Here is a 62,358-nt window from a genome sequence, read left to right on the forward strand (position 1 = left end):
ACAAAAGCTCTTTGACCTAGATGATTTACACAGATCTGTTCATGTTCTCACCAAAATTGAGAAATTAAGAGAACTTAGTACTTTTCCCCTCCTCATATTAACTCATTTAGGTGTGCAAGCAGCACTCTCTGTTGACACATTACACTACATGTAGGTGTCTGCAATTTTTTGCTGTAGTTTCCACCGTTACTGCAGCTTCACTGATTCTTTGATGGGAAGTATGAAAAGAGAAATAATTGTAGGGAAATGAGCATAGAAAAAATAAAGAAAAGACTTCAAAGAGTCACTGCTCTGTCTGTCTGCAAGAGTGACGAACACAAGCTCCCCCCACCCTTGACTCTTTGTGGTTTTGCTCGAGCTCATATAAGTTGAGATGTGAAAATGTGACGTTTCTGGGAAACACGACCCAGTTACACGAAAACAGGTTGACTTCATGGACTCTCCTACACTCAGTTATGATAATCCTTCTCCTTTATAGTTTACTTCATGGAAACTTTTCAGCACTTGAGAGCACTACATGGATGTGTGATATTTCTGCTCATCGCAACAATCAACAAAGGTAGATTGTCAACTTGTCTTTAAAAGTATTTTTATTTTACACTTACATTGACAAAAAAATTATATTCTAGATTTTTAGACCCTGAGTAAAAGTGACAAACGGACTAAAGTAAAATGTCAGCCGCAGAGCATTGGTTTGCTTATCAGCATTATGTGGTTTTCCAATAGCAGGTGACATCCGCTGTGCGCTGTCTGAGTTGTCTCAGGAAGGTACTACTGATCAAATTTAAAACATGGCTTAACCTGTTATCGAGACGCTGGTTTAAAGTCACATTCATGTTTCTGTTCAGATTCACTTTAGTCTCTTCTGAATGAGACAAAAAGATCAGTTTTAGGAGATAGGTTAAAAACCAAAGCGCTACAAGCAGATCTGAAGAAACACAAATTTGCAATTAAAACAAAAAACTACAACAATATAACAAAATAAAGATTTACATAGTGTAAGCAGACCCTTATTTTTTATTTACTGAATGGTTTGGCTAAAATTCAGCCAGAAATGCATACACCTGAATCTGAGTTTTCCTCTGTCACACTCTAGCCTGTATCTGATGGGGATCCAAAATAGATTTATAAATTTGTTTTCTCCTAAGGGTCAACATGTGAGCCTCCCTCCATGCCTCTGTGTTTCCGACAAAACGAGGGAGAGACTGTTTACATCTGTGAATGGGACTTCAGCCCAAATGGAACTAATGTGACATTTGATCTTTACTTTAAGTAAGTATTGCTCAGAGTTCAATTTGAATGTTTTCTAAGCCATAAAGATGCTTTGTTGGGTTACTCTATAAGCTTGGAACTCAACGCTAATCCAGACATTTTGAAGTGAAAAAGCTTCCTGGATGGGAAGCAAAACGTCTTTAAACTTGGAAAACAAAGTCCAGTTGTTTGTGTTTTTTTTTACTTTTTTGGAATTGCTCAGTGTTTAAATAGCAGATTGGTACTAGTAGAGCACTTCTGAAGAGACAATATTTCCTAAACAGAATAACTGAAAGAAAACTTGAACATTGTGTTAATAAACTCTTTTCAGTTCTCTCTGTAGAGAGTGAGGACAGGTCACCGTTTCCTCTAGTATGAAAGTGAAGCCGATAAACTGCTGTCTGAAATGTCATCATGAGGTGACAACAGGAACAGGCGAATAAATAGTTCTTGATTCACAATCACTTGTAATTCTTTTTATACACTGGAAAAAATTTAAATCTAGATAAGCCTTTTTTTTTAAATAAGTGGATTAATTTTTGAATTGAGGATGTAAGTGAATGGAACAAGTTAATTTACATTTAAAATAAGGAAAAAATATTGCATTGTCTTATTTCAAGTGCTTATTATCTTATTTTAGGAGTAAAAATACTAATTACATTGGCAAATCATCTTATTTACCTAATCAAATTAAGGGTTAATATACTTAATTTAAGAAAAGTTGACTTATTTCTAGATTGTTTTTGTAGTGCAATTACAAAATCTATACTGTCCTCTGTGTGATGTTTATTCCTACAAAAAAGAAAGTATTTTTTGAATTAATATAGGTTGCTAAGCTAAGTAAACTTTTGGAATGGGGGGGTAATGAATGAAGATAGTATCAAAAAGACATGGAAAAAGTTAAGTACTTTAAAGACGAAAGGTTCTTATTGATCATATCACTGGCAGAAGATCTTTAGAAAGAGGATTGTTGGCACATTTATGGTGTGTAGAATGCAGCGCAATATTAATATGCCATGTTACTACTGCATGTCAATATGGATGGTTAAAAAACTATTTTAAAACAAAGTAAAGTTTATCATCTTACAGAGAAAGGTTAATGATTCAGAATAAAATAACTTTAAAAACAGATGGAAATCTTCTAAGGAGAGAATATCTCTGCAAGATTTACACCAGGGTCTGATTTTGCAATGCAACAATCCCAAGATCTCTATTTTAGAAGCTGCAGGCTCAGAGAATCTCAAACAAAAAGACAACTAAACAATCAGGAAAACCTTAAACTAAAAGCATAGTATGTCTTGCTTGGAAAACCTGTCTGGGAAAAGGTTTGCAATGTTGCAGCTGAATAAAATAGACTTCCAGAACATTTTTCTGAGGACAAATTACACAGAAACAGAGATTATTCTCTTAATAGCACAAAGCACCATGCTAGAAGAAAGTTAAATGCAGATATCAACACAGAAACTTATACTTATCTACCAACAGTAGAGCGCAGTGTTGGAGGGCCACTGAGCCAAACAAGAACTCTGACGTATATTGATTTATTCTTATATGAGATAATCTAACAACTACAATATGCAAAAATTAATGTATGCAACAGGTCTTTAATCCCAAACACATCAGCAAGTCTGCAACAGATAAAGTGGAAAAGAAAACAACTGAGGTACGATGATATCCCAGAGCTCCTAAATGAAAATGTTGCCTCCTGTCACTGTTTTCAGTCTGGTCAACTGTAGTCTAATACTGTGTCCATAACAAACAATTTTAAGCTGAATTAATGACAGTGCTCATGGCCACACTAGTTCATAAGATGTTTTTTTATCCAATTTTTAACCAATAATTTGTTTTTATTGTTTTTTCATGAACAAAAATTGGACCATCAGCTTAAAAAAATCAGCACTGTTTATTGTGTATGATGTCGATGGAATGACACTAAAAAGCACCAGTTTGAGTTAAATAGGATGTAGCTTTAATATGCTAAAATGTTTTCAGTTTATGCAGTTGCACACATGTTGTTTAGATGATCCTTTCATTTTGTTTTATATTTGTGTGTTTCTTGTTAGTGACACTTCTGATATTATAACAACTCCATTTAAGAACATTAAGGAAAACCGTAAGGAGATAAATGAGGAAATACTGATAGTTGGTGATAAAGTTGATATCTGGGTGGAGGCTCATGCTGGAGACTCCGTCTGCACCTCACCTATAAGGTCTGGGATACTGAGACACACAGGTAACACAGGCCATTCCTTCTCCTTTTTCAGCACTGAATGACAAAGAGTTATACATTTTCACAGTGTTTGACTCTTTTTTTTTTTTTTTTGCAGTTAAATATGAAACACCACAAAATATATCTATTTCCTGGTTGAGAAACAACCTCAGCTTAAGTTGGCAATCTAAATATCCATCTTTAGCTGAGGTCTCGTTCAGGAAATATGAGCCCCTGTCAGAAACATGGGAAAAAGTGAGATTTAAGGCTTTTCTTTACAATATGTATTATATATTTTTATTAATATTCATAAATCAATCATAATATTTGTTTTTTTTACAGAGAATATTAAATACCACCAGGGAGGCTTCAACGCGTGAGTGCACAAATATTCCTTCAATTATTCTTTCGAAATAAATGTTTATGCTTGAATAATACTTGGGTTTTGGTTTGCTTTATTTGCCCTAAAAACATTAATGTAACTTGAAATGGCAAAGCTACACTTCGATGTAATTGGTAGCACTGCTGTCTTTCAGCAAGAAGGTCCTGAGTCTGGCTCCCTTCTAACCAGTGGCGGTTCTAGACCAAATGTACTAGGGGGCCAGAAGGGGGCTAGCGTGTTTTTATAGGGGCACAGAAAAGCATGACATAAAAAACAGGGCCAGGGATTCAAATATATTTAGATAGCTGCATGAAGTGAAATTTTATTTCAATAAGGTTTAATTATAATTCTATGCCTTATTAGGTCTATATACATTCATAATTTAAGAATTTAACATATTTTTGGCATAACTTAAGTTAACATTACTGTTTTTTATAAAATCTAAATTAGAACTCAAGAAAAACTGATGATTTCAGTTGTATTTTGCTTTGAAAAAAACATTGAGCAGAAGAAAACTGGGATCCTATCTCAATACCAGTGAAGCAATGACCTTATTGCTTTTGAATAATTAGAAAAGACAGAACTTGTAAAGAAAAAAAAATGAAATAGATCCAAAGAACCTATCAGTAACTATATCTGTTCCAGCGCATATCATCATTAGAATTTCTTTGAGTAATATGTCTTCAGTACAGGGTCAAGGACATGATCTACAGGGGCACTGGCCCCCGTTGGCCCCTGTCTAGAACCGCCCATGCTTCTAACCCTAACAGGAAATACCTAAAACATGCAGGACCTGGGTTTATGTGGAAAAGGGTGGGCTACTACAAACCTATAGAATTACAAAAGAATACAAAAAAGTCATAGAGTTAGAAAAGGCTTACCATTCTAAGCAATTCCTCATTACCTCTGGAGGTATAAGTGCTATTAGATCCTTCTCCTCTTTTTGTTTATGAGGTCTATTTCTATCATCCTCATGACTGGCCTGGGGGTTTCTGAGGAAGGAGAACAGGTACCTGTCCTGTTTGGGACTCCATCTTATTCTCCCTTCAAATAAATGATAAGCTACTTAGCTGATTATGATCTGTTTGGGGATTGGGAATCAGTATCTTTGGAAGATTTTTGTAGAGGAGGAATTTTTGGAGCAACAACGACTTCTGGATAGCAGCCGGAAGGCCGTATGCGAAATGACAGAGGCACATAAACAGATCATGTTGAAGACAACACAGCAAAGAAATTTAATTCTTTGCTCTCAATTGATCACATTGATCACATTGGCAAAGTGGATTGTTTATCTATGAGACTAGAGCAGAGCTCATCACAACATCTTTGCTAGGATCACAGGAAGATTTCCACAGCAGAACCTCCCCAGCAAGTAGAGAAGGTTTGATAATGACATGGTCATTTGTTAGGACTATATTCCATCTTCAAACTGATATAAGATTAAAAAAATTTTCTTCATTAAATCCATCCATCCATCCATCCATCCATCCATCCATCCATCCATCCATTATCTGACACACTTTATCCCGAGTGGGGTCTGGTGCCTATCTCCAGATGTCTACTGGCGAGAGGCAGGGTACACCCTTGACAGGTCGCCAGTCCATCGCAGGGCAACACAGAGACAAACAGGACAACCAACCATTCATGCACACACTCACACCTAAGGAGAAATTAGAGAAGCCAATTAACCTAACAGTCACGTGTTTAGGCTGTGGGAGGAGGCCAGAGTACCCGGAGAGAACCCACGCATGCTCAGGGAGAACATGCAAACTTAATGCAGAAAGACCCCAGGCCAGGAATCAAACCCGGGAACTTTCTTGCTGCAAGGCAGGACTACCCACTGCCCCACGGAGAAGCCTTCTTTAAATCCAATAGTCTCTATCAGAGCAAACATTTGTGATAAACATTTATAAAACAGATAAATAATGGCAATCTGTTCTGTCAGCTGCATGTGATTGACATTCTTTTGCGAATTAAGTCAACTCACGGTGTCATAAAAACAGATGATGTGGGAAAAAGGAATATTTGATCCATAAACAAGCGTATACAAACTCAATCACTACATTGTCCATTCAGGGCCATGGATGTTCAGCTGTTGCAATAGTTCCAATCCATGTCAATGTTTTTTTTTTTTCGTTTTTTTTTAATCCAACATTTCCGAAGAGTCTGTTTTTTTTTTGTTACACATTTGCATAATTAGAAAAAAAAACGACACTCCTGTCAGATTTATTACCAACGTATGACTAAAACTCAGTTATCTGAAATCTAGTCAGGAAACTATAATGCACGGTGACTGGGTTGCCTTCCAGTTTATGTTTAAAATTTAGCCTAATTAAACATAGCGTTTGCATATCTCCCCAGGGCATATTTGGGTTTTTTACTGGTACCCCAGCTTCCTTCCACAATCTCAATAAACACAATTTAAAGTTCAGGATTTTCATCTCTAAACTGATACAGTGGGAGTGCGTGCTTTTTTCTCTGTCATCTAACAATTTACTAAAGATTAGTGTGGATATTCAATGTATGGAAGAGTGGTGGCCTAGTGGTCAGGGCATTGCACTTGGGTCCCAGAGGTTCTTAGTTCAAGCCCCACTCCCACAGCCTCCACTCTGGGTCCCTGAGCTAGACCCTTAACCCCACACTGCTCCCCGTGCGCCGCACAATGTCAGCCCACTGCTCTCCAAGGGGATAAAATGCAGAGTTAATTTTGTTGCTTTGCACTTGAAACAGTGTAATGACAATAAAGTTGAATTCAATTCAATGTATGTATAAACAGAAGCACAACAAATACAATGTATTTCTTTGTATATAAACAGAAAAGCTCATCATTGTAAATCTCCTGAAGAATGCATCTTACCAGGTTCGGATCAGAGTGCAGTCCATCCAGGCTGAAAACCCCCTGTGGAGCAACTGGTCGCCAGATTTTTTAGTTCCTGCAGGTAAACTAATTTTACTCTATGCTTTCTTTTAGTACAGAAAAAAAACTGTAAAGATACATGTAAACTTTCAAATGTGACACAAAAAAATCACACTTATATTGGGGTTAAAACTTTTTGGTAAACATGCAGTTGTGACCACAAGAAGTGAACTCCTCTGTAACTTTAATCATAAGATATATAAAATGTCTTATAATGAAATAAAATAACCCCGATCTCAAAATATCAGTCTTTATATTTTTTGGCAAATGATAAAAAAAAAAAAATGTCTAATTAAAAACAAGATATTGAGTATAAAGGCAACATGTTCTCCTTTTGGTTTTTCCAACAGAACTTGAACATCCTCCTGAAGTAGAAAAGACAACACCAACGCTGTTAAATGGCACTCGACGGGTGACAGTGACTTGGAAGGTACGAAGGGTTACAAGTAAATTTTATTACACTTGGCAACATCAGCAAAACATATTTTGAGTCGCTCCTGGTCAGAATTATATGGGCCTACCTTGGTTTGGAAATATTTTGAGACAAGTGGGTGTTGTGAGGAGTGGGCGGAGCTAAATGCAGCTTTTCAGAGCCTTATGTCATTGTTGGTGAGACAGTGGCCCCTGTCAGACTATCGTCTGTCATCAGGGTGGGGGTATTTAGAGAGGAGTTGAGAAGGTGAGCTTCTCTAGGTTTAATAATAAATTTTTTTATCTTGAAATTAAGCTCTCACTATTTTCATCTTTTTCTTTCTTCTTTATTACTTTTTCCTGTATCCATTTCATATGCTTTTATATAAAATTCAAAATGAATAATACTCCTAACTATTGTCATTTTTATTTTCTATACAATAATAATTTTACCTTTAACTCCAACTTTATGTTTCTTTCACTTAAAAATATTTTCTTCTACATACACAATGTAAGTGTAACATGCTCATCATGCCCACCGAATGCATATATGCAATAGATGACAGTGAGAATACAGTGTCCTTGATATAAATTTGTGCATGCTTTGTTGCTGGTTTTAGATTTTCTAATCAAGAAATATGGTTTATACATTATAAATAATTCTCAGCAATCAAAAATCCTGGCGATGCATTTTTAGTATTGATACAATAAAAATAAAACAGAGGGGGGTTTGGACATAGGGAAGGAGGGGTGTTGCCGGTTTTGGTTTAGGTTTATAGCAAAAAAAAAAAAAAAATTTATTATTAAATCATCTTTAAGCCACATTTGGAAAATCGTACTTTTCTCTATTTTCAGAAACAACAACTTAATTAATACAATTTAATGAGGAGGGCGCTTGGATTGAGTTCCAATAAAAAAAGCTGGTGGCTTCTAGCTGTTAGGGAGATAAACGCAATACCTGCTATTAATTGATTGTTTGTTTAGGCACCAAATGGCTTGGTTGGTGCTCAGTCCTAATGGGAATATTAAACACGATCAAAAACTATATGTTACAATAGCTACATGACAAAATACAAAACAAGCCATGAATTTTACACATACAGAGTCTCTGCTTCATCTTTTCAAAATATATCAGGATTTTTTTTAACTAAATGGAAGTAAAAAGAGAGTTTCTTAAGGCAAAGTCTAAAGGACAATAAAGAACAAGATGAAATCCATCCTCAACAACGAATTCACACAAGCATAAATGTTGTAGTGTGCCATTAAATTAATCTACTTCTACAGCCAGAGGTAAGGTACCAGTTCTAAGCACATTACAAATAACCATTTTTAAATTGAACATAATTTATAAGCTTGGGTTTCTTCCATGTATCCTGCTTCCATTGAGCTTCATATCTTGTAAGTAATAGTTTTCTTACAGAATGTATATTACTTTGGAAAGATGTTTCTAAGCATTATATTCATGTCAGCTGCGATGGACTGGCGACCTGTGCAAGGTGTACCCCGCCTCTTGCCCGTAGACAGCTGGAGATGGGCACCAGCACCCCTTGTGACCCCACTTGAGATAAGCGTGTTAGAAAATTGATGGATGGATATGCATGTCAGAATCTGCCTATACAAATGTCACCAATTCAAACTAGGGCTGAAGATTTTTAATGACACGTTTTCTTGGTTAGCCTTTCCTCTGGCAGACTGACAAGACAGGTCCCCAGTCATACCATTTCACATCTTTATTTTATTAAATGTGGCTCCCATCCTGCATGCCCTTCAATGGCAGCCTTTGCTGCATCCTTATCCAGACACAAAAAACACCTCAATGCATGTTTCTGAACAGAATTACAACCATTAAACTCTTCATAGACCCAGAGTCCTGCAGCATAGAACAAGACTCTGTCAACCAAAGATTTGCCAAGTTGTCTAAATAAATAAATCCTAATATCCAAACAGGCCTTTATTTTATGTATCAGAGAACCTAAACCTCTTCATACCACAAAACCTCATATTTCAAATTTATTCTGCAAATCGAGTTCATTTTCTGCAATCAAAGCAATGTCATCTATGTAAAGTAGAACACTGAAACTGATGCCCTCTATATTGGAAGACCAAGATTAGTTTGTTCATTTCCTGTGCTAGATCATTTCAACGGAAAAGGCATTAAAACCATTCTGTTCTTAAATTCTCAATTTGTCACAAGCAATGGGTTCTCTCTGAAGGGCTTTTATCGTTTCCATTGATATCAGATGAAAGAAATTTAAACAGAACAAATTCTTGGTTAACACGATTCAATGCCTTTCTGAAATCAACAAAACTAATGGAGGTACTGTACTTCTCCAAATAAGCTCTCACTACAGAAGATAACACATAAATATGATACAATATCTACTTTTCCTACAACTGTTCTGTTTATTTGCCAACAATCCACAAGACTACATCATACATCTATGGTTAAGGACAGCTGAATAAATGTTGTAACCTTTGCTAATCGGACTGATCGCTCTGTATTTTAACAGGACTCTAGGTTCGTCTTTGATGGATATCAGAATAGCTTTGATAATTGATTTATTCCAAACTGGTCTGAAAAAAATGTCTTCTATGCCCACTGCTTTATTATCTTTAATTTTGCTTTTCTTTCTTAGAACCCCCTTATTGTAACACAAAGTACTGGGTGTAATTAACAGGTAGACCAAATATTGTTAATGTGGAGAAACATCAATACACTTATAAAGAGGCTAAATATTTAAAGATCAGGTCCTTAGTAAGATAACACAAATATCACATTAATAGTTTGAACTAGCACTCCAAAGTAAGGACAACCAGATATTTTGTTGACACTTTATTTTGTTAAATGATCATGAAATGCATCTTTTACCAGAGTAGAGATAATATAATAATGAACTGTGAGGGACTGAGCTGAGAAAAAAAATAAGAAAAGCAAAGGGAAGTTTGAGAGAAAAATAGCAACAATTTTATTAATGGCAAAAAAAAAAAAAAAATCTGAAATCTTAACATAAATCTGGGCCCAAACACAGGCAACTGAAGTAGTAGCTGACACACAAGTGGAACATATATACTGGCTGATCAGTACATCTACATCTGCCTAAACAAAACTAATCCATACAATACAAAATCAGCAACCTGTGACAGAAAAGAACTTAAGTAATTAAACTCAATTTTAACTGCAAAAGAACTAACAAATTAGAAAAATCTAAACCCTGCCTACACCTCTTCTAAAACAAGTGAAAGGGTCCAATTAGGGACTCCCTTCCTTCACTCCCCCGGCCACGCCCACACAGCAGCCTCCCAGAACTGACAGGTCAAATGAAAAGTATATTAAGTTAAAGTAAACCAAACAACCAATAAGTGGCAAAATTAGTTAACTAAATGTGTGCAAAAAAATAGTTAACCCATGGTTAATCCCTTAAGTAAAATAATAGCATACTACATTGGTGAACTAATATAGAGTGATAGAGGAAAAGAGTTATCAGACCATTTATTGTGTGGCTCCACATGCTACAATCAAATGGACATTTAAATCAGGAGATAAAACAATTAACTGTTTGTGCATTGCAGTATGCCTTTACCAATATTTTACATGTTCAAAATTTCTGTTATATAAGTATAACAAATTATATGCAAATAATTTATATATTATATCTGTCACTGATCAAAGTCCTACATTTACATATTTAGAGGAACACTCTCTCCAGCAGGCAAAAATTTGTGGATATGTTTAACACTTTTCCAGAACTGGACACTTCTGAGTTAAAAGCTGTTTTTTGGAGCTAAAATAATATTGAATGTGTTTTCTATTTGGAACAAATTGAGCATTTGAGGCTGGAAGGAAGTACAAAAAAATAAACTTCCACATGTTGTGGCTATGAGTGTAAAACTACGACGGAGTATTAGGGCTCAACATGACATTTCAACTTTATTCTCGAAATGGCGAGTTTAATCTCGTCATGGCAAAAATATTTTTTCTCTTCATGTGTGGCCCTAATACTCTGTCGTAGAAAACAGTACAACAGTCAGTCACCAAGTTAAAGGACATACAGCCAGATAAAGTTTGCAACTCAAGTCCAGATCCCTAAAAGCAAAAGATAGAATCAATAACCCATCCATATTGGACTGTGGTGCACTAAGGTCCCAACTTTTCACTTCAGCTTAAATTTTGCATCTACACTTGTTTTCTGAGTCACAGTTCCAGCTTAATGTGGCAGACAGTGAGTAAGACAACAGCCATTAATGGTGCATATTCATGACTAGTCTGGAAACTTTGCTGTGACGTATTTTAATTTCGTTCTAAGTTTGATCTAAGCTCTGTTCTCCTCCCCAGCCGATGCACCCCGCAGCAGCAGTCGGAGGTGTGACATACAGTGTACATGTCACACAGTATTCCCCAAGATGCCCCTGTAAGAAGAAGAGTCATGAAACCAGAGCACACAGCCACGTTGTTTATGTTTCCTACTCAGCTGTCAACATCACTGTTATTGCAAGGAATGCGGCAGGACATTCTCCCCCGGCAACCATCCACATACCAGCTGCTTCGTCAGCAGATTTAAAATGTAGGTCCAACAGTCCAATCTATGTTTATATATGGGTCAAAACATGTTTCTTTTCAATGATTGCTTTTATATCCTTTTTTACTGGCAGCATGCAACCAAACATTGCTGGATGAGAAGTTTAAGAAAGGAACATGCCTTGAGTTTTATGAGCTTCAAGATGCAGATTTGATACCAGAAAGAGCCTGGTGTTTAACTAGCACACACCGAAAAAAGGAAAGAAAGAAAATAAAAACAAGTGAGTAAATATTATGCAATCTGCATTTTTTTAGATGCCAGTTCTCTGTAATATTTTGCAAATCTGTTACTACATGATAAAACAACAAAGTATATAACCCCCAGAAAGTTAGAACACCTGTTTTGTTTCCGTTACAGACATGATGGACTACACACGCTACCTTTACTTTGAGCACAGATGTCATAATGGCAAACCACAGACAGTTCAAATGTGCTTCTACTATAAGAAAGAGGGCGGTAAGTAACTGCACTCAACACCAGAAACCTCTATATAATGCATGCACGACTCTTCACTGTCAGCATTTATGTTCTTATGCTGTTATTTACATTTAAAACAGATCACCTCTTTTTTTTTATTATTATGTTTGTCTGTTACCCATATAGGCTTTTCTTATATCACGTTGTTTTTTTTCCTCTTGGTAGTTGAGTATTTATGCAAAACTGAGATGAATAATCTTAAAAAAAATCTTAAAATGTTATGTGAAATGTACATAATGTTTTAATTTTTTATTCAATTTCCTTTGATTAAGGGGGCAGGGATGTGGGAGCTTGTTTTAGAAGCCTAACTCTTAAAACAATACAACATTTTGATCAAAATGACTTGTCCTCTTGCTAATAGAAACACATCCATTAAAACAAGAAACTTACATAAAATGTTACATTTGGTACCAAAAATCTCCAAGTAGGTTGCAAACTGGTGCATGATCCACACAAAACACAACAGTAGAAAAAGGCTGCATTAAAGAACCAAAACTGAAAAAGATGCTGTGGTGAATGAAACCAGATGTTCAACACCCTCCCAGCTATAGATCTACCAGCTATAGATCTTAAGTAGGGGTGAAATTATGTTGCAGCTTTTATATTTATTAAAAATCTAAATTCAACTCTTTAATGAAATATATAATTCCGCATCAGGCTAAAATCTATTAAAATGTTACTGAGAGAGAAATTGTTTCATTTAATCAGTGAGTCTAAACTACAAACTTTAATGAAATAATGGTTGAAATGTAACACTACAATACTTCTCAGCACCTCATTAATATTATTGATAACATTTAAAAAAATACATTTGAACTGATTTTCTTAATAAGAAAAAATAAACTATTACTAATCATACTAATGCTTTTATTAATGAATTTAAAAAAGATTAGATACCAAAAAAAGCATAACCTTAGACTGATTCCTTTCCTTTTTACAAAAGACAATAAATAATGAGGAATGAAAGCATCATTAGCTGGATAAAGATTTAACAGAATAACAATATGTTAACCTCTAATATACATATTAGAACTGTCTTAAGTTTCTGCTCCGTAATCCCTCAGATTATGAGTCTCCGTCTTAGTTGTTAGGGTTGTCAGTTGCAGCTTCCCCAGCTTTTCTGTATCAGTCCATGACTCCTGAGGGACGGAGACTGTTGGTTCTGTATTTAGCCTGGACCTCTGGCTGGTTTCTCTCTTTCGAACCTGGAAATGCAAATGAGCAAAAGCAATGTTTTTTAGATGGGTTGGGTTCTGGTTCCTAAGGCACAAAGAAGAGCATAAAAGAAATTAAGCTTGTTAGAACTTTGAAGATTAAACGGTGAACAAACCCAAAAGGTTTATGGGTAATAAAAACAAATCCACATGATTTTTCCTTCTTCTTCTCAGTCAGCATCAAAGTAGTATATAATACAGACAATGCAATATCGTGGTAGTCATCCAGACATGTATTAACAGCTGTTAAATTCTCTTTTATTTTACTTTAGAATGGTTTGTTACTTTTCAAAGAGGAATTGATTTCACCAAAAAGCCCAATAAATATTAAGTTCTTCAATAACACAGGTGCATTTGCAGATGAGAAGTTGGATGGCTGCTGCAAAAATTTACTTTGTTTGACTTTTTAAACAAACATTAGGACAAAGGAAAAAGTTTGGACATCCTTAGCTAGTTTTCACTTCATCTTTACACATCTCTGACATGTTTGAGTAAAGTATAAAGCAGTCATCATTTTCAGCAGTGAAATGCTTACTGGGTCTCTTTCACTCTGCAGCATCATGATGAGGTCGAAGTCTGGGTTTCAACTGAGGCAAAGGCTTTTTAGTTCTTTACTCTGTTGTTTTTGGATTCCCTGGAATAATTTGGGATCATTTTCAGGTTGCATGTAAAAATCCTTCTTATCTTTGGTCCTATTTTTAGATTTAGTTTTTTTCCCCCCTAAGCTTTCTGTCTTAAAAGTTGGAATTCATGGGGAATCTACTGTATGATGGGTACCTGGACAGGTCTGTTTAAACACAGTACTACAGGCTAACTAAGTACCTTCTAATTCAGGGGTGGGCCTGAGGGCCAGCATCCTGTAACATTTAGATGTTTCTTTTGGTTAAACACTTGAAGTAGTAATGAAGTAGTTAGATGATTGAGAAATGACTCCATACTGAAGAGGTAATTTAGCCATTTGATTCAGGATTAATATAAAAGTTGCAGGATATCGGCCTTCAGGAGCTGACAATGTCCACCCCTATTCTAATTCAATAGTTAAGTAAGAGGTGCTCATCCAGGATTGTTGTTCTTTGGTAAACAATTTTAGATTGACCTATAAAAGGTAGGCCTATACTTTTTGCAACCTGTTTCTGATAGTCCAATATACATTTTACGAAACAAAGCACAGCTAAATGCACAGCATCGGCGCTTGGTGGATGGTGTGGGGATGTGAGCTTGTGTATCTGTTACAAGCTATGAAAGAAATGCTTTCTGGCTTTGACTTGACAAGGAATGACCAGAACTACTTTTTACAGGAGATTTAAATTTTAAGTTGTAGTCAATCTAAGGGCAACTTTAGCTGTGTTTTCATCTAAATGTCATTCAAATTTTGAGCAAACGTTAGAACAGTCAAGAAAAAAAAAAAAGAAATTTTGAATCAGTCGTGTTTCCAACCATTGGATGGATTTAACCAGGCAATGAAAAGTGCATTTACCGCCATATTTTTATGTTACACTTGACTGTGATAAACAGGAAATAGAGGTAGCACAGGGTGGACCACAGATCAGTAATGGACTGTTTTAATGATTTTGTTGCAATCAAGCAGGTTGTGTTGTGTCAGTGAGTATTAGTGATGTTACACACGATCAGGAGATGCAGAGAGAGAAATTGGAATCTATAGGGACACTGGTAGCAGAAATAGCTGACCTGCCATGTGAGGTAAATATTCACCAGAACCAATACACTTATTATGTTGTTCTTCTTATGCTCGTTGACTTTGTTTCAAAAATGTCAAAAACCACTTCATGTAAGCGTAAAAACTTGATCGGAATGTTGCCGTTACCTTTAAGCTCCTTTAGTACGATTCTTCAAAATATGCATAAAGACAGGCTGATGGAAACACACCTGTAGAAACATTAACTCTTGAACTGAGAGCCATGCGTACAATTTGTAAAGGTTCATTTTTATAAGAGCTACAGTATGTGCTGGACTTTGAGAGGAGGCTGCAGTAGCCAACCAGGCTGGCGTTTAAAACCAGGACCTTTTGGAATGCAGAAAAGCCCTCCGTCTGTGAAGGCTGGAGGCTGGAAATTTCTGCTTTTATTTAAACATGCACCATTGCATTGGTGTTTTACAGTAATTGTTAATATGATGAGACAGTAAAGGGTACACCAACAAACTCTGATTGCAATGCATTTTTGTCTATGCACAATTCCTTTGGAGACATTTAACGCTGCATTTAACCCATCCCATTTATCCCATACATGACATTTTCACCAGAATTTGGTAACAATCCAGCATTTTCTTGTCATTATACTGTCACAAGCACAGAGCAACAAAATTTACTCTCTGCATCTAACCCATCGCCTTGGGGAGCAGTGAGCAGTGTGGGGGTTAAGTGTCTTGCTCAGGGACCCAGAGTGGCAGTCTATGGGAGTGGGTCTCGAACTCAGAACCTCAGGATTCCAAGCTCTATGCCCTAACCACTAGGACACTTAATAGGAAGTTCTCAATATTTTGTATACATGCAAAATTATGAATCAAGCTCATGCAAAAAAACTTATTTGGAAATGATTTTTTTCTTCCAGTTTTGCTGTGAATATTACCCTTTTTAATCAATTATTAATAGAGCTCTGTAGTGCAACACTTGACTAATTTTAAGCTTTTTGTTGCTATTACACTATATTTCACTGCCTTTCTTTATCATTTGAAATCTACAATATGAAAGGCCACTGAACAAAATGTTTTATTCTTTTATTTTTTTTACCATTTCAGTGCCAAGCAAAGAACCACAAGACTTCATGATTGCTTCTGACATGCAAGACTCTGCTGATCAGTCCTGGAAAGAGATTCCCTATGAGCATCTTCATGGCATCTTGACACACTACAAATTATGCACTGTTAAAATGAACGAGCCCCAAGGTCGGATTGACAGGGTTTTCTCTAATCACTTATTTATTTTTGTTTATTTTTTAAAAGAAAATCCAAAACAAGTTTGCTTATAATTGATTTCATTTGAACAGAGTGCGTCAACATATCAGCATCAGCAACAAAACACCATCTAAAAGATTTAACCCCGGGAACCAAATACAACGTCAGCCTGGCAGGAGTGACACAAGCAGGAGTGGGGCCTGTTGCTATGCAGAGTTTTACCACCCTACCAGAGAAGCCATTTAATGGTAGGAGGCCTGCAAGTTAAGAAAACATTCTCACATATTCATACTTTAAAATCACAGCGGTGCGTCATTGATTGATGTAACTTTATTTCTTTGTAGTAACATTTTCCTTAATCTGCTTTTTTGCTTTTTTTTGTTTACAGTGTGGATAAGTTTTGGATTGCTCTTTGGGTTTTTCCTCTTCACAATAGCTTGCACCACTATCTTGAAAAGGTTAGTGGAACTTTTATTTTAAACATACTCATTAGAAAAACCAATACAGAAGCACAGAATGCTTTGTCACATCTGAATAAAACTTTAAAATGGTACATAACTGTTTGCATATGCTTTGAGTGAAGCCAGGGCTCTGCAACCTGCAGTTCTGTAGTTCCATGTGGCTTTTTGGGCACTCTGTGGTGGCTCTTTATATTAGCTAAAAATTATATAAAGTACTAACTAATGAACTATAATAACAAATACAAGTCTTAGAAGCTTTAGGAATTTTTATAAAGAACATTTGAATTGGATTTTCACAACAGAATGACATTAAAAGAAGCAGAGACATTTTACTTTTAATTACCTGAGAAATTATGTGATTTATTTTCATTAAATAAAATCCCATCGAGGAAAAATCTGTGTTTCATATTTATGAATCTTTGGGTTTTTTTCCCTCATTTTAAAAGCTAAAAATACAAAAAAAAATAAATAAATAAATTGTGCTGTTTTAAGATGGCCACAGATTTCCTATGGCAGATATTTACCAAAAATAATAGGTTGTGTTTTATCTAATTATTTTTTCGATTGTGTTTTATCAAAAAGTCATGTGATATTGGCTCTAAAGAACTTATACTTAGGTGGACTCAGGAGAAATGGCTCTTTGGAGTAGAAAGTTTGCAGCCCCTTGATTTAAACCATTTCTTAAGCCCTTAGCTTGTTGTCCTACTGAAAGGTTAAACACCCTTACTAAACCTTCAAGTCTTTTGCTGAGGGGAATTGATCTATATTTAGCTTCATTGGTTTAGCTTCAACAACTTACCCATGCTGCAACAAACCCCAAAAGCAAAGCATGGTACTTGCACTGCCATGCTGTATAATGTTTCATAACCCAACACATTCTCCCTAATCTATCAGGAGTGGTGGAAAGTAACAAAGTACATTTACGTGTTTACTGTACTTAAGTACTTTTTTCAAGTATCTTTACCTGGCTATATTTTTAGGGGGGTACTTATAACTTTTACTCCACTACATTACAGAGTCAAATATTTTATTTTCTACTCCACTCCCTTTTTTAGGAAGCTGCTAGTTTCTTGTTCCTTTTGGCTCAGTTTAGCTTTGTAATCCGCTGTTGCTGTTTTTCTTACTTGAAATGCATTTCCAACATGCAAGATAGCAGCCTTTAGGACTGAATTTGGACACCACTGTTTAAGAGGTTTAATGAGATTCCACTAATATGAGAAACTCAAGGCAGATATTATCTCTAGTTCATATACTTCATTAAGGCTTTAGCCGTTGCTATGTGGCCAAGTTGTTGTAGTTTCTTTGTGGTAATAGTGAAAGTGTGATGATAATCAAGACACTCCTGTTTTCTTTTTGGTTTGTGTCTAAATTTGAATTTATAATCAAAATAGCTGTCCTTTGGGATTTTTATGGGCATTTTTATGCTCAAGTTCTTTAAAGGTTGTGTAGAATCTGTAGCAGGTTGTTCTACACATCAATAGATCAGGTGGTTTCTGAAAGTTACAAGGTTCTTTATATAACTCTGAAAATTATACAGAAATGTACTGATATTTGAAAATGCAATTTGCATTTTTGAATACCTATTACTTTTGAATACTTAAGTATTTTCAAAATGAGTACTTTAATACTTTAACTTGAGTAGATGTTTGACTGAGTAACTTTACTTTAAGTTACTTTTAACTGAGTAAGATTTTACTATGCGTATCAGTACTTTTACTCAAGTATTTTGTCCACCACTGCCTATCGGCTGTATTCTATTGTGTTCATGATTGTGTTTGTTTTTTAAAGTTTAATAACAAACCTCTGAGGTCAAAACCGGAGAGCTGAATTTATACTGAGATTAAACCTCACACAAACCGAATCTATTTTCTAGTAAAATGTCTATTGAAAGGCAATTGCAAAAGTATAACAGTTGTGGGGACAGAATATATGCCAAAGCTTTTAAGATTGTTTTTTGCAGAAATGTTGGAAAACCATGTCAAATTGTTCTTTAAGTAATGCACTAAATTTGTGTCAGCCCGCCACATTAAAACCCAATAAAGTTGTAAACTTGTGATGTTTTATGACAAAACATAAAAAATGACTGCATACTTGTACAAAGCAATCTTAATATTTAGTAATTTTTTTCTCCCAGTCTAATAATTTATTATGTTTTTTAAAGATAACTATCATATATTAGCAACATCTGAGCAAAAGTCATTTATTTGTTATATTTCTTTGTTTTTTTCTTTCAAATCTTCAAATAAATTACAATCATTCTCAAGCCAATTTTTTTTTTCAGACTGGAGGTGCAGTGAAGTTTTCTTTATAAAATCATTCTACCTACTAGGTTTTTAATTTCAATTAATTTTCACAGCCTTTTAGAGCAGTGGAAACACAAAACACTAATATTTTCATAAATTCCTTTTTCCTTATGTAAAAAAAAAAGGTTTTTAAATCCATTGACAGTTATTAGATAAGGTGTTATGAACAGTGTTTACCCAACACCAACGTAAAATATGATCATAAACAGATATTGACAAGTCCTTATTTATTTATGTTGGAATCTGATCCTGTTTATGTCGTCCGTTTGCCAGATGACTCCAAAAATATCTCAGGTTGCACAAATTGCTTTCATGTTAACTTTTTATTCTGTTTTCTTTTCTTCAAGAATAAAAAATAAGGTCTTCCCTCCTGTGCCAAAACCTGTGATACCAGAGTTCAGTCCCTGTCAACCAGAGAATCAGGTGAGAGGTGGTGTTTATCTCATTAATGACATTTTTATATGATATCTAACACTAAAATGTCTATATTTAAAATGTAAGGTACATCTTTACCTTGAGGGTTCATTGTTTTTTTATACTTTGAGTCCATTCAATCATTTTTAAGTCATTTTATTTTAATGAGCAGACTGAATTCAAAAGAAACTGAAGGAAAGTCCCCAACTAACATGTAGAAAGATGATGTGAAAGAGCCTCAAACCTCTAATTTCCCCACAAACCAAAACTACGAATATAGTTGAGGACCATTTTACAGTTGGCATGGAAACAGAGCAGTTGGTCAAGTGGGGATCATCTGTGTTTTTTTTTTCCTCAAACAAACCAAAAAAGTTAGCATTCTGATATACAATAATGTCATAAACTGAGTTATTTATCATAAAACTGTAAAAAAAATATATCTGTAAAAGACTTAAAGAAGAAATGTTCAATTTAAATAAAATAATTTTCTCTAAATGTCAAATGTATATATTTAAATGTTAATTACCATTCTGAAACGGATGTTACCCTTTTAATTGTTTTTTCTTTGACAGCTCCTAAACAATCCAACTATTTTCCTTTCTTTTGTTTTTACACTTCCTAGCATATAAGTATTTAAAAAAATTAACATAAGTTCTATTTTTGTGTCGCTAAATATAGCAGTCCTCACTGTAGACTAAGAAAAAAAAAACAAGTGCAAAAAAATGTTTAGGAAAAAAGAAAGTCTCCTTTTCACTGCTTAAAAAAAAAAAAACACTGAACCTGATTTACTGTCACACTCTACATCTTTGAAAGCCAGAATTTGCGGTTGCTCCTCTGTGCCCCAGAAGTTTGACCCTGTTCTGATGTGACCCAATAACAGGAGATATGGGAGAGAAAAGAGGAAGTAGATAACCTCTCGCTGCACCCGATCGACCCGGAGACGAGTCCCGTTTCAAAGCAGGCGACGGTCCTGGAGGATGAATGGGATGATGGAGCAGAGCAGAAGGAGGAGGCAGAGGAGGGTTGCTCAGGAGGATCTGATGATGAGCGGACCAGTCTAACCTCAGCTGATGAGACTGTGAGGACAGCAGAGCTGAAGGACATGGAACAGGTGGAATCTGAGCTGGCCATGCTGATCTACAGGAATGGTTTGGTGTTTGATGTCAAATCAGAATCACTTTAACTGGTTTCACCATAACGGCACGCTGTGCAAAGCATTGACCCTGGTTGCTGACAAATGTTTACTTTTATGAATTAAACTGTTTATGCAAATGTTCTTTTTTTTTTTTATTTAAAAACATTTATATTTCTTTTTTTTTCTTTGCATGTACTTTCTTTAAGTCATTTATGTTAAACTAACTATGAAATCTTTAAGGAACCAAATACTGTACAGAATTAAGTACTGCTTCTTCTTTTCCAATATCAATGGATATTTTTAGCTTTTTAAAAGACTGAACGTTTTGCTTGTTTGCCATATAAGTTATCGCTTATGTTTATTATCCTGATACTGGCAAATACAAATGTAATGTATCTTCTTTTTACATTGCCAAATGTTTATGCAGTTTTTTTCCTTTACTTCTAGAGATCATACCATTACATTTCACACAGCCTCCAGATGCATCCGTGCAAAAACTCTAGAAATGTAATTTCATCTGCTCTTAAACACTACAGTCCCTTTCACACATATTTTGATATCCAACAGCAATGTGCAACAAGACTTTGAGTCTAATGGTTAAGAGTGTAGCTTTTTGAAGGTCTTTTTAAAATTACGCACAGCAGATCAAAGCTAAAAAGACACCTGACTGCTCAGAAATCCAAAATGCGAACAGCGGCATGTTTCAGAGTAGCTACATGACAGGAAGTGGCCACACCAAAAGAAAAAAAATACTTGACCTTAAAAAAAGGAGGTTAAAAAATACAGATTAGTCATAACAAGAGGCAGAGCTTTTGATCCGTGTTGTTCAGACTACAATATGTCCTGTCATTTACACAGAAACAACCACTGACACACTTGCACTGACACGCATGCAAATGAATGAAAAACACATCTTTGAAATGGTTTCTCTGATTGTTTGGTTTAAGACTGAAATCAGCTGGGGTCATTTTCTACTGTAAGTCAATTATCTGCAGGGTTTATCGTTCACCACATCAAGATAAAGACTTTTAGGTCTTGACCACAGGGAGGACGTGGGTATATGATAAACTGTGTGGTTAATGTTGTGTACATGGTGCTATGTCTGCATGTGTTTGCTGGTACAATTACAATTAAAGTTTCAGTAATTTCAAAGTCCCTGTTCCTTATCTTGTTACTCGAAAACAGTAAGATTTCTCAGTTTTTATTATGTTTGCATGATTATTAGATAATAGAACATGATAGATCTACAGTTATTAGTTCCTTTAATAATTCCCATTCCCATTGTGTTTATACTCTTCTGTTCCAGGTAAATGATTTAATATTGCTCTAATAGTCCATCCACAATATTAGTGACATATCCTATATGTATGTATATGTGTATATAAACATACGTATATATATGACACACCTCAACACATGTGTTTATCAGTTCGTTTGTCTTTCCTCCTGAGTGTACTTGTTTATTATGACATGCCCCCTGGTTTATTTGTTTGTTTATTTGTATGTTTTATATATTTTTGTTGTCTTTAAGTGAAATTAAAAAACAAAAAAAAAACAAAAACAAAAAAACAAACAAACAAATAACAGCAAAAGAGTCTTCGAAGCATCCGATGCTGTTCCAGCAGATTCCAGAACAGCTTCTTCCCTACTGCCATTAGACTGCTAAATGTTGTATAAAAAGATGGTTTAAAAAGAAAAAAAAGGGGCTGAATGTTGAAAACTGTAAATCATATATCAGTCTTACGTTTACATTTAATCACTGCTACATTTTAAAAATGGAAATTTCTTGAGAGCTGTACTGAACAAATTTCTTTTTGTATACATTCTGTGTGTACAAAATGTATGGAAGAGGATTAGGGCCACTGGGAAAAAAAAGTTAACTGATTTTTTAAATATTATTTCAGTTTAACATGGGAAAAAAGTCAGAATTCTGAAATTTTTTCTCAGAATTCTGTATTTTTCTCAGAATTCTGACTTTGATGGCAGAATTTTGGATCTTAATGTAGATGGGCAACATAAAGGAAGAGATGTGGGAGCACTCAGCTTCACTAACAAAGATGTGAGTAGTTTGGGAGAGCCAGTAACACTTTGGCGGAAAATGACAGAATTAGGCGACTTTTTACGTGCCTGAGGGGTCCCGGTGATGCTATTTCATTAATGGAAGAGCAGAAGGTGATTAAAACAAGAGCGCTAGTTTAGTCTCCAAAACAGACATGGCTATGGCTTGATGTTAACATGTTAGCTGTCAGACTTCAGTCAGAATTGAGATTAAAGTCAGAATTCTGATTAAAAAAAGGCAGAATTCTGAGATTAAAATCAGAATTCTGAGAAAAAAGTCAAAATTTTGAGAAAAGTCTGAATTCTGAGATTAAAGTCAGAATTCAGATATTTTTTTCACATATTATACTAAAATTAAAATTTAAAAATCATTTAACTTTTTTTTATTATTTCAGTGGCCCTAATCCTCTTCCGTATAAAATGACAACGATGTCTGTTTTAGTCTACAAAAAAGTTTTATTTTCACGAGAAGGTGCGCGTAAATCTGTCGACCTCTAGTGGTCACATAACGACAGTGCAGTAGAAATTCCAGCTTTACACCGCAGCTAATAAGGAGGACGTCTCCGTTTGAACCCCGGAGTCTTTGACAGGCAACAGTTCAAGCTCTGTCGGCAAAGACTCTTTCCTACTCCGAGAAAAAGAGGCAAATTAAAAAGACACAATGAATCATCCAGTTGCGCAGATGACTTCCTGATAACATTCCTGAAAATGTTCCATGCGTGTTGGTATGTGCTAGAAGATGGCGGAGTCAGACGGAGGCGATTTTATTCCGAAACACTCGGAGAGCAGGTGAGTGGGCTGCGCCCGATGGTGTTGGATGTCAGCGGTGTGGTTTCGGTGCTAAGCTGTCTCCCCCGCGGCCTCTGAACTGACGGTGCCCTGAAACGAGTGAATACGCGGCATATTCAGGTCAGGAAACACCGAGGAGTTGTTGAGGCCTCCAGGCATTAAGTCTGCTCGCCTTTAGCTTTATGGAGAAAACAATTAATAGTTCAGGCAGGTAGAATAAAAAAGGTCATTTAATAACGCCTCATTTAGGAAAGTTAATTGTTGGTTGACATTTATATTAAAGGTAAGTTTTTATTTCATAAGAAATCTTAAGAATGTAGAAACCAAAGTATAAACAACAAAATTACCTGTTTTTTTTTTTTTTTTTAAGAAATTGTTATATTTTTTAGAGAATTGCATCTGTCAAATGTTAATAGGAGTAAATATTAAATGCAATAAAAGTTTCCCTAGTCGCTTTTAAAAGTAAAAATATTTTTTTTTTTCATTGAGGTAAATTGAGCAATTAGGCAAAAATAAATAAAAATAAATAAAAAAGGCAAGTACCTCAAACTAAGCAGTATAAAGCACTTCCCTTTTAAGAGGAAACTAAAAAGATGGAAGAAGGGGAAAACTTTAAAAACAGCTTTTTGGCTTAGTTGCTTACTTTTAATAATACTCTTTGATATAACCCTAATACCCTAATATATATATATATATACACTATATTGCCAAAAGTATTTGCTCACCTGCCTTGACTCACATATGAGCTTAAGTGACATCCCGTTCCTAATCCATAGGGTTCAATATGACGTCGGTCCACCCTTTGCAGCTAGAACAGCTTCAACTCTTCTGGGAAGGCTGTCCACAAGGTTTAGGAGTGTGTTTATGGGAATTTTTGACCATTCTTCCAGAAGCGCATTTGTGAGGTCGCACACTGATGTTGGACGAGAAGGCCTGGCTCTCAGTCTCCGCTCTAATTCATCCCAAAGGTGTTCTATCGGGTTGAGGTCAGGACTCTGTGCAGGCCAGTCAAGTTCATCCACACCAGACTCTGTCATCCATGTCTTTATGGACCTTGCTTTGTGCACTGGTGCACAGTCATGTTGGAAGAGGAAGGGGCCAGCTCCAAACTGTTCCCACAAAGTTGGGAGCATGGAATTGTCCAAAATGTCTTGGTATGCTGAAGCATTCAGAGTTCCTTTCACTGGAACTAAGGGGCCAAGCCCAGCTCCTGAAAAACAACCCCACACCATAATCCCCCCTCCACCAAACTTTACACTTGGCACAATGCAGTCAGACAAGTACCGTTCTCCTGGCAACCGCCAAACCCAGACCCGTCCATCAGATTGCCAGATGGAGAAGCGCGATTCGTCACTCCAGAGAACGCGTCTCCACTGCTCTAGAGTCCAGTGGCGGCGTGCTTTACACCACCGCATCCGACGCTTTGCATTGCACTTGGTGATGTATGGCTTGGATGCAGCTGCTCGACCATGGAAACCCATTCCATGAAGCTCTCTGCGCACTGTTCTTGAGCTAATCTGAAGGCCACATGAAGTTTGGAGGTCTGTAGTGATTGACTCTGCAGAAAGTTGGCGACCTCTTCGCACTATGCGCGTCAGCATCCGCTGACCCCGCTCCGTCAGTTTACGTGGCCTACCACTTCGTGGCTGAGTTGCTGTCGTTCCCAAACACTTCCATTTTCTTATAATACAGCTGACAGTTGACTGTGGAATATTTAGGAGCGAGGAAATTTCACGACTGGATTTGTTGCACAGGTGGCATCCTATCACAGTTCCACGCTGGAATTCACTGAGCTCCTGAGAGCGACCCATTCTTTCACAAATGTTTGTAAAAACAGTCTGCATGCCTAGGTGCTTGAATTTATACACCTGTGGCCATGGAAGTGATTGGAACACCTGATTCCAATAATTTGGATGGGTGAGCAAATACTTTTGGCAATATAGTGTATATATATATATATATATATATATATATATATATATATATATATATATATATATATATATATAATTTGTGTGCACAGTCATATGAAAAAGTTTGTGCACCCCTATTAATCTTAATTATTTTTATTTCTAAATATTTGGGTCTTTGCAACAGCTATTTCAGTTTGATATTTCTGATAACTGATTGACACACTAATGTTTTGGTATTGAATTGAGGTTTATTGGTCTAACAGAAAATGTTTTTTTTTGTGTGTGCAAATTTTTGCACCTGTCAAGTTTTGTTTTAATGCATATTACACATTTTCTGTTAGTCCAATAAAAGATATTTAGAAATAATAATAATTAAGATTAATAGGAGTGCCCAAACTATAGAGGGTTATACACAGTCAGTGTAGGTGATATGGGATCAAAATAAATAAATCCTTGAGGTTAAATTTTAGGTTATGGTACAGATCGTTTTAAAGTTAGGACCACTCTATGTTTTTCTACACAATTGTCTGTACTTAATGCATTTTCTTTTCTCTGAGGCGATGATCTAAATGTTTTCTCAAACAACAAACCGTCTCCTCTCCTTATCACACCAATTCCTTTTAGCGTTTGGAGGTTTAATGTGGGTAAAGTGATAAACAGCTCTCTCTTTACAGTGTCTTTGTCCTGTACGCTCAGATGCATTTTCACTAATGCAGTAGAACTACGCTAAATGCATTCCCCTCTAGATGAATAATAAATTATATTAAGTTTCTATTAGAATGTCACTAGATACGACTTATCTACACACTGGCCTGTTTTTAGCAACAGATTACAGCTTCTAGATGTAAGGATTCAGCTAAAATGCATCATAGGAAAATGTTAGCTTTGCATTTTAAGGGGTGGGGGGTGGGTGGATAAACTGCACGCTACTTTACTGATTGTTACAAGACATATTTCTCTTTCTAGTATGGCTAACAAGAATAGCACCCTGCGCTGCACTTTCTCCGCCCCGAGCCACAGTGCCACGCTCCTCCAGGGCTTGTCGGTTTTGCGGGCTCAGGGTCAGCTCCTGGATGTGGTGCTGGCTGTCAATGAGGAGCACTTCCAGGTCCATAAAGCAGTGCTGGCCGCCTGTAGCGATTATTTCAGGTTAGTCTGGACCATTTGGATTTTCATTTAAAAGCTTTTAGCTAACACAAGGGAAAAAGGTAGAGGGTAAAAATAACTGTTTATTGAAGTAGTGTTTTCTATATATAGTGAGAACCTGCTGAGTGGAAACTATTGGAAAAAGATTTTTACACTGAACACAGAACGTTTCATGTCTCCTTTTCTTTCATTATTGTGTTAAACCTGGAAACGGCAATGGTTTTAGTTTTTTCTTTAACCCAGATTTCATGGTACCAACACAGAGTAAATATGTGATGCAAAGTTTTAAATATTCTTTAGTAGTAAAATTCTTAATAATCTGGCTTGTATTTGTATTCAGCTCTTCTGAGTCTATTACCCCATTTACACTACCCTCTGAAAACCGATCCGTGCCGAGTTTGAACCGAGCTTGGATCAGTTATCCATGCCCAGCTTGGTTCCTTACGACCTTACATACTACGCTAGCACGGTTCCTCGCCTCCTAGTGGCGATCTACGGTACTACTGCTCTCTAGAGGTAAAAAAGCAAATCAACATGGCGCCGCCTGTAATATTGAGGAAGTTTGGTTATAATTGTGATATTTTCTTGTTTGTAGAGAGTCAGGTGAAGAAGGCAGCTTTTGGTGAGTTTGCTTGACAGAGTCGGCTTTTGGGAAGTGGACACGACAAAGATAGTCTAATCAGGGCTTACAGGTGCAGGAAACGACGTTGATGTTGAGGTTCCTCACTCCGCTAAGCAGAATCGTGTGGCAGGGTATGGAAGCTAGTATTTTTCTGAATGTCTGAAATTTCATCACTACAGAGGCTCACTGTAAGGAGATGACGCAGTCTGCTCATGCGCTCTTTGTTATCTGAGAATCGAGCCAGAATTGAACTGCGCCAAGCCCTACTGATGAACTAGCTCCAGTTTAGCGCGGTCCGGTCCAGTTGTGCGTGCCATTTACACTCAACAGTTACATCGGTTACCATGCTCGGACCGATCCCGGGACAGTTTCAAAAGGGTAGTGTAAATGGAGCTTAAGCTATTAAAGTATTTTTGCACCATTTTTGCACATCTAAAACCTGAAACTTTGTGCTAATAATCTTTTCCGTCCACATTTTTTAAGCTGTGTGACAGATTTTTAAACCTGCCTTAGACCTGACCTTTAACTGGGCTAAAATAAAATACTTTACTTTTCATCCAAACCATCCAGATGTTTCTCTTAAGTGTGTGATGTTGGTCCCTGTTTTTTTTTTTTTTTTTTTTGGAAGCAGAACCTGTGGCTCAGTCTCTGATTTTCTTCCAGGATTAACTTTTCTTGGCTCCATTCATCTTCTTTTTTTTTTTGTGAGAAAAAAAAAATCCCAACAGCATTATGCTGCTACCATCCTTCATTACTGTGGGGATGGTGTGTTTATGGACTGATCATTGCTGTCCCACTCTACCATAAACAACATGTTTGTGGTTTGCACAACCAGGTTTCCGCCACTAACACATTTTCACCCGAGCTGTAGGTGTGTGAAGCTCCTCCAGAGTTACTATTCACCTCATTGCTGCTTCTCTGCTACACGTCCTTTCAGGATAAATGACATAGAATAAATCTATATCCTGTGTGTGAAGTTTAAAGCTTGGGATATTTTAATACATCTGTTGTGTTTAGTCTTCCTCGTAATTGGGGCTCTGCGATATTGCCTAAAAATTAAATCTGATTTTTTTTTTTTTTTTTGAGCATTGAACATTTTTTTTTTTCCTGATTGGGTGATACCATTATTGATGAGAAAATATTGCGCATCCTTAACTTCTTGTTGTGCCCAGCTCAGTGTTGGTTGGTCCCTTAAGGTCTCCTTAACCCTTTAAAGCCCGCCCCGAGAATAAAACAAAACAGAAAGTTACTTTTTTTTTTTGTTTGAATTCCTTATTTGCCCTTTTAACAAAATATGTAAAAAGAAAAAACAGAAATACATTTTTGATATTAATAATTTATTACTATGCGATAAGTCAAGATTATTTTTTGTTTAGTCTTCTACTGGCTGTTATCAGGTATATCTGATTGTGTACAATAGGATTTTGAGCAAAGTTTTTACCATTAAATTATGCAAAAGGTGTCAGATGCAAAACATTTCAGAAACCGTATGTATCAAATACGATACATTTGGCATTATAGGTTTAAAATAAAGGTTTTGAAAAATTCAAAAACCACACCTTAAAAATCAGAAAGTTCCAGAAAAAAACGTCTGTAATTAATTATTTCTTGTGCTTCTCTTACTTTCAGAGCTATGTTTACTGGAGGCATGAAGGAGTCAAACCAGGACACCATTGAGCTGAAGGGTTTGTCCGCCCGAGGGCTGAAACATATCATCGACTTTGCCTACAGCTCAGATGTAACTTTAGACCTGGACTGTATTCAGGACGTCCTGGGTGCTGCCGTGTTTCTCCAGATGGTTCCGGTAGTAGAGCTGTGTGAGGAGTTCCTTAAGTCTGCAATGAGCGTGGAGACCTGCCTTCACATTGGGCAGATGGCCACCACCTTCAGCCTGTCTTCCCTCAGAGAGTCCGTGGATGCCTTCACCTTTCGTCACTTCCTCCAGATTGCCAAGGAGGATGACTTCCTGCACATTCCCATGGAGCGCCTCGTCTTTTTCCTGCAGAGCAACAAGCTGGAAAACTGCAAAGAGATCGACCTCTTCCACGCTGCCATCAGGTGGCTCCGGCATGACGAGTCCCGCCGAGCTCAGGCCAGCAGCGTCCTCTGTCATGTTCGCTTTCCGCTCATGCTCTCCTCGGAACTGGTAGACAGCGTTCAGACGGTGGATATCATGGTGGAGGACGTTTTATGCCGGCAATATCTCCTTGAGGCCTTCAACTATCAGATTCTTCCCTTCCGACAGCACGAGATGCAGTCCTCGCGGACACGTATTCGCTGTGACGTATTTTCCCTTATCACCTTCGGGGGGACTCCGTACACCGACAACGACCGCACAGTGAGCACCAAGGCTTACTACCTTCCGGACGCTGCCTCCCGTCAGTTCAAAGAGCTTACAGAGATGGAGACGGGATGCAGCCACTCTTGCGTCGCCGTGCTTGACAACTTTGTGTATGTCGTGGGCGGGCAGCACTTGCAGTACCGCAGCGGAGAGGGCGCAGTGGACAACTGTTTCCGCTACGACCCACATCTCAATCAGTGGCTACGCATCCAGTCCATGCAGGAGGCTCGCATCCAGTTCCAGCTCAGTGTCCTGCAGGGACAACTGTACGCCACCGGAGGACGTAATCGATCCGGCAGTCTGTCTTCCGTGGAGTGTTACTGCCCGAAAAAGAACGAGTGGTCTTACGTGGAACCGTTAAAACGGAAGATTTGGGGCCACGCTGGGACCTCGTGTAGAGAGAAGCTGTACATCTCTGGCGGTTACGGCGTCTCTTTGGATGACAAGAAAACACTCTTTTGCTACGATCCAGTGTCAGACCAATGGGACTTTAAAGCCCCCATGCATGAGCCCAGAGTGTTGCACGCCATGATCGGCACCCAACATCGTGTTTACGCTCTGGGTGGCCGCATGGATCATGTGGACCGCTGTTTCGACGTGCTGGCAGTGGAGTATTACAATCCGGAGAGCAACCAGTGGACCACCGTCAGTCCTATGAGAGCGGGACAGTCCGAGGCGGGCTGCTGCCTGCTGGACACAAAGATCTACATCATAGGGGGCTATAACTGGCACCTGAATAACGTCACAAGCATCGTTCAGGTGTACAACACAGAGACGGATGAATGGGAAAGAGATCTGCACTTTCCTGAATCGTTCGCTGGCATCGCCTGTGCGCCGATTATCCTCCCTCAGAACACCCCCCAACACTAAGCTCCTGATCGCAACTGTGAAGAAGATTGTTCCGCATGCTCCTCCTACCGCCTGGGAATTTAAGTGAAGGTTTGGACATCTTTTTTTTGTTTTTTTTGTCTTCCTTTAACAGAAATGTTTTAAACCGTTTTTTTTTTTTTCATATGAGCATCAAAGTTCATGGTTATGTTCGCTGATAATCAAGTTTTATTCTATAGATTCTAAATCTGAAGAATTATAAGAATCCTTGAAGAATAATCCAGTTATGAATATTGCTGAGTTTTTACAGGACAGTTCTATAAAAGTGTAAAATTTGATTGCTATATTTTACAGAAATTAAGGATAATAAAGATTATGATCAAATCTATCTTTTTAAAGCCTTTACTCTTTATTCCTTTTTCAAAATGTTTTTTGTCCTTTAATCTATCCTTTGTTCCTTCCCTTTGTCCTTCCTCTCTTCCATAGTTTTTCTCATCCCTTCTTTCCTGTCAATTTTTCCTTGTGTCTTTCCTTGACTCCTTGGGTGCTGCTTCTCTGCTGTTTCTTTCTGCTCCCCCTTTTGTTCTGGATGCTTTCATCCATGCATTTCCTCCATGGTTCTTCCCTCCTTTCCTTGAATCCTTCCTTCCTTCTGTAGAAATCTGCTATAGTTTTGGTGAGTGTTTGGATTTTACATCTTAAAATGGCAACAACACAGAAAAGTCAGGGATGTGGATATGAAACAAGTGTAGAAACCTGGTTTGTTGACTGCTTGTCATTTGTAAAAGTATTATCACAGGCCAGCTAAATGGCATAGTATTCTCTAAAAGACAGCAGCTTTTGGTATGAAAATATAACTACATTTTAATAGTGATCAAGTACCAATCAAGGGCTTAAGTTACAAAAAGCACAAATAAATGATTTGTCATTTAATCCAATTAGACATTCCTTACTGAATCGGCATTTAAAACGTATGGTTTTATATTGTAGCAAAGTATTTTTTTTTTTTTTAACATTTAATTCATCTCTTAATCTGTTGCAGTTGAACTTTTCTAATCAACGAGTTACATATCAGCAAATGATACCTGCACTATTATAAGTATTGGGTTTCCTAGTTTTGACTATGTTCTAATCTGTTTTCTAAACTCAAATATTTTTCTGATGTTGAATTTGTTTTTTCTTAGTTATAGTCTCAACTGCAGACCTCTTACGGCAGCTACATGCATCATTTTTGTGTGTAATACAGTGTAGTCTGGATCTTTTTTCTATTCTAAAGCTATATGTTTAATATCTACAAGTTCTGAGTTTCCTATATTTTTTTTTTTTTTTTTTGGAGCAGCCCTTGCAACAATAAAGCTATATTTAAACAAGACTCCATTGAGAGGATAAATGTATTTGTTTAACAGTTAGTTAACCTTTTGTTTTGCCTTTTGAATTAGAACACCTTCATGTTAGCGAAGGGATGTTTTTAAAAACTCGTCTCCTGTCTGCTTGCCTTCATGTGTGTCTTGTTCTACCTGTACCAATCAAAGCACATTATAATGTCAAAGTGCAATTCAGTGAAAACTGATGTACTCTAAGGGGAATGTACACGTTTATGTGGCTTTATGTCAATCTTTATTAAAGGTGCATCGTTTTAAAAATGGAACCTTGCCTGTTGTTGTTTCATGAATGATTTCCTCCAGTTCACCTGGGTTTGAAGAAAACGTCTATCCATTATTTTTGGACAAATTTGTGAGTTCTGATCTTGGGGTACCTTCCTTCATGCTGCCATTTTGAAGTGTGTCGCCAACAGTTGTCCTGTTAAATTCTCCTAGCTTTGTTATCAAAAAGCCATTTGATGTCTATGTTTCTGTAATCCATGTCTTCACTAACAAATCCCTGAAGCACTAACACAGCGGCTGGATCCATACTGTGATTAAATTACAACGTATTGAGGCACCTTCGATCAGGAATTGGTTGCACTAAATTTGATTTAGGGTCATTTGAATAAAGGTAACTGCATTAATATTTCTGAAAGATTTTTTCCCTCCACTTTAATTTGTAAACATTCAAAGAAAATGCATTATGTTCCTAATGATATGCAACATTTTATTAGTCTATCACAATTCCAATACTTAACTGCAGCCTGATGAAATGTTTATTTCTAGATTTCATTTATCAAGGAAATGGTCAGTTTGCACCAGGTCAATTTTCTGGGATCTGATTGTATTTCTTTAAGTATCCATATTTATGTTTTTCCTTATGTTACTATTAATAACAAACATCTAGGGCACACAATTCCCCCTGTGGTGAGTCTTATTTTAACTCAAACTCGGCCTGCCTCCCAGACTATGCAGAGAGCGGCACCATCAATAAGCGCGTCCTCCGTGCGTCGTGACGTCAGCACAAGGCCCCGGCGTCGTGCGTAGCGTAACATTCCATTGAGAAGAAGAGGGAAAGATGGCGTCCTCTAACAATCCCCGCAAATTTAGCGAAAAAATCGCTTTGCATAATCAGAAGCAAGCGGAGGAGACCGCCGCGTTTGAAGAAGTGATGAAGGACCTGAACATCACCAGAGCCGCGCGGGTAAGACCCCCCCACCCCTACCCCCCCTCACACAAACAGACCGGCTGCTCCCAGTTTGTTGCATCGCTGTTTTTTGGCAGTTAACGTTCACTGCGGTGATATTTTTTGACAGACTGCTCTCTGTTTGGGTAAGCTCCACGCTTTCGTTCTTAGCCGAAACATTCAGCTGTAGTTGACATTCACTTCCATGTCTGTTGACACATGCTATATTTTTCTTTCCCATCGATAAAACATTCCCGTGAAGTGCACCGTTATTTTTGCTCAGCTAGCACCCGCGCTGTAGTGTGCACCTGTTCCATAGGGTTTATGTTGTGAGACGTCCATAAATAAAAATGGGTCGTTAGCTTTCATGCGTACATATCGCCGCATCATAACATGTTAAGGTTGTTGGCAGGGAAATTAAACTGGAGGAAACGCGTGTGGGATCTCTGACAGGGCTAAAGCATCCCCTGTTAACCAATCAGAGTCAATGGACGTGGATTCCCTCCCGCCCCCACCTCAGCTGTCTCCACCGTGGCACGTTTATTCCAAACAAACAAAGTTTAAGGCACAATAAACCAAGGGTGTAGCTTTGCCATGAAAGTTGGTGGGGGCAGGTTTTTGTATTTTCCAAAAATGAGCTCAAACATATATTTATTTAATCTTTTCCGATTGTTGAGAACAAAAGAGAACCAAAATACACTGCTATATAGTTAGATATATGCATTATATATATATATATATATATATATATATATATATATATATATATAGCCCAAAAACATTAATGTATAAAAGAATAATGAATAACAGCCGATTTCGATGCCAAAATCTATATATCATGCATCACTAGAAGTACAATTTCAATTCCATCCATCCAGAAAAAATTGATATGCTGCATTTTTTAAAAATGGCATAACGATACAAAAATAGGCTTGTAAGCAATATTATCTGGATGGCCCCCATGAAGTGCAACACATTAAAAAAGGTACAAGACAATGGCGTAAATTTTGGTAAGCAGAGACTTCGGTTGCTCAGGGGCCCCCGACCTCTTTGGTGCCCCTTCACTGACACCTAGTAGGCCCCCTTCGCAACTGTGGACTAGGATGTCTCTTTGCAGATGTAATGGTGCGTAAAATTCCTCTGAAACCCACCTGATACTAGTTTTACTGACCGGACCTTATTTATACCGCAAAAATGCCAGATTTCAACATGATGGTGAGCTGTTTAAACACGACACCAATAGCGTAGATTATAACCACAACCGCTACGTACAATGTGTTAGCGACGATGGATACCAAAAAGAGGGACTTAAGTGCATTTCAGAAAAGAAAAAGGAAAAGAGCTGCTGGGGGAACAGAAAAATCTTCCCAAAAGTAACACGTTCTTTCAAAGAACCAAAGTGGGAATGGTGGACGTTGCGTGAAACTCAAGATAGCGCAATAAGACTTATTTTACAGCAGAATATACTAAAGTATATCCATGTCTAGTGAAGGTGAAGAATGATGAAGTGTGTATGTATGGGGCACATTTTGGGTCGGTTGTCTACGGCGGTGGGGGGTATGGTGGTGTACTTCATATGGGGCCCACCCAGATAATGTTACTTGCTTTTATTGTGGTGTCGTTTCGCCATTGGTTCAGGATATGTCGACAGTTCCAAATATTGGCCAAGAAGATAAAATTCTGCAATTCTCAGTAGTATATGATCACACATCACACACGGAAAAATAAAACCATTGGTGAAAGCGCACCACCAAATGTTATAGACATCCAAAGTTCCAAAAACTAATTTCAGGGAGATGCTTATCGACCCCCCGCCGTAGACAACCGGCTACAAATGTGCCCCATAAATACACACATCCCGCACTTTCTTGTTGTTCCTGCGCAATCGCAGTAGTTCTAATCTACACATGATGCATGAATTATTGCACTGCCTGCACGCTCTAACACGTATTAAAAAAACACCACCTTGCATAGTCTTCACAGCCCCCCTCCTCACCCACGCTCTCACCATTCATCTCCTGGTCGCAATCTTTACTTACTGTAGCAGCAATGTCCGCTTCTCCCTCTTCGGTTCTTTGAAAGAACATGTTTATTTTGGGAAGTTTTTTTCTGTTCTTCCAGCTGCTCTTCTTTCCCTTTTCTTTTCTGGAATCTTCTTAACTACCTTTTTTTGGTATCCGTCGTCAATAACACATTGTACGTAACGGTTATGGTTTTAATCTACGCTCTGGGTTACCCATAATTCCAAGTCGTAGTGTAAAAACTAAAATACTCAAATAAATCGTTCTTTTAAGATCTTTATTGCGGTTTGAAACATATTATATGAATGTATTTTTTACCTACCGTCTAATGAACTATACACAGTTATTTACATAGTAATTAAAAGTACCAGTGTCTGCTTTGCTATTGGTGTCGTGTTTAAACGGCTCACCATCATGTTGAAATCTGGAATGTGTTGCGGTATAAATACGGTCCGGTACGGTCAGTCACTTCAGTATCAGGTGGGTTTAAGAGGAATTTTTTGCACCATTACATCTGCAAAGAGACGTCCGAGTCTAGAATTGCATAGGGGGCCTACCAGCTGTCAGTGATGGGGCCCCTAAGAGCACACCATTGACTACAACAGTTATTTCAGACTGGCTCAAATCCTGCATAGGATCGCATTAGAATAAGTTTCAGATGATAATTGAATATAAGTCCCATGCACGTGTCATCGTTTATGTGAGTGTTTCTCAGCCTTCCTCCACTGGGGCCCAATGGTCCCGCAATTTGTAGGTATTGAATTCGGCTGCCATACACCTGACATAAAAGCATGGATGATCTACTTCCCTCCTCATTGCATGTTCAGGAGCCAATCTAATCAATCCAGTCAGGTGTACTGGAGCAGAGGCACATCCTAAACATGGACAGCCCCCCCCCCCCCCCCCCCCCCCCCCCCCCCCCCCTGTGTGCACAAAACATGGAACATTTCTAATCTATACACATAAATCAGTAAAAGTTTGTGAATATCTTTTTAAAATAACTGTTCTAACTCGTTGAACATCTTGGATTTCAGATAAAAACAAGTGCATTTCAGTGCCCACTCTGTGCTTTGTTTTCCCTCAAAATCAACAGGTCTGGTGCTAAAATTAAAAAAAGATACAAAGCCCTCAAGTCGATGATTTTCCTAAAGGCTTGAGATGAATTGTTTTAATTGTGTTACAGATCTAATTTTGTAACAGTATTTGAGAATGTGTTCTTATTCATATTGCATTTGTTCTTGTTTTCACGATTGTTAGTGTACACGTCCTATGAAATACTTGATGTTTAGCTAATTGGCTGTCTGAAAAAGTCAGATAAAGGGCAATACATATTTATTGATGCATGGTGGAAAGCTGCCAAGTCTTTTATTTTTTTTATTCATTTTAAAACTAATACCCTTATCAAAAAACTCCAGGTGTGTTTTTTTTCTATTTATTTTTAGTTGCTTTGCTTAATTGTTTCTCTAAAGGAAAGGTTATCCAATTGAGTGTGTATGTAGGTCCCTGTGGTGGGGGGGCAGCATAATTATTGGAATTAGAACAGAAAGGTCAGGCCATAATGTAAACCAGACCTTGGAGTTGCCAGTAAAGAATTAAGTCTATTAAGAGATTTTGATTTTTAACATTTGCAATTAATACCCCCCCTTAGAATAATAAAAAAAGAAATCTTAAACAGAGGCAGCATAAAAACATTAATGTAAACTGCGCTGACTTCCTTTCATACTACTCCCTTCCTCTGTAGTTACTATTAGCCAGAGGATGTCTTAGAAATGAAGATCATCTGACAGACACAAAAAGTCCTTTTTATCAGAGTAGGAAGGCAGAAGCGCAGGCAGAAAGGGCCGAGGACATCCAGCATGAGCAGCAGCTGCTTTGTTTCTCTTTTCCCCGAATGATGAGTTAATCATCCAGGAAGCTCCACCACCATATATTAGATGAATAAATTGACTCATTTCTTCAAGCCACAGAGATGCCAGGAAGTGTTTGGGATATTTTTCTATTTGCTGGAAATGAAGCACATCTATTATGATATGTGTGTCTAACCCTAAGCTATATACGATATTTACAAGGGGAAAAAAAATCCTCTTCAGTTTATGGTCTGATTCCCTTGTGTTGCCATTCAGATTTTATTTTACTGTATTACGTCTGATCATCTGACTCAGTTTCTCTGGGTGTATGAGGTGTCAGTGTTTTGTCGAATTTTTATTGTTTTTGTAATAGCACACATGATTCTTTTTTTTATTACTGTTATATGCAAGTGGAAAATATACAACTGATAACATGCGCTGTCAGTCTGGTGTCAATCAAATCAGCTAGTTTTGTTGTGAGCTCATCGGGTCTGCTCGTCGGTTGTTTATGAAAAAGCCATGTTTTGCCTGTTTCATCTTGTTACACATTTCATTAAAAAAATCCTCCGACCTCATTAATCTTGCATATAACCACAGTAGACCTGCATGTGTCATCCATTTTTAGCATCTCTTTTTGTTTGTGAATCAGATCAGTCATTCACTCATGCTTTCATGCAATTTTACTTTGCACAGTTGCAGTTACAGAAGACCCAGTATTTGCAACTAGGGCAGAATCGTGGACAGTACTATGGAGGCTCACTGCCCAATGTCAATCAGATTGGGAATGGCAACATTGACCTGCCTTTTCAGGTGAGCCTTTAGCCTCTCTCAGCAATGGTTTTCTTCTAGATCAGTGTACCTTTCTCAGCTGTTGGTGAATGTTGGACACATACAGGTTTTAGCTGTTTGTTTCAGATTTGTTGAAAAAATTATTTCTGTACAGATGATCTCTTTTAAAGAGAAGAAAAGAGTCTGCTGGCTTTTCTCTGGCTGCGACAGCTGTGAGATTGTTGGTTAGAGCTGCATCCTCCACCAGGTTTCATCATACCTCAAGTTGAAGGAGAAGAGCTTTTCTACAAGTTTTTCTTTTTTTTTTTTTTTTCTGTCCCAGTATAGAGAATTGGCTATTAAAATTTAAAGTGTACCATTGCTTGTCATGGCTTCCCATCTTTAATTACATTTGCCAACTTGGCTTAACCCATCTTGAAGTGAACATTTTTAGAACCATTTATTCCAAGGCAAGGATTTACTCTGTTCATAGTTACTCTTCTCACCTCATTTAACTCGTATGTCCACCTTAGAACTCTGTGCTGGACACCAGTCGGACAAGCAGGCACCATGGACTTGTGGACCGTGTATACCGAGATCGAAACCGCATCTCATCTCCTCACCGTCGCCCGCTGTCAGTCGATAAACACAGTCGACAAATATCCTTTTTGCTATACTGTCAAATGTGGTGATCTGATCACCTTTTGCTGGCACATCCTTTGTCTGCTTTTTAGCCCATCTCATTTACTAGTTCAATTCAGTTTATTCATATGCTGCCAATTCCCGAAACATGTCATGTCAAGGCTCATTACAGAAATAATTCAATCAGATCATGCAGTCAGGTTGGTTATTATGTCTACAGAAAACTGGCTGATTGCATCGAGTCATTTACATTGCAGGATATGCTCCTTCTGGTTGGGCATGTGGCTACAGTAGATATTTGCTTGCCTTGTGTTGTTGACTCTATAGCAATTCCTCACATCAAGCGTAAAAACTCCATTTTAACAGTAAGAAACCACCAGAAGAAGAAGATTCTGTATTAGGCATAATCAAGGATCTATAAGCAGACATACAAGAGGAACATAGAAGCAATGATCCATAAATAATTTCTATGTTATAAAAGGTAACCGTAAACTAGCTCCATAAGTGGCTCTCTCTGGAAAGGAAACCAGTAGGGAGACTAGCTCTGAACCAGTTTTCATGTCAAAGGGATGAAAGAGAGCACATACAGTTCATCTAAGTGAAAGCAGAGCCCATAGCTATGTCAATTGGAGAAACAGGACTAAGCACTGAAAAACAGGCCCAACTCTATCACCTGTAACTTAAGCCCAGCTGATATTTCCCTCTAGGATGGTGTCAAAGCCAAACAGGAACAGACCAAATTAAGCTACCTTGAATAGAAAATCAGAGAGAGTAGGTGTTGAACTAAAAAATTCTGCAGAGTGGATGAATAGAGATAGAATGATGAAAAGGGGTCCCTATGCCCTCCAGCAGTCGAAGCCTATAACAGCATAACTATAGAGATAGCACTGGATAACCTGAGCCAGTCAAACTATAAGCTTTATCAAGAGGAAAGTTTGAAGCCTAGCCTTAAAAGTACACAGGATATCTACCTCACTGACTAACACTGGTTTTGGCTCCACAGCAGGGGACACCGATAATTAGAAGATCTGCCTCCCATTTAAATATTAATTCAATTCAGTTTTTTTATATAGCGCCAATTCACAACACGTCATCTCACGGCACTTTACCAGATCATACAGTCCCTAAAAATTCAAGAGAAATTTTGATCTTCAGTGTTTGATCCCTTCCAAGTGACGTTGCTGATTAATCTGCTTCTTTTTCTGCTTCATTTAACATGTTTTGGTAGGTTTACTATCCCTCAGAGGTACACCTGAAAAAAATTAAATATAAACATGTCCATTTGGTTTAATAATTCTATCCAAAAAGTGTAATTCAAGTGAGATGTATTACATGAAGTTTAATATGTTGTAATCCTTCACTTTTGGTTTTTCTTTAACATGGTTTAGAGTTGACAAGAGCCAAAAAATGATTTTCTCAGAAATTGAGACCAATTTATATGAGCCCAATAATTAAATACAGAAATGTTGTCACGATTTGACAGTTTTCTAGCAAGCAGCCAATGACCTCCTCCACAAGGAGGATATGCCAAAAAGCGCTGTGCCACTGGATTTTCAGAGTGATTTATCCAAGCATATTACTGGAAAGACCCCAGAATCTGGAGAAAAAGTTAAGAGGCACACAATCCAGATTGCTTGAGGAGAAGTCTGAGATTTATACAACCCTTCTCAGATCAGCCTTTAGTTTTTTTTATCCATGTCTGTTTATCAACTGAAATTTGAGAGTATGGTTTCAAATTGACCCCCATAAAATATTGTTTCTCTAATTCACCTCTGCAAGAAGTAGTACACCTGTAATATTTGTGAAATCTTGATTTCAAGTGTGACATAATGCCAAGCAAAGACGGCAGGAGCAGCTGTTCAGTATGGAGACTTGTTGAGGTAATAGATGAGGATGGTTGCTTTTGTGAATGTTTCTCTGCAGCTTGCATGAGGATTTTAACAAAATATTGCTTTGGAAATACCTCCCAAAAAATGCTCCTTAAAGTTTGCAAGGTTTAGGCCGCACATCTTCAATCCAGCAGCCAGGGCTTCCTCTGCACCTGAGCGTTGTTACAGGCTGAAGTTCTTCCATGCCATGCAGCATTGATGCATAGGGAGCCCTGGTTCTAGAGGGCGACATTTCTGTATTCAAAAAGCACTTTAATATGATGATATGAAGGTCATTGATGAAATAATTTTTTTTCCTTTATAGATGCGCTGACAACCATCTGTCAAATTGAGAATACCAATGCAGCATGTTGGTATGCGGCCCATAACCGAGTTCTCCTCACAAATAGTTTCCACTGTTAGTTTAGAAATAGGATCTCCTCATAGGACTTGTTATGGATCTTGTTTTATGCCTGTTAACACAAAGGGATGAAGTAAAGCTTATGTGTGACTAAGTCTTTTTTTACTTCTAATAATTATTAACCTTGACTAGATTTACATTGACAGCTGTCCCTACAGTTCAGTTTACCTTTCACCACCGCCAGACACAAGCTGGAGAAGGTAAGCCTCTTTGCTTGTGTATTTGTGAAAAATATCCCATCAGAAGGTGTTCTCTTTCAAATAATAATTCAGAGATTTCTAAGGCTTTTTAGTCAGTACAAATATTCCTACTTGTCACTGCAAAGGCTCTTCGATCGAGCAAATACAGTAGTGGGAATAGAAGTTGGCCCTCTTTGGCTGGGACTCTGCTTATTTATTTTTTTATTTTTTACACATTAAGGACGAATTCAGACTCTGCCTTACACCAGAGCGCCATGAATCCGAAGCCCCAGGAAGTGTTTTCAGGAGGATCACAGGAGCTGCAGCCCAAACGAGGTGAGGGAGGATCCGGTGTCAAAGACACAGAGAGGCTTTCATTTATTCATGTGCAACGTGCTATCCAAGCTGCAAACCTCAGAAGACACAAAAGACTTTGTGTCAGAGAGAGGCAGGTCTATCCTCATAGTGAAATATTTATAGTGGAAATGCTGAACTTCAGAGGTGATTTTGTTTGGAGGTCTTCTACTCGGCTGGCTTGTTGAAATTTCTGAATGAAGTTGATTCAGGACAGCCTACAGAGCAATCATTAACTGATTCTTTATTGATCATTACTTTTTATCTGTAAAGCTCAGATACAGTGAAGCCAATATTAGCTGGCCTCATTCAGCGTCTGGTGGTCACCTTTGCTATTTTTAGAAATGTGGGAATCTGGTGCACCGCAGTGCTATTTTCTGCATGATGGCTGCAGATATTGATGAATAATATCCTTCAGTATTGCTTTCTCAGTTTGGATATTGTCAAAATAAAACCAATATGTCGTGGCTTGTTTGATAGTGCTGCTGCTCACTGTGCCTGGGACGGAAAATTCAGAGTCGGATGCAGACAAGGATGCACAGGAACAGCTGTGGGATGAGAAGAAGGTATCAGTGGGACAGAGGCGGGCTGCACAGTGCTCTCGGGTGATGCATAAATCATGGCTCATTTTAACCTTTTTTTTCTCTTTTTCTCTTTTGCTTTGTTTTTTTTTTTTTTTGCATTAGGATGATGCCTCACAGCCTAATGCGTGTGATGTCCCCGGGATCAAGTGAGTATTATTGGAAGTGAAAGGCTGGTAAAAGAGTCCATCAGTTAATGCAAAAGTTACAAAAATGCAGGAGAAGTATACTTAATTTAATACATACCTTTTGATAATAAATTCCCAGTATAATACTATAACGTTTGTTTGTACTGAGCTGCATTCTTTTCTTTGTGGAAAAAGTCTGCAGTTAGGGCTACAGCTAATGATTTCTTTCAATTTATCAGTTAATGATAATTTTGATTAGTTAATAATGGAAAGTACAAAGTGCTTTATTAGAGATTTTCTTTTTTTTTTTTTCACAGAGCTAGAGCAAGGGAAATCTAACACTGTGCCTGTAAAGGTTTTTAGCCGTATATAAATTTTAGCCTTTGACATTTCTAATGTATATGTTTATTGTGCAGTAGTTTAATTTCCGCACTTTATTTCCACATAACTCATGTTTTAAAGCGGAGGTCTTCAACAGGGGGTCTGCAACCCCTACGGGGTCAATGGAGGTGCTGCATGGGGGCGAAAGTTTTGGTTGATAAGACTGTTTGTTTTTTTTTCGATTCCCCATGCATTTTTTTCCACTAATTGAAATGTCTTTAAATACACGTTAACATGATTTCAACACACTGTAGTAAACAGATAATTGGAAGCAGATGTCTTCCAGTCATCAATGCACACATTCAGCGACACACAGGAGCTCTTTAAAGCTGGGCACCATTTCATTCACAACACCTGTCCCATCAACCAGGAATCAGAAATACTTTAATAATCTCAGGGTGAAATTACTTTTGTTTCATTACTTCATCTTTAATAGAGTGACTATAGGACCAGTTTGATATAACACAATTTCAGACAATGTATATATATATATATTAAAGGGATATATAATTAGGGAGTCCCCGCTCCATCTCGCCATCAGATTGGGGTTCTTTGGCCTCGAAAGCGTTGAAGACCCCAGTTTAAAGCCTATCTAGCCACTTATCAATTACTCACTAACTTAATTAGTTGATGGTCATTTCATTATTAGATTGATCACTATTTATCTGCTTTTTAAACTACCTATCTGTGCCAGTCATACAAGCATTACATTTTGTTGGATGTTCTGCTTCTGCTTAAAAGATGGAATGTCCAATTCCATCTTTTAATGACTATTATCAGCCATTTAGATGGAATTAGTTTTCTTGTTGGACAACACTTTTCGAAATATAAGGATTGTATATCTAAGCATGTAATTTATATTTCCAAATAGATTGTGTTTCTAGAGGGGTTCAGTAAAAAGAAATCTGGCATAGATGCAATTTAGAATTTGATTCATGCAAGTTATATTAACATTTCTTTGGTTGTTTAATATTTTAGATTTGTTTTCATTTTTCCCCGTCTAAAGTTTCCTACAGACTAAAGTGAAAAAATTGGGGAAGAAATCCAATCCTCAAAAATCTGAAGATTAGATTTTTGATATGGCTGATGTTAAATGCATGCATGTAATTTGTTAATATCAGAACAAGGTCATAGTTGATGCACACATCAGCATATAAATTAGTAAAGTTATCCAAAAAATGTTTAATAATTTTTCTTTTTTCGCTTTTTCATGTTTCTAATCACTAATTTGAGGCCTTGTTTTTATTAAAAGCATATTCCCATCGCCAGACCAGGAGTTAAGCCCATCTGTGGTCCCAGCTGCACACAATACAGGTGGTTCCTTGCCGGACCTGACTAACATCCAGTTCCCTCCCCCGCTGTCCACCCCACTTGACCCTGAGGACACCGTGTCCTTCCCCTCAGTCAGCTCAGGCAACAGCACGGCCAGCCTCACCACCAACCTCACCCATCTGGGCATCAGCGCTGCAAGTCATGGTAACTGAATCATTTATGTACCAAAGGTTGAGGAAGACGACCAAAAAAAAAAAAAGAGAAAAATATATCCATTAAGAAAGCAATATCCTGCTGCTTGAGTTCTGTTTTCGAAAGAGCAACTTTGTTGATCCTCTAAATCAAGATGTGCAAAATGTTTTAACGGGAAAGTTTTATTTTCAAAAAGGAAATGGATCTTTTATGCCTGAAAGAGCTAAAATACAATCCAGGTTATTCTAGAACAGTTTTTGGTGTCCCTATATTGGCATGTGGATCTCTTAAGAATGTTGCCAATTTCCTTAAGTGGAAACGCTTTCTGCATTGATACAAGTCTAGAGTTTGCTGCTGGCTGCCTCTCATTGCTTTCTGCAGTCTCTTCGTCTCAGAGCTGATAAGTGTTTCCTACAGACAACAATAGTTACTCACTACATCTTGTAACTTGATCTGAGTCATGGTATGACTCTGCTGCTTACGGCCTAATTGCAAGCTCTTCTTTATAGTTTTTTTCCACCTCGTTTGTGTGTTTTCTATCCTCTCTGCTTTGTGGGGCAAATGCCTCAGATGTGGATACTGCTTGTTTTGGACACATTACACAAGTAAATAAATGTGTTTTTATATGATACATGGACTGCTTGTTATAAAAGTTGAGCTTCAAAGCAATCTACAGAAGTAGGTGTAAAGCAGTTATTCTGCTATTTTAAACAAATCTTGGTTTGTAGATAAAACCTCTGGTCATCTAGAGGCTGAATGGATTTGATCACCTGTTTATATAAATGAATAGTGGTTAGGCTGGGTATAAATGAGCATTCTTCTCTATACCACATTGTTTTAATCAGTAGGCTTGCATGCTCTAATGAATTTGTGTGCTTTATTAAAGTGGTTGATGTTGTTGGTGGATGTTTTCCACCATGGTGATTGCTGTGACTGTATTTCCAGGGATCACTACAACCTCTCAGCCTTCCATGACTGTAACGGTGCAGCGCAGGCAGCCTCCGGTGGTGCCGCTCACCCTCACCTCAGAACTCCACCTACAGCAGTCCCCCCAGCAGCTCTCGCCCACGCTCTCCTCACCCGTTAATATTACACAGGTAAGACTCTTTAGCAGAAATCCAAAGTGTCTTTGGGCTTTACTGTGTTTCTGTCTTTCATCCCAGCGATGCTGCTTGAGGGAAAGCGCTGTAATGCATGTGTTAACTTTTGTCTAGGTAATGCAAACAGAGACATTAACACTGGAACAGCAGCTTTCCCAGTACTCCCTGTTCAACCAGCTGACGCCTCAGGCCCAACTTCAGCTTCTCAATGACCTCCAGAAGCAGCCGGTCCTATCGCAGGGCATCCAGCTCATCGCGTTGCCAACTCCGGCCTCGTCTGGGACGGCCACTGCAAGCAGCCCCTCCCCAGACAGCCAAACCACTGCCAGCATGAGTATCAGCTCGGTAAGAATTACAGAGTTCAGTTCGGAAAAGGAAGAATTGCAAAAAATGGTTCCCAACATTTCAATACTAATGCCTTTGTTTTGCTAAGATTTAACTTGTCAGTTTTATTACTTGTATTTGAAGTCGTTTGAACACATGATAAACTTGCTGCTATGCCTTCCAGAAAAATCTCTCTGTATTTCTAGGGGTTGATGATAAAGTTCCTTGTTCTTTTCTACAGTCTGAGCCAAACGTCTTAGCAGTGAGAAATGTTGTTTTGTGGCCTCAGTTTTTTTTTTTCTTTTAGATGTGTTATGGTTGACTGTGAAACAATCTTGGATATTTCAATTTAAAGATCTTTGGTTTTTTAAGGATCCGTACGTAGACATTTGATGTTTTTAATAATTTCTCAAATTAATTCTGCCATTCTGTATACCAGATTTCCTACGAGATCCTGACTCATTCTGATGTTATTAGTGCTTATAGTAGAGATGCTCCGATCCAATCCGATACCTGGGCTGAGCGTTTCGGCTGGTTTCTGATACCGATCCCATTCAACTGTTGAATGAATTAACCATATGTGTGTGAAGGTTTTAGCCTTGATATAAAATTGTAAAAAGTAGGTAACAAATCAACACAGATTTAAAGGTACTTTATATTATTTATTAACAAATAAGCAGCAAAAAGAAAGAAATCACAGTTCCATGTAGAGTGCACTGAATTGGATCACCGATATCTGATACAGGTATCAGATCAGTGCATCTCTAGCTTGGAGTTGATAACAATTTACTGGCTTCTGCTTATCCACCTATTAAATAATTGACTACTGGTTTTACATTTCAATAGGATCTTTTCAGGACCCTCCTTAGAGTAGTTGTACATCATGCTAGATAAAATAACATGCAAGTTATTCCCAGATTTTTTGAAAAAGCCACTCTTATGCTACGTTCAGACCGCACGCAGCAGCAGCAAAAACGTGCGTGCTGCTTCTTTTTTGATGCTTGTACAAGTTTAGTTCTGATGCATGGCTGAAGCGTCTTTGTTGCTCTAGCTGCGCGGTCGAAAGGTGGGTCTGATGCACGTTTGGCGGAGCTACCCAATCCTTTCTTTGCCTGTAACAACGGCAGCTATATGTGCTGTTATAAGTGGTTAAAAAGTAGTTTTAATATGTTTTGAAGTGATAAAGTCCAACTGAAAACTTCATCTGTGCAGTCAGTTCATCAAGATTACGATCCTTCCCTCCAAATATTATTTTGCTGTCGGAGCCGCTCAGACACCTGTACACCGACGGGCGCTGTCACTGGGAATACAACTGATGGAAGCCGTTTTTTATGTACATAAATCCAAACTGCAGGCACCAGAATAATAAAAGAGAACAGCAAATTTTGCTGGCAGGTTATGACAATTTAAGTTTCAGAGGATTGATTATAGCGATCAGCATCAGCAGTTCTGTGTCTGTCTCAATGGAGTCCATTAGAACCATCAGATACTCTCGGAAATGTGTGTAACCCCCAAAGAGGGACCTATTTTGGACTTGATCACACTAATGCTACGTTCAGACCGGACGCTGCAAAAGCAGCAAAATCGCGTCTGCTGCTTCATTTTTGCTGCTTGTACCAGTTAGTTCTGACGCGCGGCTGAAGCAGCTTTGCTGCTCTGCCTGCGCGGTGCAAAAGTGTGTCTGACGCGCGTTGGGCGGAGCTTCACTATCCTTTCTCTGCCTTGCAGCTATATTTGCTGTGATCAGTGGGAATAAAGTAGTTTTAATATGTTTTTAAGTGAGAAAATACACCTGAAAACTTCATCAGTGCAGTCAGTTCATCCAGATTACGATCCTGCCTCCCAATATTATTTCTGTCGGAGCCGCTCAGACCCCCACATACCGACGGTGCGCCGACAGAAGGAATCCATTCATCAGCAGCCTCTGGCGGGTCGCCTCCTCGCGGTTTACCGCGGCGGCTGGTAGGTGTTTTTCATCTAAATAATCCGATCTGCAGGCACCAGGATAATAAAAGCCAACATATTCTGCCGGCAGATGTATATATTTTAAGTTAATTATGCGTTAATAAACTGTTTAAGAGAAGTGATCAGAGCGGTCTGTGTCATCAGCGCTGTGTCTCTCTCCCAGCCAGCTCCCAGATCAGCTTGTCTGATTGGTTGACGCGGCGCGTCGAGCAGCAAAAATTCAATTTTTCCATCTCGAGCAGCAACGCGTTTGCGGCGCGTCACGCGCGTCAGATGCCAAAACGCGCCCGACGCGCTGCTTCAGCTGCTCAGACGCGCTGCGCTTGCTGCTCGAAACGCGCCGCGGGACCTTTTGCTGCGCCTTGACGCGCGTCAACCATTGACTTTGCATGTAAACTCGCTGCTTCTGTCGCGCCAGCTGCCCCCGGTGTGAACGCAGCATAAGGGTCTAAATGTTTCTTCATTGTCTTTAGCCGATGTGGTCTGTAGACGATCAGCTTCTCTGATTGGTTGATGTGGCACGTCGTGCAGCATAAGTAAAATTTTTTCACGGGCGTCAGATGGTCAGAAGCTAGTGAGGCGCTGCTTCAGCTGCTCAGACGCACAGCTCCTGCTGCTCAAAATCGGTGCAGTACCTTTTGCTGCGCCTTGATGTGCTTCGACGGTTGACTTTACATGTAAACTAGATGCTTCTGCTGCATGCAGTCTGAGCGTAGCATTAGAGGCTATTTTTAGCCTATTCTTTATTTATTGCTGTGCTGTGAGTAAGCCCACTTCCTGGGATGATGACTGTTTAATCAGTGAAGACACCTTTTCTCAGTCTTCTGCTGTCCATCATTAAACCAACAGCAGTACTTCACTCTTTCTGTTTTCTTTAGATAAGCAGCATCTTTTTTACCCTTCCTACATACGGTTACAGCCTCAACGTCTCTTTCTACTTGCTACCACTTTTTAACAAGCTCTGCATTGTTGGCAGCTGGATTTTCTAAAACGATTGATTAGATTGAAAAACAGACCCAGCATCAAGTGAAGCATCGGAAAAGCTTTCTTTACTGTCAAACCTCCTGTTTTGAAGTCCATGAAGAACTTTCGTGCCAAAGTTTTTGTGTCTTTTCTTCAGACCTAACTATATTACAAGAACAAAATTATTTCAGTTGCACCTGTGTGGTTAAAAAATAATAATAGTAATAAAAAATGTGCCACTGCAATAATTCAGCAATTATAAGTTTTTTTCTTTTAATCCAAACACTTGCAGTAATATAAATGCCACAGTGAACTGACAACTCAAGATTTGCAAAACAGGGCATACAGTATGTCACAGTATACTGACTTTGGGCCCTCACTGTATCTGCTCAGATTTCATTACCAAAGTTTGTGTGTGTTTGACATGAAGCTTAGTGCTAGCTAACCCTCTTCCCTCCAACAGTATCGCAATCAGACTGGCTCACCAGCCACTCAGTCTCCAACCTCCCCAGTCTCCAATCAAGGCTTCTCCCCTGGAGGCTCGCCTCAAGTAAGGGCCCACCCTCTGAGCTAGCTGCTGTCTGGGGAACGGCTTTGCTGCAAGGGGAGAGCTTACTGTTCATAGCAGGCTGCTTTTCATTCTGTCTTCGCACCACTCATGGTGTCGGCAGCTGCATATCTAATTTCTTCATCGCCGCTGTCACAGTTCACTGTGTGCATGACATGTTGTTGTTTTTTTTCTCTGCGTGCACCACACATAGAACTGGGATACTACCCGTCTACTTTTCTTTTGCTGTTCGCTGGTGCAATTGAGGTTCCTATATTTTTAGGAATAGTTGAACAATTTTTAATTGTGCATTGCTGAAATATGTTTTCATCTTTTTTATGTATGATGACACATTCCTGCAATTTTTATTTTACCTTACAGTTGTGAGATCAGTTGTAGATCAGTACAATAAGAGGTTATTTTTGCACAGGAGTGAAAAAATTTTCAGAACTTGCCTCAGAGAACCATTTACAGTATAGTTCCTCTCTGTTACAACTAGCTGTCAGATGTTTATAAAGTAGTTTATATGCATCAGTTCAGATCCAAACTTCTCATATTCTGGGCAACGGTGGATTATGTCCCTTTAGTACATTATTGGCTACCATAAAACAGTCTCAGGTGGTTTAATGAGGCCGGTACCTGCTAAGAAGGCCATTTCAAGGCTGCTCATGATTTGCGCTAGAATGGTTTGTTGTTTTTTTAAGATTAGCAAGGGGACCTTCTAGCTCTCATACTTCTTGCTTTTTGCCTGTTTTAAAATGTGTGACCTCTCTGTTGTGGCTTTTACTGCCTTTCTGAGCTGTTTAGTGTTTCTGCCAGGCCCCTTTTTCTTTTTTCCCCTAAAATTGAGGGTTTGTTGGCTTGGTGGTTATTTCAGAGTTGTAGGGTTTTTCTGACAGAATTGCAATTCTTCACTAACAGGGCTGCTGCACCTAAAATTCATCATTCCATTACTGTGTGTTAGCCCTGGTTTTGAGATTCACTTGCTAATATTCACTGCTCTATTAGAAAGCTGTCATGCGTGTTGTCTTGCTTGGTTTTCTTAGTCATTCACTTAAATCTGTGCTTTTTTAATCAACTTCAATAAATTGTTTGTGTTTATTGGAATCACCAAATGTCCTTGTTCTCCCTCAGCACATTCCCGTTGTAGGCAGTATATTTGGTGACTCCTTCTATGATCAGCAGTTGGCGTCTAGGCAGACCAATGCTCTCTCTCACCAGGTAAGCTAAAACACCAACAGCTGCTTTGTCCTCGCCTTGTCTGACTCTGCTCTGCCTCACAAATATAAACTTTTCAGCTTGAGCAGTTCAACATGATCGAAAGTCCCATCAGCTCATCCAGCCTTTTCAGCCAATGCTCCACCCTCAACTACACGCAGGCAGCCATGATGGGCCTTACCGGGAGTAGCCTACAGGACTCACAGCAGCTCAACTACAGTAGCCACGGCAACATCCCCAACATCATCCTAACAGGTAGCAGCAGTACCATTCATCCATTGTCTTTCATTCATCCAAATTTGGGTACCGGTTGTAATGGGTCCAGAATGAAAACCCAGATCGGCTTGTTCTGGGGGTTCTGAAGATATATAAAGAGTTTAATTCAGCTGAAACCAGATATTTATATTCAAGATTCAAGAGACGTTATTGTCATTCACATCACGTGTTACATGAGGTAGAACGAAATTGAGAGTCACGGCCCCAGTTACATCCGAATATAAAAAAATTTAATTTAAAAACTAGCTACAAGATCAAATTATATAAATAGAAAAAAAAAATATTTACAGGTATATAAAAACAAGAAGTAGAGAATAAAATGTATATTAATAGGAATGTACAGGATGGATGAAGTATGAGTAAGGCCTCAAGATAAGATGCATAACATCCCCATTTTCTAATCATACATCTAACCAAGCTTTCTCTGTTTAAGGGAAAGGTCGGGTCATCAAGAAATAACCAATGGGTCATTATTTATACCTAAAACTAAGAAGTTTGCGTTGATTTAATGAGTTTAGGGTTAATCAGTAAAAAAATTAAATAAAATAAAAATTTTCGTTGCGATCACTGAATCTTGGAACGGCCATTTTTGCCCCAAATATAATAACACCTCACTCCTGAAATCTTTCGGCAGTGATGCCACGGTGCAGTAAGCCTAGCGCCATTCTCCCCGCTTTACAAGCAAAATCAATGGGAACTACTAGACACATCTGCAATAAACAACAATTATTTAAGATTTCCAGAGGACTTCCCCATTTAAATTCACCAGATTATATTTAAACTGACAATGCCCACGTGCATGGCAGTTAAATGTTGCAATACTTTAGGTAAAATTGAAGAAAAAAAAAAAAGTATTATTTCACCTTTCCAATTCATGATCCTCCAAGGACGGGTTCGTTGTTGGATTGCCAACTTGAAGAGGGAGGATTTGCCATCAAACTTCTGGCCAGAGAAAAAATATGTCATTAATCTGTTACTCTTTGGTTGGCATAGTGCACGATGCACTGCACTAGCACTCCACACTACAAAATGATCAATAAACTAGAGTTGCGCTGCTTAAGGTGGCTGCGCTTGAAGTAACTATTTGCTTGATTCCATTGTGGTTTTTTTAAGAGAACCACAAATACCAGTTTAGTTGAACAGGAGGCACAAAGGAGGCAGAGCAAGTAGAAGAGAGAGGAGAAAGAAATTCAAGACGTCTCTTCCATCAATTATTATTGGCAACGTCAGATCTTTAGGACAAAAGGTAGGAGAACTGCAGGTCCTAGTAAGGACACAGCCAGAATATATGCAGTGCAGTGTTATGTGTTTTGCTGAAACATGGCTGTGGCAGAGTTAAGAACTCTGAATGTTATCACATTATATCTTGGACAGTTACTCCTGTCAGAGTATGAGCATAGAGAGACCAGACTTTAGCATGTATACAGGTAACTCTGGAAGCATGGGTGTGGTCTAAATGAACAATTATGAAAAAAAAATTACCTTAAGAACAATACAATATTATATACAACCATATTTTATGTTATAATGGAGCAGGGGGGCTGCCAGGAATTTGGGGCCCCATGAAAGTCATTGATATTATATCCCAAATCAATAAAAAAGCAATTATGCAAGCTTTAAAACAGCTACAAAGATGCACTGAAGAGTATCATTTACATTGTGAATCTAATTTGTATTGTAATATTTTTACCAAAAAGGGAGAGGGAGAAAACTGGGTCACGGTATTGGATGCCTTCTCCCTCTCTCCTCTTCCCCTTCCTCTCTGTTCCTTTTTAAAACCCAGCCTCTAGGGCGCTGCATTTTCGTTTTTACCACACTGCTTATTTACACATTTTCTTTTTTTTGTTTCTTTCATTATCACTATGCCAAATGATGTGCACGTGGCACTTAAGCCCTGGTTCGAGCAAATGGCCAGTGACAGACAGGAAGCCCCGATGCATGATCTGAGGACCAAACCATTTATTGCAATTTCAATATATTCATGCTATGTTTCACTGTTTACTGCTGAAAAATGAGGGAGATTATAGGGTTATTTATTTTAAGCTTGATTTTCTTTTTACATTTGAACTTCTTCTTCTTTTGGGCCCCTGCTCAGTCAAGGGCCCTTACAATCGTCCTAAATTTCTCCGCCGTACGGCACGCCTGCAGTGGACCCTACAAATTGAAGTGAATATGCACAAACTTTCTGAAGACTGTACTACTCTTGTATAGACACTGAAAGTCTATAGAAGAAAGAAACAATCCTTCCAAGGCTCAGAAATGTAATAGTGTGTAGTCTCTAGAGTCATCTAGTGGTCACACTAGATAATTGCAACGATACCTCATAATATAATAGCCCTCTGAGGGTCTGGTGCCACATTACCGCCTAATACAAACAATGCTGTCAGCCTGTTCTGTGGTTGCCATCACCCAGAAAACTGATATTTTACACAGGCAATGAGGTATTGTATCTGAAATAAAAAAGTTGTATCAGGACATCCCTACCTTCTAAAACATTGTCCATGTTGCCATTAAACTAACACAGAGATGGTCTAAGAATGAGCGTTAGACCCATTTGTGCTCAGTCCTCCACTTTCTGACTATTTTCAGATGTTGCTTCAACATTTGAATCATGTTCGTTTCTCGTGATGTGAAGTGTGCTAGACCAACATAAAGTCAAACAACCCCCTCAACACCTCCGCCACCTTCAGTCTCATAATCGATGTAAAAGTATTGTAATATTATTAGGGATGCACTGAAAATTTGGCAACCGGAACTTTTCGTCTCAAAGACATTAAACACAGAAACAACACGGCCGAAACATGTGACAACGCGACAAACGAAACATCCTGCACGAGAGAAAAAAGAGTCGCTAGAAAAATTATTATAGTTGGCATGCAGATACGATGTTGAGCGCACTAAGTAAAGCAATGAAGCAAAATAGCACAAGTTGCACTGCAGAGTTTTCGGAGTTGAGTACGCGATGGAAAGGTTTTGAGTGAGGGGGAGCGAGTTTAACATACATTGGTCTCAGTGTGGGCTCAGGTTAGTGGCACAAAAACGATGCTGCAGAAATCCAAACATTCCCCATTATCCCCATTATCACCATGCAACAAGGAAAAGAAAATGGACACTGAATACTTGAACTGACATGTTTGAAAACGCACAAACGTTTCCCAGTCATTCTGCTTATGTAAAGGGCATAACAAAAACAAATGTCAGTAAATATTTTGTAGATTTTGTTATTGAATAATTTATGGTTCATTAATATGCCTTGAGTCTAAAAATATTATTCTTTTTAATCGGGTTACTTTACACCGAAGCCAGAAGTGCTATGATTTTATTATTTGACATAACTTCTTTCAGTGTTTCAGTTTTCGGCCTTGGTTTCCTAATTTTTCGGTTTTTGCCAAGAATTTTAACATTAATGTATGTGAAAATGCATTTTACAGGTGTTTTACTGGATGTATGTGTATGCACATCCTAACTGACCGAAAACAAGATTGCTTATGTCAAGAAGATATCTTTTTCTGCAGGATAGGTTAATACCTGGTTTCAACTGTATGCACACAGCCCCATAAGATGTAATAATCTGGCTGTTTTATGGTAAACCTGTCCATTTCTCACCTTTCTCAGTCACAGATGAGTCCCCGCCCAGCCTCTCTAAAGAGCTCGCCAACTCTCTGGCTGGCGTCAGTGACGTCAGCTTCGATGCAGACTCTCAGTTCCCCTTGGACGAGCTGAAGATAGATCCACTCACACTGGACGGACTTCATATGCTTAACGACCCTGACATAGTGCTAGCAGACCCCGCTACAGAGGACACGTTCAGGATGGACAGGCTGTAGCGTGAGCGCTGTGTCAGGGCACAGAGGGGAGGATAAAAACACTAATTTGGGTGAAGAGAGATAAAGGGTAGGATGAAGCCCCTCCCTCGTTGCATGGCCGTCCAGTTCTATGACTCTGAAAGATGCGCCATTAAAAAAAAAAAGAAAAAGAAAAAAACAACAGGGAAAAAGTCGTCCATTGGCTTGCAACTGGAATGGCCTCGCTGTTGTTTTGAATAAGATTGGTTGCTCTGCGCTTCTGCTAGCCTACTCTTGTTTACAGTGCTTCATTACATGCCACATAATTGAAAAAAAAAATGCACATTGCAGCTGTTTTCATATCCACACTTGTTTTATTTATATTTGCTTGTAGCAGGAAGCTGCTAAGTTACTGGGTAAAATAATAGTTTTTGGCTATGTCTAAAAGAGGAGGGGAATAAAACCACATAGCCAGTTTACTCACTACCCCACAAACAAGTTATCCAACAATAGCATGTTGACTTTTTTTTTCCCGTGACACTCAAAGCTTTATTTTTGACAACCAAATGTTCTTTTCTTGTTGTATGATGTTTGTGTATTTATGTTTTATTTATTTATTTATTTGGTCAAAGGTCTGGCATTTCAAACCTTTGACATCTGATGCCAAAATGTCTGTAGGCAGTGTAAAATTCCACTAATGTAATTAGTCGCAAACATATTTATGTGCCGTTTTTATGTTTCTAATAGTTTAATGAAGGAGTGCAAAACCTCCCCATAATTGCTCTTTTGTGTTAGGTGTGCCATTATCTAGAGTTGATGTGCTGCAGTCCAACAAGCAAATCCAATTATTTAGCACCACTTCAGGTCAAACACTGGGAGTCATTAGGGAATTCAGTTTAACCAAAACAAGTGCATCGAAATTCATTCTCAGCAAGTAATAGTCTATATATAATATATATAAAATCTCTATACACTATATTGCCAAAAGTATTCTCTAAGCCATCTGAATATTTGATTTTTAGTATGTAAAATCCATGACATGGACTCCAGGGCATGCAATCTGCTTCTAGACATTGGTTAGTGGTATTCTTAAAAAGTGGAAGAAACATAAGGTGTGTGCAGTAATCCCTAATCTCATTTGACTTTAGATGAGCTTAGGAACAGTGCATAGGGAGCTTCATTTATGGGTAGGATGCATGGCTGAGCAGCTGCTTCCCAGACTTACATCAGAGTGCGCTTCATAATTCCAGAAGCAGTGGTAAAGCATGCCCCAACAGGACTCTACAGCAGTGGAGACAGTTCTGGAGTGTCAAACTCAAACTGTTATACGATACAGGATGAGAGTGTGGGGTCTGGTAGTTGCCACAAACAACAATTTCCTGTCTGGGATCTGGTGGAAGGCCAATCCCCTTAGTTCCATGGAGTGGAACTCCTACACTACAGCATACAAGTCATTTTAGATGAGTTTATGCTCCCAGCTTTCAGGAACTAGCTCTATGGCTGGCAACGGTCCATCAGAAAATCAATGATTAAGTTTGGTTTGACAGAACAATAGACTCCAACAGATCTAACAAGTAAATTCACAATGGGGGATATTTATGGCTATATAGTGTATAATTGAATATATTTTAGCTAAGATCACTTGTAAAAGAACATTTGAATCATTCACTGTGAAATCACCTGATTTTGCCTTACAGTAACAAACTACTGTTAGTCAGTGTTTTATGTGACAATGTATTTTCCTAACTTAAAATATGACCTTTTTCTTGTATTTGAGACAAACTTTGGTCAGTGATCTTTGTGGTTATGTAAAATTTAACAAGCGACGTACTGTATTTTGTTGCTGTACTCTTTATAACCAAATTGTTTGGCTTTGTTTTTTTTCTGTTTTTTTTAGTGGGACAAAAACAAAAAAACAAAAAGGGAGGGGGGATATAAAGAGAATTAAAGAGTGCAAGTATGGGGAGGCTTTCTGCTCCTTTACAGGGGGTCTCTTACAAAAACGCAACAGATGTTAGTTACAGAGAGAGGCCTTGCAAGTGCAGGGTCAGTGAAAGGTGCAATTTTAGATTTTATAAACTTTATCATAGAATGTTTTTACCCTCTGTTTAGATGAGGGGCATTAAAATAGTTAAAGGTATATATTAAAAAAAATACTCTTTAAATGTAATTCTGTGAAATGTGCAATGTTTTAAAGATCCTGCCTTGTTCGCTCAGTCTTGGAAGCTCCAGAAAACAGAACATTCAAGCCAGATCTGTTCACACTGTCGTCCACAATGAGTTCAGATCTGTCCAGTTTCATGGCTGACACTAAGAATACCACCTTCACATTCAGTGCCAATGGGTCTGCCTCAGCCTTTTTGTGAGATTTTCCCTGAAAAGCGTCCGTAGATTTAGTTTTATTGTTTGGGTTTTTTTTTTTTTTTTTCCTGCAAACTGTAAGTTTGGGTGCAATTGTATTGATATTTTTACTAACTGTCCAAACACACCAAGAAGGGATTCACACTTCTGGCTCAGTTGGACAGGTTTGCGTGATATAAAGTGTTTGTTGTGTCCTGTAAAAAGCTCCATCAGCCATTTTGTTTGCCTTTAACACACCCTGACTCCTATGCAAATGAGATGACAAAAAAAATTGGAACTTAAAGGAAAAATCCAACTTTTTTTTTCCATATGCTCAGCTGGATTTATTCTTCTGAAACTTAATAAAGGAGCTGTTTTTACTGCGTGTACCTCCGAAAGCTACAGATGTGTGGTCATTATGGGCTGCTTTTGTCAGAATTTTTTTATAGGGGCTTTTATTGAAAACTTTATTTGGTCAAATTCCAGCCAAAAATGTAACGCTTGTATTTTATTAAATATGACGCAAAATGTTGATTTTTAGATATTTGATCGTGGGACAGGAGTGTTTCAGTGGCGATATGACAATCAAAGACCAAAAATTTGTTTTGAAACGTTGACAAAAGGGAAAGGTCTTTACGCTGAAGCATAAATCCAGCTTTAAGTTGACGCTCAACGTTGCCTTCTTCATTTCTTAAATACTTATAATATTGCTGCATTTTTCTTTTTTTTTTCTTTTATAGTGGAGAGTTTATCATAGATTTGTTTTTTTAGCTAATATTTTTTTGATGGTTTATATAAAATATGAGTTTTCCGACATCTTTTTAACTTGAGCCAGGGGAAAAAAACAACTTGAGATTAAATGACTAAACGCTAAAATATCTTCTAAGCGATGTTTTATTTCGTTGTTCCTGTATTTCAGATTCAGATAGCTTCTTCTGAGCTTTCTGAAGTCAGAGAAATCGGGATCTTTCAAATTAATTTAACTTATTTTAATGTAGATTTTATTTTATGTGGTATTTTTGAAGCTAGAATTGAAAATCTACGTTAATTTCATGCAGAACCCCAGAGGAAAAACCATTTCTTAATATTCCAACTTAGCTACTGGTGGTTTTTAACAGGGATATAATATACAACACTAACATGTAACTTACTCCATAAATGATGTTGGATTTTTTCTTTAAGCTTAAAAATGTGTACAGATTTTTCCAAAGGTTTGTGCACATAAGTAGACTTAACCGTTGTGATGCCAGTGATTGGAGCTTCATCCCTGTCCCTCATCCTGCTGAAGTCATTTAAATGGACTTTGTACATAAAGCTGCAACAAAATGCATGACTAAACCGACAGTCCAGACCTCTAATCGAAGGCCTTCTATAGCTCTGCAGGTTTGATTTGTGTAACCTTATGCTAACACAGTCTAATGGGATGCATGTTATGGGTTTCTTCCTGTGCAACAGTGAACTCCTGTTAAGTGACTATTACCTCCATTTCTGTACGATGCTACTTCATGGATGATAAAAGAATGTAAATTCTGTGGCGGTGTCGTTTTAGCCCAATGAGCTGATGTTCGGACTGTTTGGTTCCGTCACAGCAGGTCAAAGCTTCCTCTCCAGTCCCCATGAAGAAACTGACTGTTGCTTGTACCGCTCTCTCTTCATACTGTAGCATCTCTCTTCATACAGTGGAAGCCGGTCGATTGTGGAGAAATCCGCCTCTTGATCAAACCGGAGGACCCACTCTGTAAATGTTCCAGATTGGCACTGGCTCTGATTGTTTGCATTCGTGGACCTCTGAAGCATCTAGATTATGCAGTCAGCTGCATGACATGATGGACACTTTAAGCAGATTCTTATCCCATGCTATGTACTGGATCTTAATCTTGCTATGCTAGAGTGAAGCTTGTTTTAAGACATGTTTCTTTGTTTTCTGATGTTGCCTACCATATTTGGTTCTGGGCTGGATAAAGTGAACTGTTTATGTTACAGTGCAATGTTTTAGTCCTCTAGTTGCTTCGCACTTTAACTGTGACTCCCCGACATTTAAGCTGGGACTGTTTGGGCCGATGTGAATGCTGTTCAACGGCAGAGATATTTTAATGTAAAAGAAAAGATGGATTCTCTATTTTTGGGGGGAAAACTACACTTGGCTTGTCCTGTTTTTGTTGTTGTTGTTTAAAGCTGTTAAAACTTTTAGAAGATGCAAATCAGAAAGGGCTTTTTTCCGGTGCAGTTTACACTCTATAATGTTGGAACGGATGGAAAGGCATCGCTTTTATGTTCCCACACTTCTATGTTTCCCAGTTTTATCAAGGCAAGGTGATAGAGAATGTGATAAGGAACATTTTACATGTTGACATTTTTGCTGGACATCATATACTCCTCATATTTGTATTATCTTTATTTATTTTTTTATAGAGGTTGCACAGAGATTTATGACCTTTGCTGACCTTTTTAGGGTTTCTAGATATTGTCCTGGATATGCATTGGATAGAAAAATAAGATTTAAAAAAAGTGTTTCCAAACTTCCAGTTTTATTTGTTAAACATGAACTAGTTATCTATCTTTATCCACTTGACTTTTCATATACTTCAGTCCTTTTATTGTCCTGATTCTATATATAAAGCAAGATCTCTGTAGAAGCTTTTATGTTTAGAATTAATTCGTTGTCATTTTGATTCTATAAAAGGTTGCAGTTTTAACCACAAAACATGACTCTGCTTTTACCCTGTTTATGACACATCCAGGCATTGTTTTCCCTATAAATGCAAGAAGATGCAACAGCCAAACATTTTTAAACCATTCAGTTCAAAATCAAATTCTCATAATCTGTCTGCATCAGCAAACTTTGATCTAAATATTAAACTGGGGAACATGGGATGATGGAAACGGATGTCTTCTGTATTTTTTTACGTTTCAATACTGCAGAAAAAAAAAGAAACTCGGTCAGTTTGAATGAGTTCCAATTCTTATCAGGTCTTTCCTTTGCTTCCATATTTACCTGGGATCTCAAAACCGTTCAAATCAAGCAGCTTTATTAGAAAGACTCCTAACAATACTAAATATACCCTAACCCTGCTGCTACAGAAATCTCTCACACTGCTGAGCAAAGGATGCTCTGTTTGTCCCAAATCCGGACAAGTGAAGCTTTAATCAGCAAATGCTATGCTAGGACTTGATGTCAGATTTGGCAGCTCATTTACTTTATATTTTAGAGGTAAAAAAAAGGTCTAATATGAGAGTAAAACCAAGATTAGGGTTTCAGTTCAAAGTATTTACCTGAACACTGACATTTTTCTTTGTTAAGTCAGGTTGTGTTTAAAAAGCCCTGGAGAAGGATTACTTATTTTTAGTCTCGAAAAGAAAATGTGTCCCAAGATTTGCTGCTCAGTCTGAAAATTATGTCCCTTTAATAACGGGGTTATTTTTTAATTAAAACCTATATGACAGGCTCTAGAAATACAATTTTATGTTCCACTTGAAGCTTATCGTAAGAATAACATTATATCACTGTTGTCCTGTAAGTTGTAGTGAGACCTGTAGGTATTTATCCGTTGCCATGTGAATTATCTTTTATGTGACCATTTGTTTTTCTAAAGCTGAAAGAAAACCCTTGATTAAACTGAACGTGAAGGACAGATTTTTCTCTGCTCTTAGTCTTGATTTTCAGAAAAATACTGATTTGGGGGGTGAAAAAAAAAAAGTTATTTCTCAACATCACAGCGTGTTGCTGTAGACAAGCATGATGTTTCAGTCCTGTTGTAAAAGTGTTTTTGCTATTGTTTCTATTTTGTAACCTGAAAATGCAAATTTAAAAGATTATTTTGGATATGTGCATGCTTGTGAAATGTTCAGAATGTTGATTTCCACTAAAAGCTGTTGAGTTTGGAACAAAAAAAAAGGTCATGTCTGTTACTTAAAGCTAATTCTAATGGCCTTTTTTGGAGTTGATGTCTGAAAAACATTTAGTTTTTAATTTTCATTACCTAGTTTTTAAAGTTAGTAGCCTTAAATTCATCAACAATAACATGCTTTTCAGTGTCTCAGTTCACAGTCTGTAGCAAAAACTTTTAACAGGAACAAAACAAAAAATTAAAAAATATCACAGTATGGCAGGAATGAAATATAAAGTAATACTTCTTAAACAACTTTAATTTTGAAGCCCAGACAACCTTTAAATATTCCACAAATAATTGTGCATTTTTGGTGAAAAAAAAAATAGAGAACTTGCAATTGTGAAACCAAAAAAAAAAATCTGCCAGAGCTTGTAATTTGCATTTTGATCTCAAATACCTAAACGAAGTTAATGGTGCTTCTAAATCTGCAGGGCTGAAAGAGCTTAATGATTATTACGAAAGTTGACTGCTAACAAAATATTTATCGGCTAAAACAAATGAACTGCTTTAAGTGATAAAGGAGTTTTTTCCCCCTTTATTAGCTGGATCTAAATGCTTTGATCAACATTAAAGCCAAAAGTGTTCAGGTTATACTGATAAAAATATTATTTGCAATTACATGTAAGACACACCTCAAAGTGCTGCAGGTAACAAATTAAGCAAAAAAAATATATATATATATATGAAACTAAATAGTATGACAGCAGTATAATCCAGGGGTAAATCTCCCAAGTTCTGAAAAAATAAATGTTTTTAGTCCTTTTTTAAAGTCTCAATAATCTGTTTTTTTTGTTTGTTTTTTTTCTCCATGTTAACCCTGCAAAGAGTCTGCAAAGAGAAACATCTTTGCAGACCAAGAAGGTAGAAATTAGTCAGGACCGAATATTCATGATTTATTTCTAAGTGGGAAAAATCCCCATAAACAAAAGAAATGAAAGAGAATGGGCAGAAACAAACACTGGAGAAAACATGCCTTAAGTTGGTTGAAGAGAAGATCATGATGCTGGAGTGGCTGGTTAGTTCCAAACCGATGAATCGCAAAGAAACAAGCACATTTCCATTTTGATGACATGGGGCTGGTTGTTAGGTGAGGCTGCAGGGCAGATGTTTACGGTGGAGCCGCCAGTGGATCATTAAACTTTAGGTACATTTAATATTTTGTAACCTGAAACTAGTAGGAATGACAAATTTGACTGTAGGGATCGAACCTGATACTTGCAACCTTCTCAGAGCACAAGTGCACTTATCTAACCCACTAGACCAACACCCACCAAATACTTATACTTTTTTTAAAGTAAATGACAGGCTAGTCCAGCTGCAGCACATACTATTAAGGGATATGGATACTATTAAGTTTTACTATTAAGTTTTATTTTATTTTACATAAAACACTTTTTCTCACTGTATGTCTTAAAACATCAAGTTTTCCTAGATTTAGGAAAATTTCTATTTGTTGAATGCTAAAATGGGAGAAATAATTATCGTTATTTTAAACTGTCTTTAAAGTCACAAGTTGATATTCGTTTTTGTTTGCTACTTGTTGGGTTAGTGGTAAAAAAGATTTCTTTTTTACAATATTAAAGCAAACACATTAATTTCAAATTTCTTCAAAGGTTTTGAATTGTCCCCAAGGAATTTGACAAGTCCATGTGTTAATTATATAAAGCAAGAAAAATCTCTTTTAAAATTATCTCTTTGGAAAATTTGAATAATTTGAGTTATTATAATTAATGTAAAAATGAAGATTTTTAGTGTGATTGTTAGACTGTGAAAAGCTTTTGTCTTTTTTATACAGTCTATACAACGTTTAGGTTTTAATTCAGATATAAATTGTATTTGTAACTCTTGCATTTAATCTATGTTTAAGTCTCAGATTTAATTAACGGGTTTAAAAAATACTTTATTAAAATTGTGGTTCATGACTTCAATTTATATAAAATGCAATTGATAGATTTGGTTACACCATAGTAAGTAAGGCTTGTAAATGATTTTCTCTTATTATCCTTCTCTCCATTCTGAACAGTGGAGCCTATTATAAGGAAAACACTCCGCCTAGTGGCCAAATTAGATAATGCACGTATTGTAAACCAAAGAAAACTTTAACAAAGGAATATATTTAAAATAACAAGTAGCTACTTTCATTCATAATACGGTTAGATCTGAGTGCTTTCTTTAGATTTTACTATTATTTTAAGTTCGTTTAAAAAAATAAGGGAGTTTAATTTTTGCTGCACGTGCTGAAAATAAATATACATGAGAAGCAAACCGTATCCAGTGGAAACCAAATAAAATAATTGCAGTAATGAGATAATCCTATTAATTGAAAGCAAAGAATTGTAACTACTTAGCTATGGTCTGTTTTTAATGTGCAGACAAGGACAGGCT

General features: G+C 37.7%; 3 protein-coding genes across 6 annotated transcripts; all 3 read left to right on the forward strand.

The window, feature by feature from the left end:
• The first annotated feature begins 385 nt into the window (after positions 1 to 385).
• il12rb1 (interleukin 12 receptor subunit beta 1) lies at positions 386 to 21,816 on the forward strand. The gene is made up of 15 exons (XM_038291616.1): positions 386 to 559; positions 1,149 to 1,272; positions 3,315 to 3,484; positions 3,579 to 3,715; positions 3,803 to 3,836; positions 6,659 to 6,781; positions 7,110 to 7,189; positions 11,504 to 11,732; positions 11,821 to 11,967; positions 12,105 to 12,203; positions 16,196 to 16,342; positions 16,444 to 16,599; positions 16,740 to 16,809; positions 19,463 to 19,538; positions 20,410 to 21,816. The coding sequence occupies exons 1-15, from the start codon at positions 487 to 489 to the stop codon at positions 20,710 to 20,712; spliced, it is 1,968 nt and encodes a 655-aa protein (XP_038147544.1). The 5' UTR covers positions 386 to 486; the 3' UTR covers positions 20,713 to 21,816.
• A 1,419-nt stretch (positions 21,817 to 23,235) lies between these two features.
• klhl26 (kelch-like family member 26) lies at positions 23,236 to 32,009 on the forward strand. Of its 2 annotated transcripts, XM_038291789.1 has the most exons (3): positions 23,236 to 23,511; positions 26,391 to 26,573; positions 28,822 to 32,009. In XM_038291789.1, the coding sequence occupies exons 1-3, from the start codon at positions 23,462 to 23,464 to the stop codon at positions 30,401 to 30,403; spliced, it is 1,815 nt and encodes a 604-aa protein (XP_038147717.1). In that variant the 5' UTR covers positions 23,236 to 23,461; the 3' UTR covers positions 30,404 to 32,009. The 2 variants fall into 2 exon arrangements, with proteins under 2 accessions (XP_038147717.1, XP_038147718.1); XM_038291790.1 differs by lacking the exon at positions 26,391 to 26,573.
• Positions 32,010 to 32,765: 756 nt separating this feature from the next.
• Positions 32,766 to 54,044, forward strand: crtc1b (CREB regulated transcription coactivator 1b). 3 transcript variants are annotated; one of them, XM_038291551.1, is made up of 14 exons: positions 32,804 to 32,929; positions 37,473 to 37,589; positions 38,081 to 38,206; positions 40,617 to 40,678; positions 40,899 to 40,993; positions 41,492 to 41,577; positions 41,698 to 41,741; positions 43,354 to 43,577; positions 44,511 to 44,662; positions 44,780 to 45,010; positions 48,381 to 48,467; positions 49,599 to 49,685; positions 49,763 to 49,937; positions 53,574 to 54,044. In XM_038291551.1, the coding sequence occupies exons 1-14, from the start codon at positions 32,804 to 32,806 to the stop codon at positions 53,783 to 53,785; spliced, it is 1,824 nt and encodes a 607-aa protein (XP_038147479.1). In that variant the 3' UTR covers positions 53,786 to 54,044. The 3 variants fall into 3 exon arrangements, with proteins under 3 accessions (XP_038147480.1, XP_038147481.1, XP_038147479.1); XM_038291552.1 differs by lacking the exon at positions 48,381 to 48,467 and having other exon boundaries at positions 32,766 to 32,929; positions 53,574 to 53,785; XM_038291553.1 differs by lacking the exon at positions 37,473 to 37,589 and having other exon boundaries at positions 32,766 to 32,929; positions 53,574 to 53,785.
• The last annotated feature ends 8,314 nt before the right edge of the window (positions 54,045 to 62,358 follow it).

This window comes from Cyprinodon tularosa, unplaced genomic scaffold (assembly GCF_016077235.1).
Source record: "Cyprinodon tularosa strain WSP-4 unplaced genomic scaffold, ASM1607723v1 ctg30, whole genome shotgun sequence".
Lineage (NCBI taxonomy): Eukaryota > Metazoa > Chordata > Actinopteri > Cyprinodontiformes > Cyprinodontidae > Cyprinodon > Cyprinodon tularosa.

Bases quoted from the DNA above. Each gene is read 5' to 3' on its own strand.
- klhl26 (XM_038291789.1), top strand. From the start codon at position 23,462: ATGGCGGAGTCAGACGGAGGCGATTTTATTCCGAAACACTCGGAGAGC. The intron at 23,512-26,390 runs GTGAGTGGGCTG...TTCTCTTTCTAG, and splicing joins CCGAAACACTCGGAGAGCAG to TATGGCTAACAAGAATAGCA. The intron at 26,574-28,821 runs GTTAGTCTGGAC...TCTTACTTTCAG, and splicing joins GCCTGTAGCGATTATTTCAG to AGCTATGTTTACTGGAGGCA.
- il12rb1 (XM_038291616.1), top strand. From the start codon at position 487: ATGGAAACTTTTCAGCACTTGAGAGCACTACATGGATGTGTGATATTT. The intron at 3,716-3,802 runs GTGAGATTTAAG...TTTTTTTTACAG, and splicing joins TGTCAGAAACATGGGAAAAA to AGAATATTAAATACCACCAG. The intron at 7,190-11,503 runs GTACGAAGGGTT...TCTCCTCCCCAG, and splicing joins GGGTGACAGTGACTTGGAAG to CCGATGCACCCCGCAGCAGC.
- crtc1b (XM_038291551.1), top strand. From the start codon at position 32,804: ATGGCGTCCTCTAACAATCCCCGCAAATTTAGCGAAAAAATCGCTTTG. The intron at 41,742-43,353 runs GTGAGTATTATT...TTTTATTAAAAG, and splicing joins TGTGATGTCCCCGGGATCAA to CATATTCCCATCGCCAGACC. The intron at 44,663-44,779 runs GTAAGACTCTTT...ACTTTTGTCTAG, and splicing joins CACCCGTTAATATTACACAG to GTAATGCAAACAGAGACATT.